The 72,089-nt window shown below is 34.2% G+C and overlaps 3 protein-coding genes and 2 long non-coding RNA genes across 8 annotated transcripts; 1 reads left to right on the forward strand and 4 right to left on the reverse strand.

The window, feature by feature from the left end:
* Positions 1 to 16,713: 16,713 nt before the first annotated feature.
* On the reverse strand, positions 16,714 to 17,444 carry LOC141721641 (uncharacterized). The gene is made up of 3 exons (XR_012574805.1): positions 17,351 to 17,444; positions 17,191 to 17,264; positions 16,714 to 16,829 (listed from the first exon to the last, which is right to left on the reverse strand). It is a non-coding gene; the product is annotated as an uncharacterized LOC141721641 (long non-coding RNA).
* Positions 17,445 to 17,697: 253 nt separating this feature from the next.
* LOC141721648 (uncharacterized) lies at positions 17,698 to 19,511 on the reverse strand. The gene is made up of 3 exons (XR_012574806.1): positions 19,190 to 19,511; positions 18,641 to 19,082; positions 17,698 to 17,750 (listed from the first exon to the last, which is right to left on the reverse strand). It is a non-coding gene; the product is annotated as an uncharacterized LOC141721648 (long non-coding RNA).
* Positions 19,512 to 27,272: 7,761 nt separating this feature from the next.
* On the forward strand, positions 27,273 to 30,446 carry LOC141721654 (GDSL esterase/lipase At5g45960-like). 4 transcript variants are annotated; one of them, XR_012574812.1, is made up of 6 exons: positions 27,273 to 27,702; positions 28,086 to 28,134; positions 28,240 to 28,370; positions 28,471 to 28,594; positions 29,785 to 29,866; positions 30,132 to 30,446. XR_012574812.1 is itself a non-coding variant. In XM_074524676.1 (6 exons), exons 1-5 carry the CDS (start codon positions 27,689 to 27,691, stop codon positions 29,832 to 29,834), a joined length of 348 nt encoding a protein of 115 aa, XP_074380777.1. In that variant the 5' UTR covers positions 27,273 to 27,688; the 3' UTR covers positions 29,835 to 29,866; positions 30,132 to 30,446. The 4 variants fall into 4 exon arrangements, 3 of the variants coding, with proteins under 3 accessions (XP_074380777.1, XP_074380767.1, XP_074380758.1); XM_074524676.1 differs by having other exon boundaries at positions 28,260 to 28,370; XM_074524666.1 differs by lacking the exon at positions 29,785 to 29,866 and having other exon boundaries at positions 28,260 to 28,370.
* Positions 30,447 to 44,524: 14,078 nt separating this feature from the next.
* On the reverse strand, positions 44,525 to 46,984 carry LOC141710442 (uncharacterized). Its single transcript, XM_074513050.1, has 3 exons — positions 45,402 to 46,984; positions 45,212 to 45,303; positions 44,525 to 45,033 (listed from the first exon to the last, which is right to left on the reverse strand). The coding sequence occupies exons 1-3, from the start codon at positions 46,982 to 46,984 to the stop codon at positions 44,525 to 44,527; spliced, it is 2,184 nt and encodes a 727-aa protein (XP_074369151.1).
* Positions 46,985 to 67,489: 20,505 nt separating this feature from the next.
* Positions 67,490 to 68,071, reverse strand: LOC141710486 (uncharacterized). The gene has a single exon (XM_074513053.1). The coding sequence runs from the start codon at positions 68,069 to 68,071 to the stop codon at positions 67,490 to 67,492; it is 582 nt and encodes a 193-aa protein (XP_074369154.1).
* Between the last annotated feature and the right edge of the window lie 4,018 nt (positions 68,072 to 72,089).

A 72,089-nucleotide genomic window follows, 5' to 3' on the forward strand; every position in this document is an offset into this window, starting at 1 on the left:
GTTACAAGTACCGGTTAAAACACCGGTTGACTTTTAAAATAACAAACCAAACACATTTATTTTTTTATCAAATTTTTCTCATATCACTAAAACATATAGTTCTTAACATCCGTACGGTTGGATCATTCATAAACTTTTTTAAAAAATAGAAACTTTAGTACGAGACTAAACACAAGTTACAAGTACCGGTCAAAACACCGGTTAACTGTTAAAATAACAAAACAAACATATTTATTTTTTTTTCAAACTTTTCTCATATCACTAAAACATATAGGTCTTAACATCCGTACGGTTGGATCATTCATAAACTTTTTTAAAAAATAGAAACTTTAGTACGAGACTAAACACAAGTTACAAGTACCGGTCAAAACACCGGTTAACTGTTAAAATAACAAAACAAACACATTTATTTTTTTTTCAAAATTTTCTCATATCACTAAAACATATAGGTCTTAACATCCGTACGGTTGGATCATTCATAAACTTTTTTAAAAAAATAGAAACTTTAGTACGAGACTAAACACAAGTTACAAGTACCGGTCAAAACACCGGTTGACTTTTAAAATAACAAACCAAACACATTTATTTTTTTATCAAATTTTTCTCATATCACTAAAACATATAGTTCTTAACATCCGTACGGTTGGATCATTCATAAACTTTTTTAAAAAATAGAAACTTCAGTACGAGACTAAACACAAGTTACAAGTACCGGTTCAAACACCGGTTGACTTTTAAAATAACAAACCAAACACATTTATTTTTTTATCAAATTTTTCTCATATCACTAAAACATATAGCTCTTAACATCCGTACCGTTGGATTATTCATAAACTTTTTTAAAAAATAGAAACTTTAGTACTTATACTGTAAAATCGTTATCCTAGTACTTATAATACTATTTTATTAGAATACTTTTTTGCTGGGTAATTATGTTTCTTACAATACTATTTTATGTAAATCTGTTGTCTGAATGTGTTTAAGACAAGAGTTTAAAATTTTTGAATTTCAGCCCACAATTTTTTATACCATTTTCTAATTTACTTTTTACTTTATTTGTTTTGCTGGCAACATTATATACCGTTGGATTAAAGTAGTTTAGCTGGAGTGCATCTGAGCCGTTAAATTATTTCAGTTCCCTCTTCTTTTTTCACTCCCCACTCCAATTCCCTCTAATTCTCCATTTTCTCTTTTCTTTCCTCTCAGAGCTCTCACAAGTCACGATACAGGTTCAATCTCCCTCTCTCCTCCTCTCTCTCTCTATCTCTCTATCTCTCTCTCTCTCTCTCCTCCTCTCTCTCCCTCTCTTTAAATTGAACATCCATATGGGTATTGATTTGCATGCTCTTATTTTTGTGATTTAAGTATGAAGGTAGTGTACTATAACTGATGTTTTTTGATTTATACTTGGGGCTTATTTATGATCTGGGTTTATATTTTATTTTAAATTGAATTGTTTTGTTCTTCTATCTGCCTTTAACCAAGACGTGTCCATCTGTTTTAATTCAAAATATGACACATAATTAGAAGTTACAACTAATGAGCTTAACACATAATTGTACTACTAATTGTACTACTAATTACTACTAATTACTAACTGCGAATACAAATTAAATAAAAATTAACACTAAAACATTGCCCAAATATAATTAAGAACCCTAAAAATTTAATGAAATTAAACATAATGGAGATGAAGTAATTACCTTAACACTGACCCAATCAAAAAGATGAAGTTATGGTTTCAATCGAGTTTTTTTGAAGTTATTTTGATGAAGAGGATGAAGAGCTTGAGTGAAGAAATTGTGTGAAGAAGATGAAGAAATCGAGTCATGAAATCGAGTGAAGAAGATGAAGAAATCGATTCAAGAAATCGAGTGAAGAAGATGAAAAAATCGAGTCAAAGGCTAGAAAATTAATGGCTTAGGACAAAGATCTGAGAGGTTTGAATGGCTTAAGACAAAGATCTGGGGCTATTAATGAGTACCACATATTTTGTGCTTTTTTTAACAAACAAATCCGACAACGGTAAAGCAGCCAAACCCCTTGTATCACAGTAATAACGACAATACAAATATTTAAAAAATCGTTGTATAACAGATACACTGTTCAATTGTTTGAAAACAAGTTATATAACGATTTTTTAAAACAAACCGTTGTAAGGTCTATTATAATTAAAATAGAAACTTTAGTACGAGACTAAACACAAGTTACAAGTACCGGTCAAAACACCGGTTAACTGTTTAAATAACAAACCAAACACATTTATTTTTTTTTCAAAATTTTCGCATATCACTAAAACATATAGTTCTTAACATCCGTATGGTTGGATCATTCATAAACATTTTTAAAAAAAATAGAAACTTTAGTACGAGACTAAACACAAGTTACAAGTACCGGTCAAAACACCGGTTAACTTTTAAAATAACAAAACAAACACATTTTTTTTTTTTCAAAATTTTCTCATATCACTAAAACATATAGGTCTTAACATCCGTACGGTTGGATCATTCATAAACTTTTTTAAAAAAATAGAAACTTTAGTACGAGACTAAACACAAGTTACAAGTACCGGTCAAAACACCGGTTGACTTTTAAAATAACAAACCAAACACATTTATTTTTTTATCAAATTTTTCTCATATCACTAAAACATATAGTTCTTAACATCCGTACGGTTGGATCATTCATAAACTTTTTTAAAAAATAGAAACTTTAGTAAGAGACTAAACACAAGTTACAAGTACCGGTCAAAACACCGGTTAACTGTTAAAATAACAAAACAAACACATTTATTTTTTTTTCAAAATTTTCTCATATCACTAAAACATATAGGTCTTAACATCCGTACGGTTGGATCATTCATAAATTTTTTTAAAAAAATAGAAACTTCAGTACGAGACTAAACACAAGTTACAAGTATCGGTCAAAACACCGGTTGACTTTTAAAATAACAAACCGAACACATTTATTTTTTTATCAAATTTTTCTCATATCACTAAAACATATAGTTCTTAACATCCGTACGGTTGGATCATTCATAAACTTTTTTAAAAAATAGAAACTTTAGTACGAGACTAAACACAAGTTACAAGTACCGGTCAAAACACCGGTTAACTTTTAAAATAACAAAACAAACACATTTATTTTTTTTCAAAATTTTCTCATATCACTAAAACATATAGGTCTTAACATCCGTACGGTTGGATCATTCATAAACTTTTTTAAAAAAATAGAAACTTTAGTACGAGACTAAACACAAGTTACAAGTACCGGTTAAAACACCGGTTGACTTTTAAAATAACAAACCAAACACATTTATTTTTTTATCAAATTTTTCTCATATTACTAAAACATATAGCTCTTAACATTCGTACCGTTGGATCATTCGTAAACGTTTTTAAAAAATAGAAACTTTAGTACTTATACTGTAAAATCGTTATCCTAGTACTTATTATACTATTTTATTAGAATACTTTTTTGCTGGGTAATTATGTTTCTTACAATACTATTTTATGTAAATCTGTTGTCTGAATGTGTTTAAGACAAGAGTTTAAAATTTTTGAATTTCAGCCCACAATTTTTTATACCATTTTCTAATTTACTTTTTACTTTATTTGTTTTGCTGGCAACATTATATACCGTTGGATTAAAGTAGTTTAGCTGGAGTGCATCTGAGCCGTTAAATTATTTCACTTCCCTCTTCTTTTTTCACTCCCCACTCCAATTCCCTCTCATTCTCCATTTTCTCTTTTCTTTCCTCTCACAGCTCTCACAAGTCACGATACAGGTTCAATCTCCCTCTCTCCTCCTCTCTCTCTCTATCTCTCTATCTCTCTCTCTCTCTCTCTCCTCCTCTCTCTCCCTCTCTTTAAATTGAACATCGATATGGGTATTGATTTGCATGCTCTTATTTTTGTGATTTAAGTATGAAGGTAGTGTACTATAACTGATGTTTTTTGATTTATACTTGGGGCTTATTTATGATCTGGGTTTATATTTTATTTTAAATTGAATTGTTTTGTTCTTCTATCTGCCTTTAACCAAGACGTGTCCATCTGTTTTAATTCAAAATATGACACATAATTAGAAGTTACAACTAATGAGCTTAACACATAATTGTACTACTAATTGTACTACTAATTACTACTAATTACTAACTGCGAATACAAATTAAATAAAAATTAACACTAAAACATTGCCCAAATATAATTAAGAACCCTAAAAATTTAATGAAATTAAACATAATGGAGATGAAGTAATTACCTTAACACTGACCCAATCAAAAAGATGAAGTTATGGTTTCAATCGAGTTTTTTTGAAGTTATTTTGATGAAGAGGATGAAGAGCTTGAGTGAAGAAATTGTGTGAAGAAGATGAAGAAATCGAGTCATGAAATCGAGTGAAGAAGATGAAGAAATCGATTCAAGAAATCGAGTGAAGAAGATGAAAAAATCGAGTCAAAGGCTAGAAAATTAATGGCTTAGGACAAAGATCTGAGAGGTTTGAATGGCTTAAGACAAAGATCTGGGGCTATTAATGAGTACCACATATTTTGTGCTTTTTTTAACAAACAAATCCGACAACGGTAAAGCAGCCAAACCCCTTGTATCACAGTAATAACGACAATACAAATATTTAAAAAATCGTTGTATAACAGATACACTGTTCAATCGTTTGAAAACAAGTTATATAACGATTTTTTAAAACAAACCGTTGTAAGGTCTATTATAATTAAAATAGAAACTTTAGTACGAGACTAAACACAAGTTACAAGTACCGGTCAAAACACCGGTTAACTGTTTAAATAACAAACCAAACACATTTATTTTTTTTTCAAAATTTTCGCATATCACTAAAACATATAGTTCTTAACATCCGTATGGTTGGATCATTCATAAACATTTTTAAAAAAAATAGAAACTTTAGTACGAGACTAAACACAAGTTACAAGTACCGGTCAAAACACCGGTTAACTTTTAAAATAACAAAACAAACACATTTATTTTTTTTCAAAATTTTCTCATATCACTAAAACATATAGGTCTTAACATCCGTACGGTTGGATCATTCATAAACTTTTTTAAAAAAATAGAAACTTTAGTACGAGACTAAACACAAGTTACAAGTACCGGTCAAAACACCGGTTGACTTTTAAAATAACAAACCAAACACATTTATTTTTTTATCAAATTTTTCTCATATCACTAAAACATATAGTTCTTAACATCCGTACGGTTGGATCATTCATAAACTTTTTTAAAAAATAGAAACTTTAGTACGAGACTAAACACAAGTTACAAGTACCGGTCAAAACACCGGTTAACTGTTAAAATAACAAAACAAACACATTTATTTTTTTTTCAAAATTTTCTCATATCACTAAAACATATAGGTCTTAACATCCGTACGGTTGGATCATTCATAAATTTTTTTAAAAAAATAGAAACTTCAGTACGAGACTAAACACAAGTTACAAGTATCGGTCAAAACACCGGTTGACTTTTAAAATAACAAACCGAACACATTTATTTTTTTATCAAATTTTTCTCATATCACTAAAACATATAGTTCTTAACATCCGTACGGTTGGATCATTCATAAACTTTTTTAAAAAATAGAAACTTTAGTACGAGACTAAACACAAGTTACAAGTACCGGTCAAAACACCGGTTAACTTTTAAAATAACAAAACAAACACATTTATTTTTTTTCAAAATTTTCTCATATCACTAAAACATATAGGTCTTAACATCCGTACGGTTGGATCATTCATAAACTTTTTTAAAAAAATAGAAACTTTAGTACGAGACTAAACACAAGTTACAAGTACCGGTTAAAACACCGGTTGACTTTTAAAATAACAAACCAAACACATTTATTTTTTTATCAAATTTTTCTCATATTACTAAAACATATAGCTCTTAACATTCGTACCGTTGGATCATTCATAAACGTTTTTAAAAAATAGAAACTTTAGTACTTATACTGTAAAATCGTTATCCTAGTACTTATTATACTATTTTATTAGAATACTTTTTTGCTGGGTAATTATGTTTCTTACAATACTATTTTATGTAAATCTGTTGTCTGAATGTGTTTAAGACAAGAGTTTAAAATTTTTGAATTTCAGCCCACAATTTTTTATACCATTTTCTAATTTACTTTTTACTTTATTTGTTTTGCTGGCAACATTATATACCGTTGGATTAAAGTAGTTTAGCTGGAGTGCATCTGAGCCGTTAAATTATTTCACTTCCCTCTTCTTTTTTCACTCCCCACTCCAATTCCCTCTCATTCTCCATTTTCTCTTTTCTTTCCTCTCACAGCTCTCACAAGTCACGATACAGGTTCAATCTCCCTCTCTCCTCCTCTCTCTCTATCTCTCTATCTCTCTCTCTCTCTCTCTCCTCCTCTCTCTCCCTCTCTTTAAATTGAACATCGATATGGGTATTGATTTGCATGCTCTTATTTTTGTGATTTAAGTATGAAGGTAGTGTACTATAACTGATGTTTTTTGATTTATACTTGGGGCTTATTTATGATCTGGGTTTATATTTTATTTTAAATTGAATTGTTTTGTTCTTCTATCTGCCTTTAACCAAGACGTGTCCATCTGTTTTAATTCAAAATATGACACATAATTAGAAGTTACAACTAATGAGCTTAACACATAATTGTACTACTAATTGTACTACTAATTACTACTAATTACTAACTGCGAATACAAATTAAATAAAAATTAACACTAAAACATTGCCCAAATATAATTAAGAACCCTAAAAATTTAATGAAATTAAACATAATGGAGATGAAGTAATTACCTTAACACTGACCCAATCAAAAAGATGAAGTTATGGTTTCAATCGAGTTTTTTTGAAGTTATTTTGATGAAGAGGATGAAGAGCTTGAGTGAAGAAATTGTCTGAAGAAGATGAAGAAATCGAGTCAAGAAATCGAGTGAAGAAGATGAAGAAATCGATTCAAGAAATCGAGTGAAGAAGATGAAGAAATCGAGTCAAAGGCTAGAAAATTAATGGCTTAGGACAAAGATCTGAGAGGTTTGAATGGCTTAAGACAAAGATCTGGGGCTATTAATGAGTACCACACATTTTGTGCTTTTTTTAACAAACAAATCCGACAACGGTAAAACAGCCAAACCCCTTGTATCACAGTAATAACAACAATATAAATATTTAAAAAACCGTTGTATAACAGATACACTGTTCAATTGTCTGAAAACAAGTTATATAACGATTTTTTAAAACAAACCGTTGTAAGGTCTATTATAATTAAAATAGAAACTTTAGTACGAGACTAAACATAAGTTACAAGTACCGGTCAAAAGACCGGTTAACTGTTTAAATAACAAACCAAACACATTTATTTTTTTTTCAAAATTTTCTCATATCACTAAAACATATAGTTCTTAACATCCGTATGGTTGGATCATTCATGAACATTTTTAAAAAAATAGAAACTTTAGTACGAGACTAAACACAAGTTACAAGTACCGGTCAAAACACCGGTTAACTTTTAAAATAACAAAACAAACACTTTTATTTTTTTTTCAAAATTTTCTCATATCACTAAAACATATAGGTCTTAACATCCGTACGGTTGGATCATTCATAAACTTTTTTAAAAAAATAGAAACTTTAGTACGAGACTAAATACAAGTTACAAGTACCGGTCAAAACACCGGTTGACTTTTAAAATAACAAACCAAACACATTTATTTTTTTATCAAATTTTTCTCATATTACTAAAACATATAGTTCTTAACATCCGTACGGTTGGATCATTCATAAACTTTTTTAAAAAATAGAAACCTTAGTACGAGACTAAACACAAGTTACAAGTACCGGTCAAAACACCGGTTAACTTTTAAAATAACAAAACAAACACATTTATTTTTTTTTCAAAATTTTCTCATATCACTAAAACATATAGTTCTTAACATCCGTACGGTTGGATCATTCATAAACTTTTTTAAAAAAATAGAAACTTTAGTACGAGACTAAACACAAGTTACAAGTACCGGTCAAAACACCGGTTGACATTTAAAATTACAAACCAAACACATTTATTTTTTTATCAAATTTTTCTCATATCACTAAAACATATAGTTCTTAACATCCGTACGGTTGGATCATTCATAAACTTTTTTAAAAAAATAGAAACTTTAGTACGAGACTAAACACAAGTTACAAGTACCGGTCAAAACACCGGTTAACTTTTAAAATAACAAAACAAACACATTTATTTTTTTTTCAAAATTTTCTCATATCACTAAAACATATAGTTCTTAACATCCGTACGGTTGGATCATTCATAAATTTTTTTAAAAAAATAGAAACTTTAGTACGAGACTAAACACAAGTTACAAGTACCGGTCAAAACACCGGTTGATTTTTAAAATAACAAACCAAACACATTTATTTTTTTATCAAAATTTTCTCATATCACTAAAATATATAGTTCTTAACATCCGTACGGTTGGATCATTCATAAACTTTTTTAAAAAATAGAAACTTTAGTACGAGACTAAACACAAGTTACAAGTACCGGTCAAAACACCGGTTAACTGTTAAAATAACAAAACAAACACATTTATTTTTTTTTCAAAATTTTCTCATATCACTAAAACATATAGGTCTTAACATCCGTACGGTTGGATCATTCATAAACTTTTTTAAAAAAATAGAAACTTTAGTACGAGACTAAACACAAGTTACAAGTACCGGTTAAAACACCGGTTGACTTTTAAAATAACAAACCAAACACATTTATTTTTTTATCAAAATTTTCTCATATCACTAAAACATATAGCTCCTAACATCCGTACCGTTGGATCATTCATAAACTTTTTTAAAAAATAGAAACTTTAGTACGTATAGTGTAAAATCGTTATCCTAGTACTTATAATACTATTTTATTAGAATACTTTTTTGCTGGGTAATTATATTTCTTACAGTACTATTTTATGTAAATCTGTTGTCTGAATGTGTTTAAGACAAGAGTTTAAAATTTTTGAATTTCAGCCCACAATTTTTTATACCATTTTCTAATTTACTTTTTACTTTATTTGTTTTGCTGGCAACATTATATACCGTTGGATTAAAGTAGTTTAGCTGGAGTGCATCTGAGCCGTTAAATTATTTGACTTCCCTCTTCTTTTTTCACTCCCCACTCCAATTCCCTCTCATTCTCCATTTTCTCTTTTCTTTCCTCTCAGAGCTCTCACAAGTCACGATACAGGTTCAATCTCCCTCTCTCCTCCTCTCTCTCTCTCTATCTCTCTATCTATCACTCTCCTCCTCTCTCTCCCTCTCTTTAAATTGAACATCGATATGGGTATTGATTTGCATGCTCTTATTTTTGTGATTTAAGTATGAAGGTAGTGTACTATAACTGATGTTTTTTGATTTATACTTGGGGCTTATTTATGATCTGGGTTTATATTTTATTTTAAATTGAACATCGATTGGGGTATTGATATGCATGCACTTATTTTTGTGATTTGGGTATGATGGTAGTGTAGTATAACTGATGTTTTTTTGTTTATACTTGGGGCTTATTTATGATTTGGGTTTATTTTTTATTCCTTGAATGTGATGTTTTTTGGGATTATGAAATCTGATTAGGGTTTATTTAATAAGTTAATGTGTTTATATTTTGGGTTGTGAAAGTTGTAGATTTAGGTTTATTTCTCTAAAGTGATGTTTTTTTTGGGTTGTGAAAGTGGTAGATTAGGCTTAATTTTTTTTGCCTTGAATGTCATGTCTTTTGGGCTGTGAAAGTTTAGGAAAGTGATGTGTTAGATTGTGTTGCCGTATGATTGTCTTACTGAGGGGAATCACGAGTTTGCCTATACTTGATTGCTTCTCAACTATCAATATGTATTATGTGGATAATGCAGAAGAAATGAAAACGTTTTAGGTGCATTAATAGAGATGCCACATGAGTGTCCTTAGAACCTCCATTAATATAATTATAATCAACTAATATTCATGTAGTTTTTTGGCTTTGTGTGAAGCAATTAGATTAAACTTAATGTTTTAAGTGTAGATTAATTATGGCGCCTTCAAGAAAAACAAAATCCGATCCTCGTAGAACTAGTGAAAACCTTATCAAGGCACTAAAAAAGAACAAGGCAGATGTAAAGAAAAAGACAGAGGATCCAAAAATGAGCAAGCCGGTTAAGTCCACACCTGTGAAGAACAAGACAGAGGAACGAAAAATGAGCAAGCCGATTCAGCCTGAACCTATGAAGAACAAAACAGAGGAACTAAAAATAAAGGAAGGGGCGCTAGAAAAGAACAAGGCGGTGTCTGAACCTGTGAAGGAAAAGCCAGTGGAGTCTTGCCTTCAGAATTCATCCCCTGAATCAGTAAAGAAGAATGGAATTTCTAAGAATCTAAAAAGCAAATTATCTAAAAAAAGGAAACGAGTGGAAGAAACAGCAACCAAACAAGAGGGACTTAAGCTTCTAAAACGCGGAGCAGTTACGATGCATAGGATTGTTAGGCGTAAGATGCTGGGAATTAAGCTTGAGGTACTATTTAATAAAAAGGGTGAGCCATATGGGGATGCTGCTAAAGAAATGGAGTCTTATATTGGGGTTCTTGCCAGAACAAAAGCCCCGATATGGTATGACAGTTGGTTACGTGTTCCGGTAGAAAGAAAAAACAAGATTTGGGATTGTGTGCAGGTAAAAGAAGTTGCATCTACAAAACCAACTAAGAATTTTACTTGTGTTAAATTATGACTACCAATTGTAGTTAACACACATGTGATAATAAAATTGTTTATTTATGTACGTAGATGGCATACATTGTACCACCATCAGCACGAAAGCTTGTTCTGCAATCGGCATGCAAGAAATGGAGGGAGTTTAAAAGCCGTTTAACAACTGAATATATCATTCCTAATAAAGATCAACCTGAGTTGTTAAAGTTTCCTCCGGCTGACTACTCCTTTATTGAGAAGGCACACTGGGATATTTTTCTTTCAGGCCGTCTAACTGATGAATTTTTAGTGAGTTTTTTCTTTAATCTTTTTTATTTTATAAAATTCCCACGTAGCATAAGTAAATAGAGAAAGAAACTATGCTGCTAACATTTATGTTTTTTTTTTCAAGGACATCCACGAAAAACAGAAACTAAGGAGGAGTCTTAATTTATATCCACATTGTATTTCTCGAAAGGGCTATTCTAACCTAGAGCATGAAATGGCTAGTTATCATGAAACATATTTCTTTCACGCGTACATCATATAATTTTTTTCAATTCTTTTGTTTCGATTTTATTGTATAATATTTTAAACATGTTCATACAGATGGAGACTCAAGCTGACCCTGAAATGGAGATAGATAGATCAGATAGCTGGATTCGTGCAAGGAAAGATAAAGATGGAAACTTCAAGTCAGAAGCAGTTAAAGAAATTGCTCAGGCGATTGTAAGTTTTTATTTCTGTTGTTAATATATTCTTTTATCACCAAATATCTGTTTTGTTGGTTAATTACTTCTATTATTTATCAAATTTTTAGGGGAAAATGAAACAAAGAGTTAGTGAAGGGGAGGTGACTGTGGAAGGCAGTGATGATATCTTGACCAAGGTGCTTGGTAGCCCTGAACACAGAGAACGGGTGCGTGGACAAGGGCGCTTTGTGAAGCAGTCTACATACTTTCATCTTCCAAGGCAGAAGAAGACATGTAGGACAATAGAGGAGAGGATTCAAGAGGGTATTCAGAAATTTATGAAAGAAGAGACAGAAAGGATAGTTGAAAAGCGAGATGCCTTTTGGGCTGCAGAGTTTCAAAAGCTGAAAGTTGGTATAGGAGGGAAGCTTATTGAAACTGGGTTAAGTCCAAATATTGGATCTCAACAAGGAAGTTGTTCCAAGGGAGCACATGACATTCTGAAGGACTTTGATTTGCAAGGTGTAAAGAAAAAACTGGATCTCATTCAAAATGTGGGTATCGGTAAGGAAACACATATTGAAGAACATATTCAGGAGAAACCTTTGGTGGATGGCGAAGAACATATTCAGGAACATGGCGAGGCTCTCAAGGTTGTTGATGTTGAGGATAATCAAATGTTGGTTGAGGATGTGTGTCTGGAACCTAATAATGAGGAGGTGTTGGAGGTTAAAGGATGCACAGAGTGGGAATTAGCAATTGGCTCCCCGACAAATATCGTTGCTTATGCAACAGTTGATACTAAGTGTCAGGTTCTTCATGGGAAACAACTGGAAAAAGAAAATGTACGAGTCTCAATCACTCGTGTACTCCAAGGATCTGAAAAGATTCCCTTACCAATCCAAGATGAGATCGTGACGGTGGAACAAGCTGTGGGAACATATATTGCATGGCCGAGAAACCTCATAATGGAAGTGAAGACAAGCGCCGCTGCAGTGAAAGGAAGTCCAAAGGTTAAATTTTCTCTATATATATATGCAAGTATATTTTTAAACTTAGTAATCTAATTTTTACAATATCGGGTCTATATATAGGTAAGTTTTTGCGATATTGTTTCTCATGTTTAGGTTGAATAATTGTTTGGTTCAGTTTTATATATAATAATTTTTTCCCCTTATTTCAGTGTTGAATTTATGGTGGTTGTCACATATTTATTTTTGTTAAAATGTTGGAAATAGGTTTGATGATTAAATTAATAATGATGCAATTTTTAATTTGTTACGTATTAATGAATTAAATCTGTTTATATTATAATTCTTTTGAAACTTATGTTGTTTTTTAAAAGTAAAGAATAAAAACATAATTTAGATTTTCAATTACTTAACATGTCAACTTTCTTTAACTTTGCATTCTCTATTTTCTTTTTATATTTTCAATTCAGGGAGGCAAGAAAACTACTGGGAAAAAATGGAAGAAGGTAAAAGATTGTGTCCCGGAACCAGAGTATGTATTGGACATGGGTGCGAATTATCCCCCTGTTTTGAAACGTCTGTGGCTTTGGGCAAAAAATGCCCTAGCTGATGGACAAGTAAACTCTTTTTATCTATGCCAAGAAGCTTTTGGAGTAACCGCTAAGAAGGCGCTATTTTTATCGGATGTGCACGCTTTGTGCTTGGGGGTGAGATATCAGGGTCCACCATTTGCATTTTTATCAAGTAAGCATTTTTCTAAAGTTTTGTTGCCTTTATGAATACCTATTGAGTTTTTTTTTGAATTTTTCATAATCTGTATCTCCAATTTTTAACAGTTTATTGCAAGAGAATTTGAAAAAGCGCAAGATGGTTGACATGATAACGTTTGTTGATCCTGGGATGATAGACTCACTTGGTTGTGGTAGTCCAGGAGAGAGGTCAAAATCCTTATCTATCAGATTCAGGAACGCTAAACCAGGACAAATTTTCCTGCTACCATATAATGCTGTGTTAGTACCTGTTATAATAAATAATATATTCCTTACTTAAAGATTGTTTTTTGTATATCATCATCTCTGTATGTTATTGTAAATTTTGTTGTTCATAAATTATCAGGAATCATTGGACGCTCACTACTGTAAATCCAGATTCACAAACTGTTTACCACATGGACCCATTGAAGCGCAGGATTGCAACTGAAGAATGGACAGAAGTGATTGACAAGTGAGTACAATATTAAAATTTTATTTCAACTACAATCACTTTAATAATTAAATACAAATATGACTTACAATTGATCTATATTATATTTTCGTAGTGCCATCAAACTCTACCAGGAAAAAGCAAAGAAGTTCTTAAAGAAGAAAATATCTTGGGAGAATCTGGGGGTAAATATAGTATATTTTATCAATTTCTCTATTCTACAAGAATAGTATAGCTAGACAATATAAAGTTTTTAATGTTCTCGAGGGGGTACCTGTCCAAACTGGGAGCAAAGATTGTGGTTTGTTTATAATGGGTTACATGAAAGAGATTTGTGCCGATATTGAATTAAAATTTCATGAGAAGGTAATGTTATAGTTATCTTTCTTTTTTCTATATCCAAGTGTATTGTGGTAAATAAATGTGATTTTTACATCCATGTTTCAGTGGTTACGCAGAAGCAACCTAAGTTATGGCATGAAAGAACTGAACGAGATAAAGACTGAATGGGCAAAGTACTTCATGAAGAAGCATGCCACTTGAACTTGCATACAGTGCTGCTGGGTATTTTGAGTTGTGAACATATTTTGTGTTGAAGTTTGGGAGTTCTAGTCATGGTAGTTAACTCTATTTAAACGTTGTTTCTAATTACTGGCGTTTTTGTGGATATGTTCACCTGAAAATATTTTGCTTTCTACTTCAATGGTCTTGTTTTGTTTAAGATAAAACTTGGTTATAAGTTATTTCTTGGTTGCAATGGTTAAATATTGGTTTAGTGGATTCATGTAATGGAGGTTGGTTGATTGTTGGTGTAATAGAAGGATTGATGGTTGATTGTTGGTGTAATGGTGACAATTTGCTTGTAATCTGAATGATAGTTTGGGTTTTAATTTTTATGGCATGTTCATTTTATAATGTTGTTGTGTTTAATTTTAATTTGAAAAACCATTGTTTGAGGAGCTTTTAGCCAATAAAGTTATACAATAACCATATTATATTGTGTCTCACACAACACTTATAAAGACCAAGCTCATCATGTTTTATAACATATAACAATGCTATTTAAAACTAAACATTGTTAAAAGAAGACTCACACAATAAAAAACCATTGTCTGAACAAAACTAACTATTATTCATTGTCCAACAATGCTATTAAGAATAAAAAGAATTATGCCTTGAAGACCACACAACACTTTCTACATTAAAATATAAGTGCAAAACATAATCATACAATACCAAGTGATAAAAAAATGTTGTATAAAGCAATTCCAACAATACAAATTTAAAATAAAGGGGTTGTCTGTATGGTTGTAAGACAACGAAATTTTATCTTTTGAAAATTGTGTGTTAAGGTGGAGGACAATAAATAATAAGGGTTGTGTGTTATGTTCTACTCCTAAACTTTTAGTAAGAACATACACAACGTTTTCAAGAGAACTTGTCTAAGTATACTTGTTACAACAGAATATATAGAAAATACTTGTTTGTTATGGTTGTAATACAACGGTGGTTATCGTTTGAATTGTGTGTTAAGGTAGAGGACAATATATATATCTGAATAAGGGTTGTGTGTTATGTTCTATTCTAAAACTCTTAGTGACCACATACACAACCTTTTTAACATTACTTGTCTAATAAATCTTCTTACAACATAATTTATGGAAAGACGTTATTTGTTCTGGTTGTAATACAACGGGGACTCATAGTTGGTCGTTGTCTTCGATGACTCACACAACTGTTTCTAATCGTTGTCTGATCCATGTAAGAGACGGCGGCTCAATAGACAACGGGTTTTCAGGGAATCAGATAACGGGTTAAAACACTTGTCTGAGCCAGTTTTCCTTGTAGTGAGTATACTTAAAAGGGTATGTTCTGTTTTTGCTGAAACAACAATGGAAGATTGAAATGTATTCACAAACGGGAGGAATTCAGAAATTAAAGAGCAGGGCCCAAATGAGATTATGATTTGGTTGGAATGGAGCCTCACATATTCTCTTTTGCGGTGTGCTGTCACTACAACATATTTGCAATCATACAACAGTTTTGCACCGTTGTGTGACATGTATAGTTTATGTTGTCTATCCAACACTCGTGTGATAGAATACCAGACAACGGTTGTTTTAACCCTTGTAATAAGAGAAATTAGACAACCGTTTTTAATAGTGGTTACAATCAAGAAGGCACAACGCGTACTCTATATTTACCATTGTTGGAACTTTTTTAAAACAACTGTTTCTTTATTAAACTATTGTCTATCTAACTTAACAACAATGGTTTTGTAGAAAAACCATTATTGTTACCTTATACGATATTGTCATAAACAACCGTTTATAAGCTTCTTTTATGAATGTTTTTTTAAAAGACAATGGAGTAAAAGATTTAAAACATTGCAAAAAATATTAAAAGACAACAGTTTTTTAAAAAAAATATGTGCAGTGAGACATACAACCGTTTTCATCATTTTTTAAGTGGCTTTCACACAACTATTTACAAATTTAATTTCATTGTTTGAAATAAACCAATTTTAAAATTAAATTGTATTATGACAATCCAATTGTTATTTCACAATTGAAATTAAATTTACAATACAAAAATTCTCTACAAGAATTAGAAGTATAACTTAAAGATTCTCTATACATTTTAATTGGCTCAGCTATTGAAAACATCAAGTCCCATTGGATTAGTGGCTTGCAACTCAAACTGGATGCCATCGAGTTCCCTCTTGAATGTACAGTATCAGGACACCTTTGCAACCATATACACATGAGAAATAAATGAACTTAATGAAATGGAATGCAAATAAAGCAAAATTAAGACCTTGTATTTTGTACTTACCATGAAATGAATAAAATTCTGCTCTTGTGCTAATTCTCTAAGGTCACAAAATCATAGTCATAAACCGCATAACCGGCACTCATCTTCAGGAACGCTAGCTGCAAAATCTTTGTAAGTCTCTGCTATCTCACCAAACATTACATATAATCTTCATAATTACTTCCATGTGAAACAATTTCTGCATTTCAAATAATACATACTTCCTAAAAGAAACTCAATGTATAATAAGCAACCACAGGAAAAACTATTTCACAAACACATATGAAATAATCACTTACAGCTGGTTTAGCTCTTCTGCTAGTCCGTGGAAACAGACAAGTTCCAGCACCTCCCCCAGAATAACTTAAGCTACTGTTTTTGGGTCTACCTCAGGATGAACAGGTACAGGTGGCTCAAATTCCTGAAACAGAATCTCAATCATAAAGAATTAAGACTGTTCTTAAACTTAAATTTCAATCAACCATCATCAGAAAGTTGCAGTATTGGGCAAACAGTAAATATTATCACTATTCTAAACCGACATTGCTCTCCAAGCTAAAAATAATAATATAAAGGTTGCAATGTTCAACACAACCTAAAACTCAAGATCTTCTTGGCAGTAGTTTGATCAGCAGTCATGAGACCAAAATGGATGGGTGGAAAATGTGCCCACTGATGAAGTGAAATTGGTAAAAAAGAGAGATTTCTTTTTTCATATTATCCTAATCATTGTATCAAGAAGTCCGAACCCTGATGTTCATTTATAACAAGGGGATACTTACATTTAGCCGCAGCACTAAATGCTTCTCTGTGGCTGATATCTGGATTTGCTGCTTTGATTCGTTGAATTTCATCCCTGCATATTCACACCCACATATATCATCACAGATATATATTTATGTATGCATTTATACTGACAATGTTGGTCTGATCGATACTCACTTATTAAACCGATTCTAGGCAGAGGGGACTCGATGTCTCTTCTCCAGAGCTGATACATATATAACATTAACAAAATCACATTTTTAAATTAATCTTAAGGTTTTGGCGGAAATTACAGCCATTAATAAGCAGCCTAACATCTTAAATCACCATTATTAATTTATTAGCGATTGTTTTTCTATTTTGACGATATCTTACAAGTTATTTCTGACCTTAATTAGTTTCTCCAATATTGGCTAGATTTTAGTAGAAGTTAAAATATTAGTTTCTTCAAGAAATGATTCAAACATTAATCTGTATATGTTTATACATGAAGATAAAGTAGAGAATAAGAACTTACAGGACGACGGGGATGAGCAAGCATAGGAAAAAGTACTCTGATGATAAGTGATTGCCTTGCCTAAACATTCATCAGAAAAAAAACATTTGTGTTTGTTTATGTATGGGCTATACAAAATATAAAGCTTATATTCACCTTACATGAACAATGACTAATTTAAACAATCAAACTTTTAATTCTATTCTTTCAAAGCAATTGACGAGAGAGTAAATGTATACATGCATCAGGAACAGAAACCGTGAACTAAAAAAAACATCACATGAGAATTTAAGGGGATCATCCCTGTTATTTTGTTATATATATTGACACATATTAGATTGGTTTGGCTATAAACTGGATTTTATCTTAGCATGGCTATTTCGGGCTTTGATAGTTTGATTTATTATGTTTGGGTCCTTAGTTTGTTAGCCTGTTAGGTTATATTTGAACATGATACACATTACTCAGGCCAGGTACCAAAACAACAGGGTGGTTTGCAGCCAAACCTTCACGCCGTGCCCCTGGAATTTCAGGTCCTTTAAGTCCACGAAAACTTACAGCAACAATGTACAACAACAAGAGCAGCCATGAGGTAGAATACTAATCTTCACATCTTTCATTCATGAGTGGAATAAAGATGCCCTGTACAAGACATAAGCAGTGCTAATGACAAGAATGACACGTGAACTTAATTTTTGACACTCGGTAAATCTACATATAATTAAAAAACCCACAATCACATACTTTTTAATAAAAGAAAAAAAACTACTCATACTTCATATTACTTCATATGCTACTTAAAATTAAATTATAGTAATCAAATTAAATATAGTAATTAAACAATTACTACTTAATCATAAATTTCTTCAAATATATTTTCAAACTAAAATATACTTAAAATGAATAAAAGAATGTCTAAAAATATCATGATATACACTAGTAAACATAATCTTAATAGTACATATTACTACCTGATAAACAACAACAACATTCCCCCAATATTATCAAGAACAATCTACTGATTTAATTGTATTCCTTCAAACTCTAATTAAAACGATTGCAGCGGAAAGAGCAGGAATCAAGCTCAGCAGTCAGCCACTCTCCTTGTGGTATCAGAAGTTTAGCTGTTGAAGTTGAATGACAAGCATCATAACATGCCTTCAATACCCTCAAACAACAAAAGTCCATTAATCGTTGTATCAGTTCCACAGTCAATCAGGGGGCGTGTAAACAGGGGGCGTGTAAACAGCTACAGTCACAACATACGTGAGGGGTGGAGAGGGGTAGGGAGAGAGTAGAGAGGGTGGAGAGGGAGAGAGTGAGAGAGAGAGATGGAAAGAGGACCTGTGCTTGTTGGAGAGAAGCCATGGCTTGGGGATTAAGAGCAGCATTAAGGGCTTGGGGATAAAGGCACTAGCATAAAACACTAGCATTTCAAAAGCAAAAACATACAGCACTAGATGAAAAGAAAATGTAACCATATATCAAAAGAAATTGAGCTTAATCAACATCTAGCTTACTTTAATTTGCCGATTTTTTGTTTCAACTCCTTTAGAATTTCATCTAGTTGTTGGGATCCTCTAATTGGAACCAGAATCTCATTGTGCTTGAGAATATTACTTGTACCATCTCGGACAGGGAAAATCTCAGTCTCTTTCTTCTCCAAGGCCTCAAAAGACGAAACCCATGGAGTAAATTAAGCACAACAAATATAGAACCTAACCTTGAACTGAATCTTAATAGTTGAGCTGAATTCATAGGCAATTTTGTAAAAGAGAAACAAGATTGGGTGAGTGAGATGGTTAGGGTTTGAAAACTCAAAAACCTAAACCCATCATAATACACACTTAATTCATGTGATTTTAAGCAAAACCAGGTAGAAGGTGGAGAGAGGAGAGAGAAGAGTCGTGGGAGAGAGATGGAACAGTAGGGAGAGAGAGAACCGATCAGATCTAACAAAGGGGAAGGGGAGAGGTAAGGGGGGAAATGAAAATTAGAAGGGAGAGGGAAATGAAAATTAAAGGGGGGAAATAAAAAATTTTGTGAAAAATGAAAAAATCATAAATTATTTTTCTTAATTATATATTATAATTAAATACCTATTTTTTTACTCTATATTAACAGAATAATTTTTATTTTAAATAATTTCACATAATTTTTTATATAAAATCATTTGAAACAAATTTGAAAATTTTAAATTATTTTTTACATAACTAAAGTTAATATATATTAACATTGTGCAAGATGATCCTAAAAATATTTTTTAAGAAATTAATTATTTAATCAAGAAAGAGTCTTAATTTTTGGAATTGCACTTCTATTTGATTTTCATTATAAAATCATACAAGATAAATTTAAAATTTTTTGAACAATTTTTTATATGATTACAATCGATATATCACAATACAATTGGATCTTCGAAAATATCATTTTAAAAAATTACTATGTTGATAGGAAAATATCTCAATAATTTTTTCATATGACTAAAATTGATATATCTTAACATCCGTACGGTCGGATCGTCGAAAAAATCATTTTAAAAATTAATCTAGTAAATCGGGAGCGAGTCTCGTTGTTCGGATGAGTACTTTTACGGGATTTTTCTAATCTTGACGTGCAAGATGAATTTTAAATTTTTTAATAATTTTTTCATATGACTAAAATTGATATATATTAACATCCGTACGGTTGGATCATCGAAAAAATCATTTTAAAAATTAATCTTGTAAATCGAGAACGAGTCTCGTTGTTAGGAGGGGTACTTTTAGCAGATTTTTCTAATCCTGACATGCAAGATGAATTTCAATTTTTTTGATAATTTTTTCATATGACTAAAATTGATATATCTTAACATTCGTACGGTTGGATCGTCGAAAAAATCATTTTAAAAATTAATCTTGTAAATCGGGAACGAGTCTCGTTGTCGGGAGGGGTACTTTTACCAGATTTTTCTAATCCTGACATGCAAAATGAATTTTAAATTTTTTTATAATTTTTTCATATGACTAAAATCGATATATCTTAACATCCGTACGGTTGGATCGTCGAATAATCATTTTAAAAAATTAATCCTGTAAATCGGGAACGAGTCTCGTTGTTGGGAGGGGTACTTTTACCAGATTTTTCTAATCCTGACATACAAAATGAATTTCAAATTTTCTAATAATTTTTTCTTATGACTAAAATCGATATATCTTAACATCCGTACGGTTGGATCGTCAAAAAATCATTTTAAAAAATTAATCCTGTAAATCGGGAACGAGTCTCGTTGTCGGGATGGGTACTTTTACCAGATTTTTCTAATCCTGATATGCACAATGAATTTCAAATTTTTTAATAAGTTGTTCTTATGACTAAAATCGATATATCTTAACATCCGTACGGTTGGATCGTCGAAAAATCATTTTAAAAAATTAATCCTGTAAATCGGGAACGAGTCTCGTTGTTGGGAGGGGTACTTTTACCAGATTTTTCTAATCCTGACATACAAAATGAATTTCAAATTTTCTAATAATTTTTTCTTATGACTAAAATCGATATATCTTAACATCCGTACGGTTGGATCGTCAAAAAATCATTTAAAAAAATTAATCCTGTAAATCGGAAACGAGTCTCGTTGTCAGGAGGGGTACTTTTACCAGATTTTTCTAATCCTGACATGCAAAACGAATTTCAAATTTTTTAATAATTTGTTCTTATGACTAAAATTGATATATCTTAACATCCGTACGGTTGGATCATCGAAAAATCATTTTAAAAAATTAATCCTGTAAATCGGGAACGAGTCTCGTTGTCGGGAGGGGTACTTTTACCAGATTTTTCTAATCTTGACATGCAAAATGAATTTCAAATTTTTTAATAATTTTTTCTTATGACTAAAATGGATATATCTTAACATCCGTACGGTTGGATCGTCGAAAAATCATTTTAAAAAATTAATCCTGTAAATCGGGAACGAGTCTCGTTGTCGGGAGGGGTACTTTTACCAGATTTTTCTAATCCTGACATGCAAAATGAATTTCAAATTTTTTAATAATTTTTTCTTATGACTAAAATCGATATATCTTAACATCCGTACGGTTGGATCGTCGAAAAATCATTTTAAAAAATTAATCCTGTAAATCGGGAATGAGTCGTTGTCGGGATGGGTACTTTTACCAGATTTTTCTAATCCTGACATGCAAGATGAATTTTAAAATTTTTAATAATTTTTTCATATGACTAAAATTGATATATCTTAACATCCGTACGGTTGGATCATCGAAAAAATCATTTAAAAATTGAACTTTGTTATCGGGAATCTCATTTTATACAGTAATACTTTTACAATGGTTTCCTCGAAACACCATTGTGTAAAGACAAACTAAGACAACGCTTTTTTTTATTATAAAACCGTTGTGTAAGTATATCAGCTTTTTTCAATCTAACGGCTAATATCTAATCTCATTTCAATCAAGGGCTGTCATTGTGACACTTCAGCAATCCGAGTAATATGTTTACAACCTATCATGCGCTGCCACCTCATCAGGTGGTGCCCATTTAAATTATAAAATAACTATTTCAGACAACTGTTTTATTCCGTTGTATGAAGGTTTTTAAGACAACCCTTCTAAAAACTGTTGTGTGAATTACACAACGTAATACCTAAAAGCTTGTATGAGACTAACTAAGACAACACTTTTGTTTTAACATAAAACCGTTGTATAAGAATATTAGCTATTTTTTGATCTAACGGCCGATATCAAATCTCATTTCAATGAAGGGCTCTCATTTCGCCACCTCAGCAATCCTTGTGAATGATTTACCACCTATCACGTGCTGCCACCTCAATACGTGGTACCCATTGAAATTCCTCAGATAACTGTTTTCATTCCGTTGTTTGATGGTTTAGAGGACAACCATTCTAAAAAACCGTTGTCTGAATTACATAATGTAATGTTAAAACTGTTGTCTTCTAACCCTATACGTTAACACAGTAACAACAGTTTGTAATCGTTGTGTTAAAGATCTATAACAACACTATATTTAAAAAACCGTTGCCTGACTCGATGAGAGGATACAACTTGTACAACAGTTTAAAAAAGATGGATATCCTTTGTCTATTCTGGAGCTCACACAACTGTTTTTTTTGCAAATTCAATTCACCGTTATATGATTTTTTAGGACGACTATTTTTTTTTAACCATTGTCTGTCAAGTGTTGTCTGATTGTAAATTTCTTGTAGTGTATAAGGATCCTACAGCGTTGAATAATTATTGGTTCATCCAAGGTGTGACATTGTTGCTTAGTTTTACACGAAGCTTAAGGGAGGATGTGCAAGAAAGGGCTCTTGATGCCCTTTTAACTTTTGCAGTTGTGAATTATGAAAATGCTGGAATTCATTTTGCACTTTCTGAAGCAACAATGGAAAATTAGCTATTTTGATTCTTCACATCCCCGTGGAGGGAGGACTCGACAAAAAGGAGCAAGCTATAAAGCTGTAAAAATTGTGATTGAGATCATACTTAGACAAAAATAGAGCGAAACAGATGTGTGTAAGGGTACAAATGTGGTCGAATTAGTTAGTAGCAGTAAAGAAACCACCGGATAAAAAGATGAGTTGGCTATATAAAGGGGGGCTGAAATAGCTAGGTCTCGGTTTTCCACACAGGAGATGAAGAGAGAGCATCATGTGAATGAGTTGGTGCTTGACAGAGAGGTAAAAGGGGCAGAAACCACAGTAGTAATAATAAAAAGAGACTACTGATCCAAAGTGGCAGTGATGCATATATTACAATGGGATTGGTTTGACCTCCAGAGATACCATTCCATCATGCACCCTGTACTCCAGAGTTTTCAGATCCATTAAGACACAACACAGGCTGATACCAGAAACTTTAGAAAAAAGAGCAAAACAAAGGGTTTAAGTAAAAGCTGAAACTATTTCACCTCATTGGATGCTCTTTACAATTAATTGAGTAAAAGGAATGAAATTTCTACAGCAAAAATTGATGTTTGTAAATAGTATATCCCACTGGAAAACATGATAGATGACATGCATAGGCGGCCAACGAAGGGGTTGGTGCATGGATTGAGTGATTGTCTCATTACAGGAGGTGAAAAGTTCGCCTCTGTGTAATAAATTAGGTAAGAAATAAAAACACCATCGTTTATTCGAATACCCATGCCCTAAGACATAATGGAGATTATATTTTATAGTGAGAAACACGTATGCAAAGTTTTATCTTTATTTCGAGGAGAATAGACAATTGTATTGGATAATGACAATACATATCAAAATTATAGATTCAGTTGAAACAACACATTTGTTGTTTTTAACTCTTTTCACCTGAGATGGTATGGGGATTTTGTTTGGGTTCCGAAGGAATAAAACGCAGCGGATAAACATAAATAAAACAAAAATTTCGAAACCCAAAAACAGGATCCATGTATAATTATTGGCAGATTATGGAGATAACGAATCATACCTTTCAAGAGCTTAACTTTCACGAACTCAACGGAGAACCTAGCTATCACGCTTTCTGTCTACCTCTCGGAGAAACACCTCTATGGTATTCACACGAGCACCTTCAAAAACGTCTCACGAACTTGACTACGGAATGGATGTTCTAGCCTCCTTCTTGACGATCTGAATTGCCTCTGTCTCTCTTTGCTGCTAGGGTTTTTACAAAAACGTACAAGCCTCTTTAACCTATCATTATGTATTTATAAATGCTGATTAAAAAGGCCCATAACAGCAAAGCCCAACCCTGGTAGGTATTTGATTAAATAATAAAAATGAATTTCTATTATTTAATTAATAACTAAGTCATACTTAATTATTATGGGCAAAAATATTTCTTTTAATTCGAATTTATATTATCTCAATTAAGTCTTACTTAATTATAATAAAATTCAAATAATCATCAATTAATTTAAATCCATAATTTAAATTAACTATTCCATTAAGTGCTCTATTTGTGCGACCCTATAGGCTATTATTTAATTGGGAATAATTTTATTCTCTAATAAAATTATAAACAATGAGCGGTATCTAGTAATACATCATTGTTACCCAATTAAACAATAATTAAATCGTGATTAAATAAAACTTTCGTGATTAATGTTTTTCGTGTAATATAATCCCTTTAACCATACATAATATAAATTAAACTCGAGGCATGTATTTAGTCATCCTCTTCAACATTTAATACGGGTTTACTTGATCCATGAGTAGATTATCAAGACAAATCATTATTTGAGCATGACCATGCTTTTATAATCTCACTCAATCAAGAGGCCAATAATATCTCTCCTAATTATAGGAGGGTTAAATCCTTTATTTATCATTCATATTTCTCATACGACTCATGATATACCCGATGTCCACTTTTATCATCACCTGATCAAAAGTAACTTTTAATATAGTCAAAGTATATTAATCCTCATATAGAAATATAATGATTTCAAGTCAAAGGATCGTTACACCATTATCGTTGTGAGTCTTTCTTATGACTTTATTAAACATGAAGAATCTCACTGTGGGTCTGTCCAGTACCATGTACTCTCACATGTACCTATGTATTGACTTTAGTATCCCCATACTTATAACCAATGAGATGTGGTTATCTTGTCAAACAACATACTAGTCTATCTATGTATTATTATTGTCCTATATAATAATACTCGACTAGGGACCTTTAAGAATATGATATATTATATAATCTCAAGTTCAAGTCATGTACTTAAATTATACAATTTATATCATGATTCTAAGGACATTTATTATGCTAACAAAATATCGCAGTAATTAAGGTCATAATAAATACATTTATTGAATGATCCACTGATATAAAGATTTAAAAGAATAATGTATTGCCCTAGAGTATTACCTCTAGGGCACCTACACTAACAATCTCCCACTTGCACTAGAGCCAATCACCCATATATCTAATACCCATGGAACTAGTGTGCCATTGTGCTTTTGCTGCGACAAGCCTTTGGTCAGTAGGTCTGCAATGTTATCATTTGTGTGCACTTTACATATGTGTATATCACCCCTTTCATTAATCTCTCGAATAAGGTGAAATCTCCTGAGTATATGTTTAGCCCGGGAGTGTGATCTAGGTTCTTTAGCCTGTGCAATGGCTCCATTATTATCGCAATATAGATCAATGGGATCTGCGATCGATGGAACCACTCCCAAATCAGAAATGAACTTTCGAATCCAAATGGCCTCCTTAGCTGCTTCACTAGCTGCAATGTACTCAGCCTCCATTGTAGAATCAGCTACTGTTTCTTGCTTTGAACTCTTCCAGCTTACAGCACCTCCATTTAGAAAAAACACAAAAGAAGACTTTGATAAAGTATCATCTCTGTCTATTTGAAAACTTGCATCGGTGTAACCTTTTACAATGAGTTTTTCTTCTCCTCTATACACCAAGAATGAATCTTTAGTTCTTTTCAGGTACTTAAGAATATTCTTAACCGCCGTCCAGTGACCTTCACCCGGATTAGACTGATATCTGCTCGTCATGCTCAAAGCATACGAGACATCTGGGCGAGTCCATACCATTGCATACATGATAGATCCAATTGCTGAAGCATATGGAACTTTATTCATGTGGTCCTTCTCATCCAATGATTTCGGACACTGGTCCTTAGAGATCGTTATCCCTTGAGACACGGGGACATATCCCCTTTTTGCATTTTGCATTCCAAAACGATGCAAAACCTTATCAATGTATGTGCTCTGACTTAGACCGATAATCCTTCTAGATCTTTCTCTATAGATCCTTATTCCTAGAATGTAGGATGCATCTCCTAAGTCTTTAATGGAGAAATTGCTCCCTAACCAAGTCTTAACAGCCTTTAGAGAAGGTATGTCATTCCTCATTAGTAATATATCATCAATATATAGTACTATAAATGCCACATAGCTCCCACTAAACTTCTTGTAAACACACGGTTCATCTTCATTTTGAACAAAGCCATCACTACACCATAAATGACCTATTGCAATGGTTTTATCAAGAATGTTACAAAGTTATGTTACATTAGATATGCTCACAGTAGCCTAATGCAACATAGGACTTCTCATGTTAGCATATGCGTTGGAATATGTTACCATAGTTTCAAAGTGTTACATACTGTAACATCAAAAACTTATGTTACAATAGGGTATTAATGGACAAAATATTATCATTTTACAAATAATTTAATATATATAATTGCTTGACTTCAAAATTAATCAATTTTTATAATATAATTAAGCAATAATATAAAAATATAACTTCGATCAAATAATTAAATATTATATATTTATTTTTAATTTTAAAGTAATTGCAAATTTAAAATCTATTATAAGCAATTTTTAAAACAAAAGTATAATAAATAATCATTATATTTGATTTTAAAATTAGTTAATTTTGATAAAATGAAATTTATTGTTTAAATTTATAAACTGTACTAAAAAAATGATTTTTTATTAATACAAAAGTTGAATACTATTTATACTTAAAATATTATTAAAAATATAAAACTAAGGTAAAATTTCAATTTTTGGATATTGGTTCAGGCGGGCTAAACTTGACAAGCGGGCTATCTTCTTTTGACAGGGCGGGTTAAAATTTCATCAAATCAAAACACTCTCTCTCAAAACCTACCTACCTTCTCTTATTCTTCTCTGGTCACCTCTCTCTTAACTCTCTCCGGTTCTCATTCTCTCTCACATATCTTTTAATTAAAGTCGATTTAATTTAGTTAAAAGCTACGTTTTTACAGATCCATGGCAATGGAGACTACTTGAATTAATTTGAGCCTCAAACAAAGCTAGGGATTTATGTTTGAATTTGGGGTTTTTGATTTTTTGTTCTTTTTTTGTTAAACTCTATTTGTTCTTGTACTAATTTGATTTTCTCTCTTTATTCCAGGACTAATTACGGGGCGAATTAGCTTCGGGGTGGAATCATTTAGTCGTGTTGTTAAGTTTGTTTGATAATCTTATCTCTAATCTGTTTATTCCTCTATTAAGTGGATCCATGTTTTATGACCTGTGAGTTATCTCCCTCTTTTATTTCCCTTTTTTTTGTTATTCATGTGATTATAGTTTTAGTATGTATAATTTTTAATACAATAGTTAAGTGCTTTACTAGTGTAAATTTATGTTGCGATTTCATTATGAAATTGTTAAGTAATTATGGAATGGGATAATACTGAGGATTTTGTTGTTCAAGTGAATGAGATTATGATTGTATTTATTTGTAATTTTCTAATTTATCCTCGATTAATTATTTTGTTTCTAGAATTTATAGTGTATGTATAATTTAGTTGAAAGTAGAGCGATTGTCATCGGATTTTAGTGGTATTGATTTCGATAAAATTGGATAAATCAGCTTCATTTGTATATAACATCCTATCACTGATTTTGTGAATCAGATTCCTACCGGAAGATTTAGCAATGGTCGCCTTGTCACTGATTTTGCCGGTAATTAATCTAGCTACTTAGCACAAAAAATTTCGCTTTATTACATATCTACTGCTATATATTGTATCAGTATTTTTTTTTAATTTGGTGAACTTGTTTGCTTAGCATCTTATGCTGGTGTGAAGGAAAATTTGCCACCATATTTGGATTCTAGGCTTAGCATGGATGAGCTTATGACTGGTGTTAGCTTCGCCTCTGCTGGCTCTAGATTCAACCCTCTCACGGCCAAATTAGACGTTCGTCTCTTCTGACATATCCAAAAATTGTTCATGCATTATACATACGAGTGTTATTTTTAGAACACGGCTTAATTCGGATTCTGAAATAAATTTGCAGGGTACAATTTCGATGCCAAAACAAATGGAGAATTTCAAAGAGTATAAAACAAAGGTTGAAGCAGTGATTGGGACAGAAAGAACTGAAGCTCTGATAGAGAAGACTGTTTATGTAATCAGCGCAGGTACAAACAATTTTGTTGTCAATTATTATGGTGCCTCTGGTATACGAAGATATAGCTATTCAATTCCTGGCTACTCCCAATTCTTAGTCCAACAAATTTAACAGTTTATAGAGGTCAGTATTTACATAACAATATTATATATATGTGGGTTAATATTAATCAGCATGCCTGTCTGCTTTGATAGTTTGCAACTTGCAACTGCAAGTAGCAACAATTCTACAGGGTTGTACATGGATAATATTGTTATTCTTAAATGATAAATGTTACAACGTATGTTCCAACTTTTTCCATGCATACATGATCACTTAATAGTTCTCACTTTTAGGTCAAACATTATTGCATAGAGCTGAATTGAATAACCTATTTGTATCAGAGTCGTGGATACTTACACATGTGGTCGACATGCATCCATGGAACTACAATTTACTACTGATAGAGACAGAGTGTCTAGATCGATGTATTACATATTTATCTTGTTTATATTTATTGTTTATAACTTATTACGTACAACACAATATATTCGGTGTAAACTTATAGTTGATAATTATGATGTGGTAGAAATAACGTTGGAGCTTTGTAATTGGATATATGTTGTGTGTTTTTATGTACATGTAAATGCTGAAATGATTGCTAGATTGGTAGTTTAATTATAGAAGTAGTTAATCAGATATGGTATCGGTAATGTATATATATATATATATCTTCTTTACTATGTTATCATGTTTTTGTTCATTTTGTGAGTTGATTTAGATGGACATAGGGACTGTTGTGGTTTCTTTTTGTGTGTATAATTTAGTTGATATTAGAGTGATGTCAGATTGTGTTGTGGACCTTGCGGCGGTATCTTTTCGGATAATTTATATAAATGGGCTGATTTGCTTGTATTTGTTTTCGTGCTCGCGCGCTTTTTATGTAGATATAGATATTTTAATGATTGTTAGGACAACGGGTTAACTTCTAGCAATTAATCAGAAAGGGTAGTTCAATTGATTTAAATCCGGAACGGTAGTTGCTAATATTGCATATAAAATTATTGTGTAATTTCTTTGTCTAAAGAGGATAAAGGAAATAGTTATGTTACTTAAATTACAAGTTTTGCATTAGCTACTAGTACACAGGATAGTCGACTCAGAGAACTTTTGAGGATGCCGTTTTGTGATGAATTATGTGGATTTTTAATTTTTTTGCAGTTTGGAAGGAAGGAAAGGAAAGCAACTGTAGCCCCAACTGTCATTCCTGACCCAGATTACCGGATACCAGTTGTTTTACTTGGTCTGTGTGTTAAATGTATTGGATTTTTTTACCAGTTAAATGGCTAAATAAGAGTTCCTGTGATTCTTTTTTACTTCATTATATGATAGCAAATGATGGATAGAGCTAGGCAGTTGTTCTTAATTCTTAATTCGACTTTCAACTCAAATATATGGCAAACTTAAGTCTACTAAAGTTCAGGCTGACATTCAATATCTCTTTATATTGGTTATTCCAAAAGTTATAGTTTTCATAATAATTTGCTTGATGTTGAAACCTTTTGCAGTCCATAGTTCAGTGTGTTCAGTTGGATGGATCTATGATTATGAAGGCAAGAGATGCTACCATCACAAGATTTATCGAGGATCCAGATTGCGAGCTTGAAAGCAGGAGGGGTTGAACTTAATATCATAGTGGCATCACTATTTTTTACCCATCTTCTTTTGCGTACTCCAAGTGTTTTCGTACTAGATATCAGATGTTTATTTATCGTACGCTAGACTATAGACTATGTACCTGTTTTTTGGATTATATGGAGTTGACGGTGAAATATGTGAAAATTAAAGTAGTATTTGGTGGGGATTTGTGAAAACTGATTTGAAGTTTGGTGGTTCAAATTGTTTATTTGTTGACTTGTATGAAAAACAGGTTTATGGCATGTTGAATTTACAAACCATTCATGTCAATTTTTTTTGAAAAATATGTTACATTAGGTACTAAAAATGTTACAAAGAAATTGGTATAATACAAAACATTACTGTTACAATATGCATCAAAGATAACATTAAAGTATGTCTATAGTATCACATTATGTATGTTACCTTTGCAAACAAATGTGGGCCCCACTGGTGGGCCCCATTTTTTTGAAAATTCTAAGTCCAAAGGTAACATACATATTGTGATACTATAGACATAGATTGATGTTACCTTTGATAGCTATTGTAACACAAATGTGAATGTTACACCAGGGCAAAAGTAATGTTACCTTAGGGGCCAAAGGTAACTCGAAAAAAAGCAACTTAATTTTTATGTTACCTTAGGCCTTTTTTTGGCTGTGGTAACACTTTTTTGGGTCTGTTGTAACATTTTCTTGGTGTTGCTGTAGGCCATTTATGGTGTAGCTGAGACTATTTCATCAAAACGGATATTCCATCTCCTAGAGGATTGCTTCAATCCATAAATGGATCGACACAATTTACACACCTTGCCAGCATCCTTGGATCGACAAAACCCTCAGGTTGTGTCATGTACACATCCTCTTCAAGGCTTCCATTAAGGAAGGCTGTTTTGACATCCATTTACAAGATTCCATAATCATGGAATGCTGCAACGGCAAGTAAAATCCTTATAGACTTGACCATAGCCACTGGTGAGAAAGTTTCATCATAGTCAATACAATGAATTTGTTTGAAACCTTTTACAACCAGCCTAGCTTTATAGGTCTGAACATTTCCATCCATGCTCTTTTTCTTCTTAAAAACCCATTTGCACCCTATGGGTTTTACCCCTTCAGGTGGATCAACCAAAGTCCATACTTGGTTTTTGTACATGGAATCTATCTCGGATTTCATGGCTTCAAGCCATCTCTTAGAGTCTGGACTGTTTATAACATCTTGGTATGTGAGAGGCTCATCTTCATCTATGAGCATCAAATCACCACACTGAGTTATGAGAAATCCATATCTCTCTGGCTTATGGCGAAATCTACTAGATCTATGAACAACATGTGCTTGTTGAGCATTATCATTATTCTGCTCTTGTTCCACTTCAGGTTCAATGCTATTTTACGGTTCTCGATCTTCATCGAGATCTATAGTTCTCCAACTGTTTCTTTTGGAAAAAAAATCTCTTTCCATGAAGACAGCATCTCGAGCAATAAACACTTTTTGCTCAGAAGGACTATAAAAATAATACGCCTTTGTTTCATTAGGGTATCCTACAAAAATGCACTCTTCGGATTTAGGTCCAAGCTTATCAGATTCTTGACATTTCACAAACGCCTTACATCCCCAAACTTTCATAAAGTTCATGCCTGACCGTTTCTCCTTCCATATCTCATATGGAGTCTTTTGATCCTTCTTAGTAGGAACACGATTAAGTGTGAAAGCCGCTGTTTCTAGAGCGTAACCCCAGAAACTAATTGGAAGATCTGCATGACTCATCATTGATCGCACCATGTCCAACAAGGTGCGATTTCTCCTCTCTGAAACTCCATTCCATTGAGGTGTTCCTGGCGGAGTGAGTTGTGATACAATACAACACTCTTTGAAATACTCTCTAAATTCGGTGCCTAAGTATTTACCCCCATAATTGGATCGTAAGATCTTAATACTTGCATCTCCGCCAATTTGCTTCTCTACTTCAACCTTGTATTCTTTACATTTTTCAAAAGAATCGGATTTGTTCTTCTTAAGATATACATATCCATATCTACTGAAATCATGAGTAAATGTTATGAAGTAGTAGTAGCCTCCTCTAGCCATTACACGCATTGGGCCACATACATCATTATGTATTAGCTCCAGACGTTTAGTGGCCCTTTGACCCTTACCAGTGAAAGGGGCTTTAGTCATCTTACCAAGCAAACAAGATTCGCATTCTTGGTATGATTCAAAATCAAACTTATCCAAGTATCCACCCTTATGTAATTTGGATATGCGTTTCTCATTTATGTGGCCTAGACGACAATGCCAGAGGTATGTTTGATTTGAGTCATTCATTTTAAGTCATTTGTTTTCTATATTACAGACAGATTTATCTAAATCAAGAACATATAAACTATTAAATAAATGCGCAACACCATAGGTTAAATTATTCAAAGCAAAAGAGCAATTGTTGTTCTTTATTGTAAACGAAAAACCTTTCTTGTCCAAACAAGAAACAGAGATAATGTTTGTGCGAATCGCAGGCACATAAAAACAGTTTTCTAGTTCTAAAACAAGACCAGAGGGCATAGATAAATAATAAGTCCCTACAGCTAAAGCAACAACTTTTGCTCCATTGCCTACTCTTAGGTCCACTTCTCCCTTAGCCAAAGTTCTACTTCTCTGCAAGCCCTGCACATTTATACAAATGTGAGAAGCACATCCAATAAATACCCAAGATGTAGAAATAGACAAATTGACTTCTATAACATAAATACCTGAGCCAGAAATCTGAACTGCTTTCTTTTTCTTTAGATCCTCCAAGTAAATTGGACAGTTTCTCTTCCAGTGACCATCTTTCTTACAGTAGTGACATTCACCCTTGGCCACACCACCTTTAGGCTTTAAAGCCTGTTTGGGACCTGACTTTGGCTTGGGTGTATAATCAGATCCAATCTTCTTCTTACCCTTCCATTTGCCCTTCCCTTTGGCCTTACCTTTATTTCCCACCATCAATATCGGAGCAGGTTCAGTTGTCTTCATGTTGGTCTCATATGTTCTCAACATATGCAACAATTCATTAGGTGTTTTGTCAAATTCATTCATATTGTAGTTTACAACAAACTGAGTGAATTTGTTGTTCAAAGAATTCATGATTAGGTCAATACCAGTTTCTGGACCAATCGGGAAACCCAAAGTTTCAAGGTACTCAATGTAACCAATCATCTTCAGAACATGTGGGCCAACTGGTTCAATCGCCCCTTATTTGTAATTAAAAAGTGACTTACTCGTGTTGAACCTTTCTTGACGAGTTTGGCTTACAAACATGCTTTGCAAGTGTTCATTGATAGTATATGCATCCATATGCACATGCTGTCTTTGAAGCTCAGCACTCATAGTTGCCAACATAAGACATGCAACATCATTTGCATCATTCTCATCCCTTGTGTGTGCTACTCGTTCATCAGCAGTAGTACCCTCAGGAAGGGGGCCTGGAGGAGGAATATCAATGACATGAAGCTTGCGCTCCTGCCTGAGGACAATCCTCAAATTCCTCTGCAAGTCTAGGAAGTTGTTTCCTCCTGTCAGCTTGTCCTTCTCAAGGACTGAACGTACGGATAGTGTGTTTGTGTTGTTTGCCATTACTCAGTATCTACAATAATAAAAGCGCAAAATAAACATTAGATTATCTGAGTTAAAATTTTATGTTGATATGATTATGATATATTCATAATATATCTCCCACTATTTTTTTATCAAATTAATAGCCCTAACTATTAATTCGGAAAGTATATCCCATAAATATTTTTAGTGAGCCAAGATCTATATTTCGTCATGTTCTAAGTCAACCACTAGTATCTTTAAAATTTGATTATTTAGGTAGACAACAGTTGTCAATTATATCATATATAATTCTTGGATAATTTCATGAACAACAATTGATCTTATCTATCTAATAGATTTTTAACCAAACTCTATGCTTCTAAGTTCATAATAGTTGAATATAACCGTTTATATTCACCTTATTATGATGACTCAGTTAAGTTAGACCTAATGATACAACGTCCGAATATAACCGTTTATATTCGTCGCATTTCACCACGATAGATATGAGTCCCCTGCCACTGACTGCCCTTCCCCTTATCGATCTAGGATTTAATGAGTGTTCATTCATTGGAAAGCATCTGATTAAAACTTAATATTTTTACTTAGGGATTTTTAATTTAGAACGATCATGATCCCATCATAAAGAGATTCCCAATTTTTCCTTGAATAAAATACTTCAAATCAATACTCGTCAATGGTTTGATTTCTAGGTAGTGGAGGAGTCACATCGGTCTCGCTTAAAACCCACAGTCTTACAAGTTCTATGAACCAGTTGTTGACAAAATCGCCCCATGTCAAAAATAAAGAAAATTCGCATTTTATTCCGTGTTTCATAAACACGAGAATCTCATGATCGTTTGTTAATTTTAAATCTTGAGTCGTTACAGATTTTATCTTGTTTAAAGGCATGGCATGGGTGATGTATCTAATACATACATGCATCATTAATCTAATTAAAATATGCATTTTCCACTCTATACATACTATTTATACATCATATGAAAAATGTGTAAAGTAAATGTGCAATAGTTATGGCCCAATCCTATGTGGTCTTTTTAGGCTAATGAAAAGATCAAGGTCAATCTATGGTGTAAAAATAACTATTACATATGTCTTCTCTATTGCTTCCATTGTCTCCTTGGCCTTCATAGGATGCCTCCCCTTTCCCTTGTCCTTCTTGGATGTTGCATTAAGAATTATACTAATGAACTTACAAAAGAACTCGAGTTACATTCGAGATAAAACAACTACAAATAGAAAATGACATGCAAGTCGTATTTATTACAAACCAAAAGAATAAACCATTACAACTAAGGTCTTAAGGCCATAACTATGCAACATGCTCAAGTAACCATTAAAGAACATGATAGATCATATAAAGATGACATACTATTTATCACTTATCATGATCTAATCAAGAATAATAAATAAGTAAAGCATATATCATAAGCATAAATTAAAAATGAAACCCTAAGCACGCGGATCCAATACTAGCAAAACATATATCAGGATACTATTCCAGAAGCATGTATCAGTATACACACGATCCATATCCCAGTTACCAAAAACATGTATCAGGATACATATTTTAAGAGATCGCATACATATGAGTTATGGAAGATCTTAAACATACTAGTATCATCATATAGATCATTAACAGATTCATCATATCATTCATATATCATAAATGTTATCATGGCAGACTCATCACACATGTATACTTGTAAAAATACAGTAAACACGTAACCAAATCAGCCCCTTATACATGTAGCTCTGATGCCATTGTTGGGTTCCGAAGCCTAAAACACAGCGGATAAACATAAATAAAACAAAAATTTGAAACCCAATAATAGGATCCATGTATAATAATGGGCAGATTATGGAGATAACGAATCATACCTTTCAAGAGCTTAACTTTCACGAACTCAACGGAGATCCTAGCTATCACGCTTTGTGTTTACCTCTCGGAGAAACACCTCTATGGTATCCACACGAGCACCTTCAAGAACGTCTCACGAACTTGACTATGGAATGGATGTACTAGCCTCTTTCTTAACGATCTGAATTGCCTCTGCCTCTCTTTGCTGCTAGGGTTTTTACAAAGACGTATAAGCCTCTTTAACCTATCATTATGTATTTATAATGGTTAATTAAAAAGGCCTATAACAGCAAAGCCCAACCCTAGCAGGTATTGGATTAAATAATAAAAATGAATTTCTATTATTTAATTAATAACTAAGTCATACTTAATTATTATGGGCAAAAACATTCCTTTTAATTTGAATTTATATTATCTCAATTAAGTCTTACTTAATTATAATAAAATTCAAATAATCATCAATTAATTTAAATCCATAATTTAAATTAACTATTCCATTAAGTGCTCTATTTGTGTGACCCTATAGGCTATTATTTAATTGGCAATAATTTTATTCTCTAATAAAATTATAAAAAATGAGCGGTATCTAGTAATACATCATTGTTACCCAATTAAACAATAATTAAATCGTGATTAGATAAAACCTTTCGTGATTAATGTTTTTCGTGTAATATAATCCCTATAACCATACATATTATAGATTAAACTCGAGGCATGTATTTAGTCATCATCTTCAAAATTTAATTCGGGTTTACTTGATCCATGAGTAGATTATCAAGACAAATCATTATTTGAGCATGACCATGCTTTTATAATCTCACTCAATCATGAGGCCAATAATATCTCTCCTAATTATAGGAGGGTTAAATCCTTTATCTATCATTCATATTTCTCATATGACTCATGATATACCCGATGTCCACTTTTATCATCACCCGATCAAAAGTAACTTTTAATGTAGTCAAAGTATATTAATCCTCGTATAGAAATATAATGATTTCAAGTCAAAGGATCGTTATACCATTATCACTGTGAGTCTTTCTTATGACTTTATTAAACATGAAGAATCTCACTGTGGGTCTGTCCAGTTTCATGTACTTTCACATGTACCTATGTATTGACTATAGTATCCCCATACTTATAACCAATGAGATGGGGTTATCTTGTCAAACAACATACTAGTCTCTCTATGTATTATTATTGTCCTATATAATAATACTCGACTAGGGACCTTTAAGAATATTATATATTATATAATCTCAAGTTCAAGTCATGTACTTAAACTATATAATTTGTATCATGATTCTAAGGACATTTATTATGCTAACAAAATATCGCAGTAATTAAGGTCATAATAGATACATTCATTGAAAGATCAACTGACATAAAGATTTAAAAGAATAATGTATTGCCTCTAGGGCACCTACACTAACAGATTTGACACGTGGCCCACCTGACTACATCTAACTTAATACGATTCTGTTAAACAACAAATCCTTTCGAGAAATTAATAATAAATACCAGTAGTTCCCACACTGTATGCCCGCTTCGCCAACAAAAAACCATAATGTGGAGGAGATATACCCATTAAAAATAGAGGATACTAGAGGCTATGTTGCATTGAGTTATGGAGAAGCATAAGAGAATACTAGAGGCTATGTTGTGACAATGGTGGTTCTAGGAGAGGCTATGTTGTGACAATGGTGGTTCTAGGTGTGCCACCAAATCAGTCAAGTTCTAGTAGTTGACTTTAATTGGAATACTAAAGCTAAACACCAAAAGTGAAAACTGTAAGTGATGCTTAAAAATGCAAGAGGCATATTAACAGAAATAGTAACTTTAAAGTCTTTATTTTTGAAGATTAAAAAAGGCTTCTATATATCAATTTGAAGGAATAGCGTACTATGACAGATCAGATTAAATATGCACTGAAAGGTCTGATCTTTGACACGTATGAATAACTAGTTTTACCTAAAGATTTAAAACCCTTGCTTAGTAACTAAATTTACCAAGTCCACAAGTTCCACAATCAAGTGTCAATACTATCATCAATCATACAAGCAAACCAAAAGAACTGAAACTATTATCAAATTTTAATTAGATAGAATTTTTTTTTAACAAAATTTAAGTTAAATCATTTTTCATCTTCCGTTTAACAAGGCCTTGCCTTCGAGTTAGCAAGGCCATAAACAACAACAATTTGGATCATTCATCATTTGTGATGGTTCTTCAAGATGTATTTCATCTTAAGCCTATTTTTAAGGAAATATCTTTTCATATCCATAATTGGGTTGACTCCTACTCTCGAGCCTCGTACTGAGCAGCCTCCTACCGAGGAGCCTTCCACTGAGCTGCGTCTTATCGATCAGCATTTCACTGAGAAGCCTCCTCATCTCCATCGTTCTCACCGGCCTATTGAGCTCTAGCTAGGGAGGTTTCTATTTCATCATTTAGTCTGCATATTACTATTGGGTTTCAGGGTATAAAAATACAGCGGAAAAAATAAATAAAATTGAAACTGATGTTATTCCCAAGGAACTAACAATGATATTTACAGAAGGGGGTTGAATGTAAATCTCAAAACTTTTTCAAGTTTTGAGCATTTTCAAAACCTAAGTGTATGATAAACAGATGTGTATGAATTGCTTTGAGCAGGTGTAGACAGATGTATATTCAAGATACAAATGTAAAGAACACAAAGGCTTTAAAAACTTTTCTGGTGGATTTATTGTTCCACCGGAGATGTGTATTTCTAGAAAATCTGTGATATAAAGAATTGTTCACAGCTGCTTCCTAGTACAAACTAGATGATTTTCTCTCTATATTTTTCTAAACAGCTCTGGAAAATTCACACCTAATTACTAGCTGCAACTTGGTTTATATATCACCAAGTTTACATGTGAAGACAATGATAAAATACAATTATAAAATAGTTCTTCATATGTTTCTTCTTTATTTCTTTTTCCAATGCAATCTGAGATAATTTGTGAATCTTTGAATACTTCCTTGTTTGCACCAGGATGGAAATGCTACTTTTTCTTGATTCCTCCAAGAGGCTACCACATTCCAATTATCTCTGTCAACCCATGTGCCTCTGTCAGCTTATGAATTGTCACTATCAACTGCTATGGAACTGAGCATCCGTTGAAGCTTTCATCCGTTGATGCTTTAACAGTTGAAGCTTTATCCGTTTTTTGCACTCATCCGTTGATGGATGTTATCCGTTCAAGCTTTAGAGACATCCGTTGAAGCTTTGTTTCTCATCCGTTGAAAGCCTTTAATCTATTAGTTGATACTACTTCATTTATATAAAATTACAAGGCATGAAATATTTACAATTAGCCCTCCTATTTGCATATCCACTAGTAGTCAACATGACTTATAATTTCCCACAACTTCTAAAAATTATAACTTAAATACAGAGACTGAAATACGCTACAATACTAAACTTATTTCTAAGTAAAGCTACTCCATCAACGGATAGCCAAAGTGGTCTTATCCGTTGAGGTTACAAACACTAGATTTGTACTTAAGTGTTTTGGTTAACTTATCATCAAACTAATACATTTATTCCTAACAACCGGCTGCAGGATCCATGCAAAAAAAATATTTAATTCATGGATGAGATGTTTACCTTAAAGAGCTTTACAAATATGGTTATCAAAAGCAGATCCTAGCTTTAACCGAACACAATGTATCCCACCTTAAAGATCTACGCTGTAGAGGTATCCACACGAAAGCTGGTAGAGAGGATGCATGTACTAGCACCAAAAACGGACCTGTTTTCTCCCTTCTCTCTCTCACCTTTAGCTTCTAGGGTTTTATATTTTTTCCTAATAAAAACATAATCATAATTTTATCCTTAAGGATGTGTATATAGAGAGACCAAAAACAGTGCTAAACGTAATCCAAGTAAGAGTTTATTAAAAATCTGAAATCTTATAGAAGTTTGTATGATTTTAAGTTGTGATATCGATGGAAATTTTCAATGATATAAAATTTGGTATTATTCCGGTTGATGATGATGATGTTTGGAATTATTGTTTTAAATGGACCTCCTTTCTTTGTTGAAATATATTCACAAAAAATTCAACATATCCATTGATTGAAACAAGTTCGAGAGTTGTGAAAACTAGTTTGAGATTTTTCGAGAGAAGTGGTAATAGGGGTTCTGATTGTCAAACTACTAGTAGTATGTATATTTATGGTGATACGGTTAGTAGTAGAGGTTTGGATGCTTACACTACTGGAAAAAAGACCATAGACATCGGTTTTTAACCGATGTCTATGTAAAAAATATATGATGTCTTCGCGACTGATGTTATATGTATTTTCTCATAGACATCGGTTAAAAACCGATGTCTATGTAATATTACACATCGTTTCTGAAAAATTTCTGATGTCTAATTCACATTGATGTTATATAATTGTTTAATGTCAAGTTGAGAAATGTAATATTAGGACGATTAGGCCTGTTTACAACTATAACACACAATCAATATTTATAAAATAACATCGGTTAAAAATAAAAAACCGATGTCTATATCTTATTAGACATCAATCATTTTCTAAGTACCCGATGTCAATGTTGATAATAGACATCGATCATTTTCTAAGTACCCGATGTCAATGTTGATAATAGACATCGGTTGTTTTCTAAAAAACCGATATTAGTATGATAAATAGACCTCGGGTGTTTATTTTTAAATCGATGTTATTACCCTGTTTTCATGTGCTAATATTCCTTTATTAACATCGAATATTTTATTTTTCTGATGTCTTTGTGATTTTAAGACATTGCTTTTATATGTGTAAACTGATGTTATTTATGGTTTTTTAACATCGGTTGTAATAACAATGTGATATCTGTTTCTATTATAATTAAACTGAGCATCTCTGTTTTTGCATGAACCAGAAAACTCCATATGGTAAAATCCAATCATCCAACAATTTTCCATCCAACCAACCAACAATTTTCACCCCATCAACCAACAATTAACCCAGATTCAACGAACAACTGTTTTTATCCAATCAACAACCTAAAACATCTACCAGAAAATTGAGAACATCTATATTAACCAACCAACAACAAATATATAGCGAAAATAGTTCTAACACATTGTCAAACATGCATCTTACAAATTCGATCATCAAGTACATTATGAAACCAGAATTTACAGTAGCGAGGCAAGGAAATTTACAATCTACATTGTGTCTTGAATGAAGTTAATAACTTCACAGCGAACCTGGTCTAGCTCCTCTAGAGTGTAAGACTTGCGAGTCTTGGTCGCCCACTAAAAATTGAGTAAACCGAAAAGGGAAATCATAAAAAAATGCATCTAAAATGCCACATTCAGTCATACAAAAATGAATGTACGGACCTTAGAAGTACAAGAAATTTCCCTATCCTCAATAATTTCCTTCATGTACCTCATGACCACATAACCACATTCAACCCCACCATGCTGTTTCGGGGATCCCTGTTAAGATAAAAAAAACTGGCTTTACAAACTGATTAAATCAAGATTACTGTCGTACTATAAAAATTATAAAATAAATTACTTACGACAAGATTCTTGATTTTAGGAGCTTTGTTACCCCTTCCTATTTGAGAATTAACTTGTTTTATTGTCCTGCATATTATAATGACACGGTGTCAAGAGTCATATTTCGAATACAAGAAATAAAGGAAAACAACCTAAAAAATAAAAGGAATAATGTTACTCTGATAAAGCTTTTTCTAAATCATCAAAATGAGTTGGATGAGGCAAAGGATTGAGAATGTAAATGTGGCCATCCCATATTACGACCAAAATCCAGTGACAACTGTATTATTATAAATTTACACAAGTTAGATATTTTTAAAAATAGCCTAAAAACCTAAAAGAAAATTAAATTAATAGATTACAATATGCATTTAAAAATACTTACTCATGATTATGTGGCACGAAGAATATGTGATTTTGATTACCCTCTTTCAACCGACTACCAACATTTCGTTGAAAATCAGCATTCAAATTAAAGTTGGCCCCAGGATCAAAAAATCCATACAGGACCACATCATCATTCTTGCAAACCCTCTTAATTGTACTATGCAAGTGCCTATACATATGTGGGAGAAATTAAAATTACTAGCAGACCAGTTGTGCGATAATTCAAACAGAACCTATAACCACGAAAATAAATTACTTACACTATATACGCAGATATCGCAGCTTGTCCAATCATGTCAAACTCTAACAATTCTTTTAAATTCCCATACAATATATATATTGTCTTCTGAACTCCAAACACATCGGAATCACATGGAATAGGGATCAATTCCCCGCTGGCTTTCATAAATGTCGTAGCATGTTTGTATAATACCTTGTATTGGCGTGGCACTTTCTTGCTGACCTTGACGTGAGTGAACTCTTGTTGAATTTTATGCACCTCACCCTTGTTCTTTGACTGCGACACATCTATTTTCTTTTTCTACAAAAAAATGAAAGAATATAAGTAGACATTTATTCACCTAATTAACCCCTATTTTTCAACTTTTATACAACTTTAGCAACCAACAAGCACATGTAAATACCACAATTGTCCGTAGGCTGATTAAATTTCGATGCCATGCCAAGTGTGAACCAACGGCTTCACGAACATGTTCAATTTCACCAGGTATAGGCACGGGAATTAAAGCATCTGGTTGGATATGTCCATCAACCGACACACGAGAATGTCCAGGCTTCAGGGGCACTCCGTGAACCGAAACATTCATTTTATCATCTTCAAAAACAGTACCAAAAGCAACCTTATTTTCGATGCTATCCACCGAAAGCTCACAAATTTGTGGACCCTATAATTGTAAGGAGTAAATTATATAATTACTCTACGATTTGAAGAACCGTATAATTACAATAATATTTGTGAAATATACCTTCTTTTCTGATGGAGGGGGTTGATCATAAGCAAGACAATCATCATTCACCAATATTTCTTTTGCTTTTGGTTCTCCTTAAACTGGTTGGCAACTTGCTCTCTCTGAAAAATTCAGAGACTGCTGATTAGATCCTGTAAACAATGTCTTGAGCTCAGCCATTTCCCGCCTTGTTCTTACCAACTCCTCATGTAGCACTCTATCACGGGCCAACAACTCCGCCTTGGTAATTGCAGGTTTTCTCTCTTTCGGCAGATTAAAGAACATTTTTGGGGTGACGAAACCTCCAACTCCTCGAACCCTGCCTGAATGCTCAGGAGTTCCGAGTGCCGTAGTCAACACATCATCAGTTCCAGATGGTACGAATTAACCCTTCTCCTTCTTTTCGAGTAATTCATCCTAATGCAGATATGAATACACATCAGATCTTAGGGACATATTATGAATAATAAAGGAATAAATAGATTTCTCATTATAATCTGTTTATCTCGATTAAATGCAGTTTTTTTCATAATTTTTACTTACAATTCTGGCAAATACTGCTTCTTTATCTTCATCAAGTTCCTCATCATCTAGCTTTGACTTTCGAGCCTTTTTCCAAAATATTGCCCGATCTGGTTTCTCCTCGGGCTTCAGTTTGCCTTTCTTTATCTGTTTAAGATGAGAAAAAATTAAAAGGTAATTTATTTGTTGAAGATGAGAAAAAATTATAGCTAGGTTCTTACTTCATCCTCTTGTAAACCAATGTAACCCTTCCTTGATAAACGATGATGATATTTTCGATTACGCACTCTTTCGCTCTGCAAGGTGCATAGTTTCTGCATCATACAATGAATAATTATATCCAAGTAAATATTCTAAATCCAAAAAGGGTACAATGGCAAAGAAAATGCATCCATACCAGCCATTTATCACCTGTCCTCTGCGCGATAAATCTCGTCCAAGCTTCTTGACCCACAAACAGATAATTTTTTGGAGGCCTCTTCAGTTTCTTCTTTTTTTCAGCATATGGCATCACGTGTTTAGTTGTTAAATCAGTTTTAAACTGTGTCCACTTCTCTCCTACAGACTTAAGCACCATAGCCTCACTTTCCGGAGCAACTTTAAATGTACCCTATGGACAATAAAATACACAAGTTTATAAGGCTTAGATAGTAGTACTAAAAATAAGTTGTGTGTGTCAACTATAATTTAATACCTTAATATCAAGCCATAATTTATCTTTCAATTCCCGATCCACATTTGGCCAGCTGTCAATGTCGATAGGAATCATAGTTCTTGCCAGGTGCCTTATGTAGGACTGTAAGGTACACCTAGTATCTCCGACAGGAACTACAAACTCATTGTATCTGATTTTAAATCTCTTGCCCTGGGCCTTCCTTACCAATACTTTTTTAAGAGAGGAAACACCTCGTGCCGCTCCCAACCTTCTTTTCACAGAATTAGAATTAGTTGTTGTTTCTTGTTCAGACTGTTGCTTTTCAGTTTGAGGTTCACTTGGTGCTTGTCCATCCTGATCACAGTGCTCTTCAACCTCCTGATCACAATGTTCTTCGACCTCTTTAACTTTTTTAGATTTGCTTTTGTTGGTTCTCTGTTTCTTTGCCATTTTTGTCCTTCACTGTGAATAATAAAACAAGAAATAATTAGTCACTGAATAAATGAAACTCTACATGAATTAAAATACATTCAAAATTACATATGCATGAATAAAAATGCATTCAAAATTACAACTGGAAAATTTCAAAACAAATACAAAAACAAAATACAAAAAAAATATAAAAGAAAAATTACAAAAGAAAAATGCATTAGTCACTATAATTCATTTACTCAAAAAAATTACAAAGGAAAATTAAATATGCTGATTAAATTATAACAAGCAAAAAGTACAGAGAGCTAAATTAACAGGATCATTTTTTAACCCAAATTCCCTCAACATTAGGCCTAATACTATGCGCAACGTCTTCATTGGTCACATCAGAAGCAGGGATGTTAGAGTAGAAGGGAGGATGTTCCATGATCGTGTCACCCAAATCATCGTCGTTATACAACTCTTGATAGTCTCTAGTTGTGCAAGTTAACACGATCGACCAAGTAGGATCAACCAGATCTTTAATGTAAAACACCTGGTTGACTTGGTCAATAGAGACATATTTATCCTTCTTATGGCTTTGTCGATTGAAATCCACAAGTGTGAAGCCAAGATCGTCGATCTTTATGCCTTTATCATTCTCTGCCCATTTACATAAGAAGAGTGGAGCTTTGAACTCATGGTAATCCAACTCCCATACTTCCAAGATTATGCCATAAAAGGTCATATCACTCTCAATGGGGTTTAAATCTTTCGCACTGGACACCTGGACTGCCTTAGCAACCATAGAAACTCTACTATTTTGAACAACACGCGCATCATCTCGGTCTTTCGTAAAGTATCAGAATCCATTGACTGAAAAACCTTGATAAGTTAAAACAGAAAATGATGGTTTTCCAGCGAGCCATCGTATCGTCTCTGAAACAGCATCGGGATTTCCCTTCATTTCACTACAACTAACAACTATTTAAATAGACAATACACAAAACCTACTTTTTTTTCAAACCAATCGGCAAATAGCCGATTGTGCTCTCCCATGAGCCAATGAACACTTTTTTCTTCCCTCGGTAAATTTCATCCAAATACTCCTTGTGCATTCTGAGAATATGCATAAATATTAGAAATAACCCACAAAAATTACATCTTCAAACAAATAGGACAAGTTAATAAAATAAACGTGCACGATATAGGGATACACTTCATCATTGTTTTGAAGGACATGCAGATGAGCCTCATCTCGCTCTTTTTCTTCCACGACCTTTATTATCGGGGCTGATAATGGACCAGATTGCTTGCCTTGCTCAACTGGAATGCCGGCAGTTGTACAAGTCTGGCTCATAAATTCTGTGCAGAATTCTACCAATTCTTCTTTATGGTAGCTTTCTGCCATACAACCTTCAGGATAATATGAGTTTCGTACGTAGCTCTTTAGCACTTTATTGAATCGTTCGAAGGCATACATCCATCTATAAAATACCGGTCCACATAAACGCACTTCTAGGACCAAGTGGACAATAAGATGTAACATTACATCAAAAAATGATGAAGGGAATATTTTTTCTAGATCACATAAGGTTATTATTATATCTGACTGCAATTTATCAAGTTTCGAGACATCGACAACTTTGTTGCATAAAGCATTAAAAAAGAAGCACAGTCGTATGATTGTGACCCTAACATTTTTCGGGAGAACAGATCGAATGGCAATAGGGAGGAGTTGTTGGAGAAGGATATGGCAGTCATGGGACTTAAGCCCGTATATCTTCAAATCAGACATGGATACACATTTTTTTATGTTTGATCCATGTCCAGAAGGAAGTTTCATAGACAAGAATGAGTTCAACACTTTATTTTTTTCAACCTTCGACAAAGTAAAAGGGGAAGGAGGAAGATAGGTCTTCTTTTCTCCTACTTGAGGAGCTAAATCATGTCTAACACCCATATCAATCATATCACGACATGCCGCCTCACTAACTTTTGACTTTCGCATATTTAATAACGTCCCAAGCAGATTATCACACACATCGAGACAATGGCGAACATGATGATATTTCCAATATTCTAACTCAAAGAAAACAGATTTTTTCTTCTGTGGACATTCCACCTTCTTCGACTTCTTCACCTCTTTTCCAAAACAAAAATCAATTCGTTCCTGACGCGCTAACACTTCTTCTCCGGAAAGGGGTTGACATGCATTCCCCAACTCTTGTTGTCCGTTAAAGGCCGCCTTCTGCCTCCTATAAGGGTGGTGCCTAGGCAAATAACGGCGATGACCTTGGAAGCACATCTTCCTACTGTGACTTAAATTTTTAGCCACAGTATCGTCACCACAAATTGGACAACTCTTATAACCCTTATTCACGCAGCCTGACAAGTTTCCATATGCTGGAAAATCATTTATAGTCCACAATAAAATTGCTTTTAGAGTGAAATATGATTTACTATAGGCGTCATAAACGTTTGGTTCACCTTCTTCCCAAAGTTTTTTCAGATCATCAATCAACGGTTGTAAATAAACGTCGATGTTATTTCCCGGCTCATGTGGACCAGAAACTAAAACTGATAACATCATGAACTTCCTTTTCATGCATAACCACGGAGGAAGATTATACGTTACCAACACTACTGGCCAGCATGTATATCGATTGACTAACCCATTAGTATGCGGGTTGATACCATACGCTGATAAAGCCAACCTAATATTCCTAGATTCACTACCAAAGGCAGGCCACCGGTAATCGATATTCCTCCAAGAAGGAGAGTCAGCCGGATGTCGCATCTTGTCATTATTTATTCATTGATTTGCATGCCAAGTCATGAGTTCAGCAGTAGAGGAAGATTTAAATAACCGTTTAAATCTTGGAATTATAGGAAAATACCACATGACCTCGGCTGGAACATTGACCCTAAGTTGCCCATTCTTCCGTACTTTCCAATGTGACAGCTTGCAATGAGGACACTGAGAAGCATCAAAATGTATGCCCCTATACAGTATACAATCATTGGGACACGAATGAATTTTTATATACACTAGACCTAAATCGGATAAAGTTTTCTTCGCTTCATATGCGTTAGGAGGCAACACATTATCTTTGGGAAGGATCGAGCCAACTGAAGAGAGCAGCCCAGTAAAGGCAATGTCGCTAATACCAAACCTAGCTTTCCAGTTGTGCACTCGCTGCCCTAAAACAACGGTTGTTCCGCATCAACAACAAACCTCTGAAAATCATATGAATCCTTATCGTAATTACCCGAATTAAAAGCCGCTTCACAAACTTCAACAATTTCTGATGCAACAAAGTGCTCTATAGGTTGGTCTGAAGCAGGACGTGTACTACCTATAGAAGACCTAGTACTCCTAGTAGATTTTTCTTTATGCCAAATCCAATCAACATACCCCAAACTAAAACCATGATCGTAGATATGTCCCCTTATGATTTTGGTTGAGAATTTTTTAAAATTCACACATCGACCACATGGACAAGGAATTCTTTTAGAATCTTTACAATTTTCTTCAGCGAAAATCAAGAATTCTTCGACGCCAATTTCAAATTCTAAAGAATCCCTATCTTTCGATATCCACGACTTATCCATAAATGAAAATGTATGACCAGCAATTTAGCAACCTAACCACCTGATGGTCATTTCAACATCAAAGCGCGAATTAACCAATACAAGTGCACATATTCAAGTGCACATAAACAAAACCAAGAAAGTCAACATTGTTTAACTAGCATAATCAATACAAGTGCACATATTCAAGCGCGAATTAATAACAAACACGCCCTTAAAAAATTGAAAGATTTTACACAAATGACATCTAGTACATTCATGGCATCTCATCTATTAAAAGAGAACGATACACTAAATCTGATACTTAAACAACAATCCAAATCAAATAATGTATACATAAATAATGACAGATCGGTTACTAGTGAATCCCTTCCTACATAATGTATACAAAAAAAAGGAAAAAAGCAAACGAATAAGAATTTCTAACCTCCTTCTTGAAGTAAAATGTGCAAGCACTGTCAAATTCCGAGACTTGATGAGATAATCTGCAAATGGACAAAATCGAATTTAAAAATATACTATTACTTAAAACTTTAAACGGACAAAAATCGGAAGATATCAACCAGAAAAGAAAAATACATGCAAATATCAAACCTAATTGATATATTTAGGCAAACCTAAATATATATACACAAGAACACAACCCTAATTTATGTTAAAAAAATGCAGATTTATGTAAATATATATACATGCATATTTAAAACAACTAAAGAAAAAATATAAAATTAGAGTACAAACATTATTTGGCTCAATAAATCTCAAAACCTGTTCAAAAAGGAAAAAACCCATTAAAATTTATGAACAAACCCTAATTGAAAAAATGTAACCTAATCGAACATACAAACCTAAATGAACGAACATACCTGTTCAGAAATTCGGGTTTCTCGTAGATGGATTTTGATTAACTGATGGTGTTCTTCAATTTGAGGTTTAATTAAAACCTATGTACTTATTATAAGCTGATATGGTGTGTGTGTGAGATAGAGAGAGATGGAAGAGAGAGAGGGAGAGAAGCAGAGAGATGGAAGAGAGAGGGAAAGAGAACCAGAGAGAGTGAGCTCAGACAGAGAGAGTAGAGAGAGTGAGAGTGAGAGAGAGAGCATAGAGAGAGTGAGAGAGAGACAGGAAAAATAATTAGGGGGGAGAAACGGTTTTTTTTTGGTTAAGAGGGGGAATATTTGGGGAATAAGGGGGGAAAGTTTCCGCATTTTTTTAATTTTTTTTAAGTTAACCATCGACAACGGTTGTAAAATACAACCGATGTCTATAAAACAAAGACATCGGTTATATAGAAAACCGATGTCTAACTAATGTTTTTCATTTTTGAAAAATAAGTATAGACATCGGTTATTTTCTGGACCGATGTCTAAAACAATAAGTAACATCGGTTTTAAAATAACCGATGTCTAAATGAACTTTAACATCGGTCGTCTGAGCAACCGATGTCTAAGGACCAATGTCTATTGACAGAATTCTAGTAGTGTTATGATGTTGTTGAGTCGGCTTCAATTACACGGGAAGGGACATCGAAGCCGATGCAGCTGAGGGAGGGGATGATATTCATTAAAAAAAGTGTTGATGCATACGGTTAAAGATTTTCATATCCGAAATCATCAAGAGATTAAGGTGATTAGATCAAGTGAGGTGTATTGAAATATAGTTTGTAAGAATATGGATAATGGTTGTGAATGGAGTTTAAATGATTGGCTGTGAAAATCACTTGGGAAATTTCAAAGTATGAAACTTCATGACCACACTCATGTTTGTGTACCACCGTTATCCAAGACCGTCCTAATCTGATATCTCGTGATATTCTTGAACTAGTTAAGGGTCAAATCGTAGTCGTTCCATGGTTAAGGAAAAAGTGTTAATAAAGATGGTGAAAAGTATTTTTGATTACCAGTGGGGAAGAGAGAAGATTAGAGAAGCCAAAAAGGTAGCAATGGACAAGAACATGGATCTTGGGAATGATCATATGAAGACCTCCCTTTTTTGATGGAAGTATTGCAATGTTTTAATGTTGGAACCAATGTTGTTTGGATTTTCAAGAAGGATAAGATGGAAGATCGTGGAAGTATAGAGGTAATCTATTTAAATTTTTTTTCATATTTTTATAATATTTTATAGTTAATGAGTATTTTATGTCTATATTTGGAACATGAAGTGAAATCAAGTGACTATTCTGGGCTTTCAGACCGTGTGTTGATAGATTTGATCATTGTATGCCTATCATACAAATAGATGAGACTTAGCTTTATGGTCCATATCCCGATCTACTATTGAGTATTGTGGTAGTGAATGGCTTCAGTCATATTCTTCCACTAGCATTTGCTATTGTTGAATCTGAGAACTTCATGATTAGATTGAGGAGGTTGCGGCAATTCAGATATATGGGATTTGTGTCATCTCTGATAGACATGATGGGATTATGGTAGCTATGTAATAGATTCTTCTTTAGACACTTGGCTACAAAATTTGCTAGTGCTACAAATTTGACCATCATAGACATGATTGAAAAATAGGTTAGTTGAGTTGGCTTCTCAGTTGTAAGAGAAGAAATTTGATTTTATATGGGAACAGTTGTTGATTCAGGAGCCTAGGACGGAGGAATGGTTTGAGGATAATCATTTAAGTAATCCTTTACCTCATGTGATTGCCTGCAGCGCACATTTGAAGTTAACTCATGAACCTTTAGTTGATGAAATCTATAGATTAGAGAATGTATCGATTGTTTATATTGATGTTTTCGAACCCATTTTGAGTAAAGGAGATTTATGTTGACTGACAGGTATTAACTTTTCAAACGTGATCCATGACAAAGATGTTGAGAAAAAGAAGGGAGACAAATGATCACGAGGTGCCATAATTTGATGGATTTTCAAGCACCTAAGGGGAAAAATGAGTTATTTAATTGATGTAATGTTGCATTCATAGACATTAATTAGTGAAACTTGTTTAGTATTAATGTTCACTCAAAATGTATTGAATTTGGAGATTTTTATTGATCATTTTTATGTATTCGTGTATGTTTTTATTGTTATTTTAACTGTATGCTTTAATTTCACTAATTAGAAAAAATTTGTAGTGTTTTTGTGTATTTTAGAAAAAAATTAACAGGAGCTTCTGAGATTCAAGGAACAAAACGGAACTAGCTACAGCGTTTAAACTCAAAACGTGGCTTCGTGTCGCATTTTATCTTTTTTTAACAAAATTTAATTTAAAGCATATTTCATCATCCGTTAAGCAAGGCCTTTCCTTCGATTTAGCAAGGCCATAAACAACAACGATTTGGATCATTCGTCATTTGTGATGGTTCTTCAAGATGTATTTCATCTTATGCCTATTTTTAAGGCAATATCTTTTCATAACCATAATTTTATTAATAAAGTAACAGCCCACTCGTTAGCTAAGTTAGCTCTTTAAGTAGATTACATGTTAGCCTTCGGCCTTGATATTTGATTTTTTGTGTTTGTTGCTCCTTTAGTAAAGATTATCATTTTGTCTCATTTTTTTGACCAGTGTTGTGATTCTATTAGAGACTACACCTTACATTGTTTTGATGAGATTCTTGTGGAGGTTCAGGAAAGGCAACAACCGGCCCGTCGAGGTACACGTGTCGGTGCACGAGCTGCTGTTGGTAGACGAGCTAGAGTTCAGGTTGAGGATGATCCTATTGCTACAGACCTTGGAGATGATCATCTACCATTACATATTGATTCTCATGATGTGCCTGAGTCATCTACTAATACTCGTACTGATCCTATGGCTACAGATATTGAGGATTATCCGGATCCTCCTATATGTGCTTCTGTTGGACGACCCGCTGATACCATTTATGTTCATGTGTCGGGATCATATAGGCACGTCCAGCACGATTCTCATATTTCAGATAGGTATTCATATGTTCCCCCTTTTGATCTTAGGTTGACTCCTACTCTCGAGCCTCGTACTGAGCAGCCTCCTACCGAGGAGCCTTCCACTGAGTTGCGTCTTATCGATCAGCATTTCACTGAGAAGCCTCCTCCGCTGCATGGTTCTCACCGGCCTATTGAGCTCCAGCTAGGAAGCTTTCTATTCCATTATTTATTCTGCATGTTACTGTTGGGTTCAGGGTATAAAAACACAGCGGAAATAATAAATAAAACTAAAACCGACCGAAGGATCCATGCAAAAAACAATATTTAATTCATGGATGAGATGTTTACCTTAAAGAGTTTTATGAATATGGTTGTCAAAAGGAGATCCTAGCTTTAACCGAACACCACATATCCCACCTTAACCATCTACGCCGTAGAGGTATCCACACGAAAGTTGGTACAGAAGAGGCATGTACTATCACCAAGAATGGACATGTTTTCTCCCTTCTCTCTCTCACCTTTAGCTTTTAGGGTTTTATGTTTTTCCTAATAAAAACATAATCGTAATTGCCTTAAGGATGTATATATTATGAGACCAAAAACAGTTCTAACCAAAATCCAAGTAAGAGTTTATTAAAAATCTGAAATTTTATAGGAGTTTTTATGATTTTGAGTTGTCATATCGATGGAAATTTTCGATGATATAAATTTGGTATTATTCCGGTTGATGATGATGATGTTTGGAATTATTGTTTTGAATGGACCTCCTTTCTTTGTTGAAATATATTCACAAGTTCGTATGATTTTAACTTTTCCATTGATTGAAACAAGTTCGATAGTTGTGAAAACTAGGTTGAGAGTTTTCGAGGGGAGCGGTAGTAGGGGTTTTGATTGTCAAACTATTAGTAGTATGTATATTGGTGGTGATACGGTTAGTAGTAGAGGTTTGGATGCTTACGATGTTGTTGAGTCGGCTTCGATTACACGGGAAGGGACATCAGAGCCGATGCAGCTGAGGGAGGGGATGATATTCGATTAAAAAAAGTGTTGATGCATATAGTTAAAGATTTTCATATCCAAAATCATCAAGAGATTAAGGTGATTAGATCAAGTGAGGTGTATTGAAATATTGTTTGTAAGAATGTGAATGGAGTTTAAATGATTGGTTGTGAAAATCACTTGGGAAATTCCAAATTATGGAAACTTCAAGACCACACACATGTTTGTGTACTACCGTTACCCAAGTCAATCCTAATTTGATATCCCGTGATATTCTTGAACTAGTTAAGGATCAAATCGTAGTTGATCCCACAGTTAAGGAAAAAGTGTTAATGAAGATGGTGAAAAGTATTTTTGATTACCAGTCGGGAAGAGAGAAGATTAGAGATTCCAAAAAGGTAGAAATGGACAAGAACATGGATCTTGGGAAGGATCATATGAAGACCTCCCTTTTTTGATGAAAGTATTGTAATGTTTTAATGTTGGAACCAAGGTTGATTGGCTTTTCAAGGAGGATGGGATGGAAGATCGTGGAAGTATAGAGGTAATCTATTTAAATGCTTTTTCATATTTTTATAATATTTTATAGTTAATTAGTATTTTATGTCTATATTTGGAACATGTAGTGACATTCAAGTGACTATTCTGGGCTTTCAGACCGTGCGTTGATAGATTTGATCATTGTATGCCAATCATACAAATAGATGAGACTTAGCTTTATGGTCCATATCCCGATCTACTATTGAGTGTTGTGGCAGTGAATGGCTTCAGTCATATTCTTCCACTGGCATTTGCTATTGTTCAATCCGAGAACATGTCTAGTTGGGGGCAGTTCATGATTAGCTTGAGGAGGTTGCGACAATTAGGAGACATGGGATTTGTGTCATCTCTGATAGGCATGATGGGATTATGGTAGCTATATAATAGACAGGATGGTGCGAGCCCCTTGACCATCATAGATTCTTCTTTAGACAATTGGCTACAAATTTTGCTAGTGCTACAAATTTGACCATTATAGACAGGATTGAAAATTAGGTTAGTTGAGTTGGCTTCTCAGGTGCAAGAGAAGAAATTTGATTTTATATGAGAACAGTTGTTGATTTAGGAGCCTAGGACGGAGGAATGGTTTGAGGATAATCATTTAAGTAATCCTTGTTCTCATGTGATTGCCTGTTGCGCGCATTTGGAATTGAGTCATGAACCTTTAGTTGATGAAATCTATAGATTAGAGAATGTATCGATTGTTTATATTGATGTTTTCGAACCCGTTTTGAGTAAAGGAGATTTATGTTGACCGACAAGTATTAACTTTTCAAACGTGATCCATGACAAAGATGTTGAGAAAAAGAAGGGAGACGGATGATCACGAGGTACCAGAATTCGTTGGATTTTCAAGCACATGAGGGGAAAAATGAGTTATTTAATTGATGTAATGTTGCATTCATAGACATTAATTAGTGAAACTTGTTTAGTATTAATGTTCTCTAAAAAATGTATTAAATTAGAAGATTTTTATTGATCATTTTTATGTATTTGTGTGTTTTGTTATTGTTATTTTAACCGTATGCTTTAATTTCACTAATTAGCAAAGTTTCCTAGTGTTTTTTTGTATTTTTAAAAAATTAAAAAAAATTACAATAGCTGGGAAAAGAATAGGAGCTTTTGAGATTTAAGGAACAAAACGGAACTTGCTATAGCGTTTAGACCCAAAATGTGGCTTCGTGCCGCGTTTTATCTTTTTTTTAACAAAAAATAAGTTTAGACTTTTTTCATGATCCGTTTAGCAAGACCTTGCCTTCGAGTTAACAAGGCCATACACAACAACGATTTGGATCATTCGTCATTTGTGATGGTTCTTCAAGATGTATTTCATCTTATGCCTATTTTTAAGGCAATAATATCTTTTGATAACCATATTTGTGTTAATAAAACAACAGCCGACTCGTTAGCTAAGTTAGCTCTTTCAGTAGATTACCTCTTAGCCTTCGGCCTTGATTTTTGATTTTTTTTGTACTTGTTGCTCCTTTAGTAAAGATTACCTTTATCTTTTAAATAAATATTATATCCCTAACAAAACTTTTAGAAATATGAGTCAAGAATATTGAATCGTAGATTCCCTCCATATTGCCTTGTATAGGTGGCAATATTCAATGTTGGGTTCGTGTTGGGTTGACTATGCCTGAACTTTTATTCTAATCTTACCCGAACCAAACCCGACTTGAAATAAGTTAAGAAATTTTAATCCAAACCCGATCTAGTGGGTATCAGCATTATAAAAATTGACCTATTTGACGCGAACTGAAGTGACTCGACCTTATGTTATACACCACACAAAATTACCCTAAATAATCTAACACAATCAGAAATTTAAAATGAAGGAATAAAAAATAAACTAGCAAACCTTAATTTGAAAGGTTACAAATGTAAAGTACCATATTACCATACAAATGAAACAGAAGAACAAACTTTTAGAAATACTTGAATATATAACAAACTACAATTAATCATTGAAGTAAGAATTGCAATAAATTTCAACTCCGCATTGTATTTTCGAAAAAGTCTCCTTGAATTGTGAATGTATCCATCGGACTTGCACCTGATAAAGGAAGATTCATATTCCAAATTAATATTATTCAAATATGACCGGATGCAATTGTTTACATATTTATCCACAAATAATTAAATGCATTCTACGATACTAAAAGAAACTCCATAGTTTCATCACTTGATTTAGTGAGACAATAATAACTCTGAATTCAGTCTTGTCTAAAAAAAATTATGTTACTAAAGCAATATCATATATTCTTTAATATAGTTCATGGCCCCTTTGATAAAATAATTTTTTAGATTCTTTAATGTTGAGATGACGATTTTCCGGAACAAACAATTAAGAAGTCAATGATGGTGTTGGCCATGGTTGTCACGGCGCTTGACTAGCCGTGACTAGTCGACGACTAGTCGAGTAGTCGAGAATGGCTAGTCGACTGGAGTAGTCGACTGGTGAAAAATCAATATTTCGCCCAACTGGTCGACTGACTAGTCGACTGGGCGACTAGTCGGATCGACTAGTATTTTGGATCCTCGACTGGTTTTAAGTTTGACCCAAACCCGGTCAAAACCCGGCCCAGTTTACTTTTTATCCCATAAAAGACTTGTCGTGAGCCCTAATACACATTCTAGCGGCTACGAAAAGGGGAAAACGACCTAGAGAAGTGAACAAAGCGAGCCAGATTCAGATTCAATTAGATTCAATCAGATTCAGACTTTTCTACCAGGTAATTATAATCTTCTTCTTTCTCTTCTCTCCTTTCACACATATATATAGTATATGTATATATAATATACATACAAAGTATATGTATATATAATTATATACACAGTTACACAAAAATATAGTATATGTATATGTACTCTGTAGTTACTATTTGGTATTCACTTTTATATACTTCATATCACTAGCAGGTTAGTAGTGATGACGGATTCATCCGCTGAAAATTATGATCCATCAAAGGATCCTGCTCGAAAAGCTAAATCAAATGACCCAGCATGGAAATACGGATTCTGGCCTGATTTAAGCATCAAGGATGTCGTCCAATGCATTCTCTATGGCAAGAAGATGCATTCAGGGGTTAGGAGATTAAAGCAACATCTTGCTGGTGGTTTTGCTGATATAACAATGTGTTCAAAGACGACACCAACAATCATAAAGGAAATGAAAGACTATATACAGAAGTATACTGAGAAGAGTGTAAAGAAGAATTATGCACTTCAACTAGATGAGGAAGAATGTGATGATGAACTTCAGCCTACTGAGAATCAATCCACCGGTGCTTCTAATACTTTACCAAGTCCTGGAACTTCATCGAAAAGGAAGGCAACCTTTCAATTTGTTATACCACAGTCAAAACCTTCAAAAACAATTGCTGTCATGATCCGAAAGACACCTGAAGAAGTTATTGAAGAAAGATATAGTAACGTTCCAAGTCAAACGACCCTTGAAAATTGTATAAAATCTGATGAAGAAAAAGAGAGGGTAAAAATGCATATTGCCAATTTCTTTTATGAAAATGGTATACCATTTTAAACTACGCGCTCTAGAAGTTACGAAATAATGGTCGAGTCTATTGGACAATTTGGACCAGGTCTCAAGCCACCAAGTTATCATGAGTTGAGGGTGCCTTTACTTGAGAGAGCAAAAAAAGAGACAGATAAGTTAAAAGAAAAACTGGAGAAAGCTTGGAAACAATATGGCGGCTCACTAATGTCTGACGGATGGACTGATAAGAGGGGTCAAAACCTGATCAATTTCCTTGTTAATTGTCCAGAGGGGACCTTCTTCTTGAGTTCAGTTGATGTTTCAAGTAAAATTCAGGATGCAAAAATGTTGGTTGATTTATTTGAGGAGAAAATCAATTTGATTGGAAAAGAAAATGTAGTTCAGGTAACTTATTTGAGTTTAGTTGATGGTTTATTGTAATACTATAGGCCCTTTAAACTTTTAGTGTCATGTTATAGTTATTAGTTATACTAATTATACTTGTATAATACTTGTATTGATTGTAGGTTATCACAGACAATGGTGCCAACTTTAAGGCTGCTGGAGGTTTATTGTGTCGTCAGATTCCTACACTTTATTGGACTCCTTGTGCGCACATTGCGTAGACTTAATGATGGAGGATATTTGTGAACAAAAGGAGTTTGATGCTACTATTACACATGGTAAAAGTTTAACCACATCTGTGTATAGGCATGGTCGACTTCTAGCTGCCATGGGGGAGAAGACACAAGGGCGGGACATTGTAAGAGCAGGAGCTACAAGGTTTGCAACGGCTGTTCTTACTTTACAAAGCCTATACAAAAACCAAGACGCCTTAAGAAAACTGTTTGGTAGTACAGATTGGTTCAATTCCAAACTGGCTAAAACTGTGGCGGGAAAGAAAGTGCATTATGTTGTCCTTTCAACAAAGTTCTGGAGTTATGTCGAAGATTGAATTCTAGCATCGATACCACTTTTGCAAGTATTGAGGGTTGTTTACGGGGATGAAAAGCCGGCTATGGGAGAGCTTTGTGCCGCAATGGACTTTGCCAAAGATAAGATGAAAATTGGACTTGAAAACAAAAAAAGGCTTTTAAATAAAGTCATAGGAATTATAGAAAGACGTTGGGAATCTAAAATGCAAGTAGATTTATAGACCAACAAACTGCAGCAATTTCATCTCTTTTGTCATTATCATAATTGGACAGAATCTGCTCCCCCCATTGATTTAAGTTCTGAAACATAGACCACTGGAATGATGGAATTACCAGAATAATAGAGCATGCACAATTGTTTCTTCCTCTCTTTTGCAAACGACAAATATCATCTACAACCACGTGCTTGCTTTGAAATATCATATTTGTTGGCAGACAAGAGGACAGAGACCTCCATATCAAATTCATCACTTTTGGTGGAGCTTTAACTTTCCAAGTCTTCCTCCAGAAATGATCATTACCAACAACATTTCATCTTTCCTTTTGCCTCTGGATCATACAATATTGTAACAGCCCGCACTTCTGGACTATTAATTTTAAACCAAAACTAATACAAAATAAAATTATCAAACCCAAATTCTATTACAAATATACTATTACACGAAAGCGTATCTAAAGCAGAAATCCAAAAATCAATCTATTTCAGCACTAAGATCCTCGAACACCAATGCCATCTAACTCGAAATCTTAGACGAAACCTGAAATTGAAAGAATGAGCTACGAAGCCCAACAAGAAAATAATCGATCCAACTAGTAGGCCAAATAACATATACACATATAACAAAATACGATACTCTATACGATATGATATACGAAACAAACAATTTCGATGCACAATCTTATTCTAATTCTTATTCAATACATAAGATACACATAATCACATAGCAAACAATAATTCAAAATCAATAACTCATGTCACGACCACTACAACCCGGTGATAACGGTCCTAAATTTTCTGAAAACTGTCACTACAATCCGGTGACTGCGGTCCTAAGTTCTTATTCGATATTTTCAAAAACCATGGCATAAATCAGAGATCTCAAATTATCCTCGAATCACACCATGCATACACAACAATACATATACTCTAACACATAATACTTTTAAATACATTATCACTTATCCCAATTTTTGATAATCAAAGATATACGCACAACGCACAATTTTGTAAACACTAGTAAATTGATCAAAAACTTACCTCAAAATCTGACCAGATCTGAATATAGCATTTTTGACCCCTTAAACGACGTTTTCTTAAAAAATATGAAACACGAAAGTTGTAGAGAACGAAAAGAGCTTTCCAAAAAGTCTAGGATCACTGAATTCTGACTTAAGATAAATTTTCTACCAATTTTACAAGATTGCTCATTTTATGAATAAAAGTCCTACGAATTTTGATATTAAAGATGAGGAAAACGAAAAGGATCTATTTATAACGATAGAAAACCCTATACCTTAACCTACAATTTATCCATATTAGAATCTGATCCAAATTTTAAGCCCATTACTCTAATTCAATTTTAAATCATAGTCCTTATCTAATTTTAATAATTTTTTTCTATTATTCTATTATTAATCGAATTCTAAATATTATGGGATATTATAGATATGCACTACGCACAGAAAATTGACCCAAAATTTCTTCCTTGCAATAACACATATCCTCCCCTTCCTGAGTAATATGAATATTTCTTATGCACTCCTGATCTCTATCATTGAACATATCACGTAAAATATCCTCATCCCAAGCTCGACGACTAATCTCAAACAAAGATGACACCTTATTATGCAGCAGCCCCGAATTAGTCGATGTTATGTATGGGTTTTGAGAGTCGCCCAACCAAGGATGTCCCACTATGCCAATTGCTTTGCCAGAACCAACTATCCACCTTACACCAATAGCAACAACATCTTTTGCCTCAAAAATACTCCTCCAAATATAACTTGGGTTGTTACCCAAAGTAGCATCAAGAAAAGTGTCATCTGGGAAATATCTCGCTTTGTAAATCTTACTCACTAGACATGAAGGATCCGAGAGAAATCTCAATCCTTATTTCGCCAACATAGCAAGATTGAAATCTTTCAAGTCCCTAAATCCCATTCCTCCCATAAACTTGTGTCTTGATAGAATTGTCCAACTCATCCAATGAATATACTATAATAGTCCTTAGAATTCCACCAGTATCGAACCATAGTTCTTTCCAAATTCTTCGATATTTCATTCGGGAGTAAAAAGACACTCATCGCATAGGTTGGGATCGATTGAGCCTTAGATTTAAGTAAAATTTATTTTCCACCATGCAAAATACAGTCACCATCCCAACAGAGAACCCCATGCTTCATCGTGTCCTTCAGAAAACCTAATGTAGTTGTCTTACTTTTGCTCATCATGTTAGGCAATCCCAAATACAAACAATTTTCTCCCGCCTCTCTAATTTGCAGCACTTGATCTACTAGAGTCTTCCTCGTATTATCCATGTTTGTACTAAAGAAAATAGATGATTTCTCCAGATTAACTTTCTGCCCTGACCCCTTTTCGAATATATGCAGCAATTGTAAAATATAATTTGCTGACTATGTGTTAGCCTTCCAAATAAATAAGAGTCGTCCACAAATAACATATGACTTATACTAGGAGCTTGTCTGCATACATTTACCCCTTGCATCGACTTATTTCTCTCAAACTTTCTTAGCAAATCCATGAGCCCTTCCGCACATAAAATAAACAAATAGGGAGACAGTGGGTCTCCCTGGCGAATACCACGTGTAGGGAAAACATGACCCATCTCTCTACTTGCATGAATTACATGATAGGAAACTGAGATTCACATCGCATTATTAAGTGAACCCACCACTGATCATAACCCAATTTATTCAAAATTTCTCGCAAATAGTCTCATTCAATTATGTCATACGCTTTACTCATATCGAGTTTCAGCGCAACAAAACCATCTTTGCCTCTTCTTTTCCTTTTCAGCTAGTCCATTACTTCATATGACAACATAATGTTATCTGAAATAAGCCTCTCAGACATAAATGCGCTTTGATTCTCCGAAATTACTGATTCTAACATTTTCTTCAATCGGTTTGCCACTACCTTTGTAATTATCTTCACAAGGATGTTGCACAAGGAAATAGGCCATAGTTTAGACATCATGGTGGGGCCTTTCTTTTTTGGAAGCAAAGCAATATTGGTAGCATTCAGTTCAGTATTAAGCTCTCATGTACTGAAAAAATCCCTTACCAACTGGACAATATCTCTGCCACCAATCTTCCAATTCTTCTGAAAAAATGCGGGGGTCATTCCATCAGGACCCGACGCTTTGTCAGGTTGTATTTGAAATAGCATTGTTTTAACCTCATCTTACTCTACAGGTTTCAGCAACTCTTCAATTTGTTCTCTCTAAATGGTTGTATGGATATTCTCAACAACCTCTCATCAATTCGAGTCTGAAGCCTGGAATAACTGATTAAAATAACACACCAATAGCTCAGGCAAGCCATTTTCCAAATCCACCCACTCCCCATATTCATTTTTCAATTTAATTATCTGATTGTTCCTCCTCCTCTTGCTGGAAAATCTATGAAAGTATCGACTATTATGATCTCCCTCTAGTAACCAGATTTGTTTCGACCTCTGTCTCCAAAAGATTTCATGTTGGTTATAAATAGCTGCCAACTGCTTCTTAGCTTCATTGTACTGGGCCTTGGACTGGTCATCCCTTACCCCTCGAAATATTTTCAAGATCGCTTTACAATTCCTTATACGACCACTAAAGTTCCCAATCACTTCCTTACCCCACACCGCTAACTTAGCACTACACACTATTATCTGTTGTTGCATAGTCAAACTTACTCCATCATCCCACCCATCCTTCACTAACTGTTCACACCTTGGATCAGTCAGTCAAGCATTCTCAAACTTGAATCGATTACCACCACTTCTGTGCGTGTTTGTACCAATCGCCAAACAAATAGCACTATGATTAGATGGTGAACCGTCTAAGTTATATAATCTGGCCATTAGAAATGTATTCAACCAATTTTCCGTTGTAAGAGCTCTATCCAATCTAACTTCTGTCCAATCTGGTGTGTTCCTCCCTTTCTCCCAAGTAAACTGATGTCTTATTAAGTCCAAGTCCCGAAGGCCAGCGTCATGAATCGCTTCATTAAAACCATCTATCAACTAAGTTGGGTATTGTGATCCACTAGTATTATCATGAATAGACACAACATTATTAAGGTCCCCTATCACACACCACGGTAAATTTTTATCCCTTGACAAGTACTCCGTCTCAGTGATCTATTAGGCTCTCCATAAATCTCAGTCAAACGCCACAAACTCATCCCATCAATATGAACATTAACGTCAATATGATGTTGTGAGAAATGAACCAGCTCAGCTTGATCCTTTTCCTTCCAAAACATGGCAAGACCTCCACTTCTGCCATGGGGCTCTACTACAAAGACACCCTCATAACCCAATTTATAGCCTACCCACTCCATTTTTGATTTATTAGAAATAGTTTCAAAAAGAAAAATAAAAATAGGTTGTTCTTGACGTACCACGTCTATAAGGAACTGCAATTTACAAGGTAGCCCCATCCTTTGGCAGTTCGAACTAAGAGTACTTATGGTGACTGGAAGGGCTGCATAGCAGCACCTGCCAATAGCTCCTTTTTTGACAGCAAGATTAAAGTATTTTATGTGTCTAACATCTCAGCATCCTTCTCGTTATTTTTTTCGGATGGACCATATTAACTGGGCTCTTCAATCCCAAGCCTTTTCCTGTCTACTATATGCAGCCCACATTCCTCATTTGCCTTAATAGTTTCCTTCGTTGTATTATTTTTTCAAATATTCCTCATTTAAAAAGTTGGCACCCTTCTCTCCTATGATTTCTCTCCCCCCTGCCTTATCACCACGATTCACCATATTTTGACGAATACCCTCATACTTTTGTATCCCTGATTTATTGGGATTATCCCCATCACCAACGACATTTTCGGTAACCACATTAATGCTGTTCATCCTCATCTCCACCGTCTGAGTATCCACCGGAATTCGACCACCTGGCCAGAGCCATTTCGCACCTGTTGTTGGTGTTTTCTCCTGGGTTCAGCCTTCATGCACACCCCGTACGGTTTTTTGATTTTATCCAAGGGAGTATCAAAGATTCTTTCACAAAACTTCTCACTATAGCCAATCAATCCGCAGATAAAACAAAATATAGGTACCCCTTCATATTTGAAGTTGACCCAGCACCAATGCGCCTCACTTCTTCTGAGCTTCATACGCCTTTGCAGTGGCTTGTTTAGGTCAATCGAAACTCTGATTCTGAGATAGTCTCACCAAGCTCCAACAAAATTATTAGTATCAAACTTAATAAATTTCCCAATATAATTTCCTATATCAGTAACCACTTTTAAACACATAAAGCCTGTATTCATGTCATGAAGTTGCACCCATAGATCAATCTTGTCAATGCTGATGGTACGTAGGTTATCTCCTTCCTTCACTCTTGCAAAAACTAGTTGCAATCGCCCAAATGTCCATGGACTAGCCTCGATAACTCTGGAAATATCTACCTCAGGATAAAACGGAAAGATGTATCGATTCATCTCTAGTTCCTTCACGTACATTCCTTTGCCATGCCTCCATAGAGATGCCATCTTGTGTTGCATGGCTTGAAAAGAAATTTCTTTGCGAGGCCTCCATAGAGATGCCATCTGTTATTTCTTAATTTGGTATACTAAATGAATATCATATGTATGTAAATGCTCTACTCTACCCGCATTGTCTAATTCAAGTTCTCCTAAAGTAAGGCACACAAGTTATACCCAAAATTTATACCAGCTTTAGAGAACAACCAACTAATTAATTGAATTTAATATTAATTGAACTTAATATTAATTGGGAGAGAAGGGAGGCTAGAAATAGAAAAAGGGACGGTACAAACATGTAATGCACCTAAGCTAGATATAGATATTAGGTGCAGTATATTAGGTCAGTATACACATATACTATATGCGACTACAAAGCGAGAAAAGGGCACTAATCCCGACAATTGTTGGAAGAAAGGATCTCACTCAAACTCACACAAGACAATTTAGGAGAAGAAATGTATTACTTGAAAAATTACTTGATTACAAATGACTTGGTACAAGGCTTTATATAGGACTCCATAGAAAGATCTAGATAACTCTTAGACTCCAATAGACAACACTTGACCAAGATACATGTATCTAGAGATTACATGTACCTACACCAATACATTGAACATAGAAAAATACTAATACATGTACCAAGATTATTCTAGAGACTCCCACACAATTCTATTATTTTAATAGTCAAAAATATATTATTTATTTTTAACACCCCACTTAATTTTGACTTTCCCAAGTAGACTTCGGAATTTGTTGAAGGCGTCACTTTTGAGAGGCTTTGTAAATATGTCACTAATTTGATCTTGGGACTTCACATAATTCAACTCCACTTCACGCCTTTCGATGCATCCCCGAATAAAGTGATATTTTGTATCAATGTGCTTGCTCCGTTCATGAAACACCAGATTTTTGGCCAAAGCTATTGCCGACTTGTTATCAACCAATACTTCCGTGAACTCATTTTGTGGCATGTGGAGCTCTTCCAAAACTCTCCTTAGCCATATAGCTTGACAAACACAAGAACACGCCGCCACATACTCCGCCTCACAAGTGGACAGGGTAACAATGGGTTGTTTCTTTGAACTCCATGAAAAAGATGTGTCACCAATAAAGAATACATATCCGGTGGTACTCTTTCGATCATCAATGTCACCGGCCCAATCACTATCACAATAACCAACAAGTTTGAACTCATTTGAGTAATGATACAACAATCCATAATCCATTGTGCCTTTGAGATAACGAAGAATTCTCATGGCCGCCTTCATGTGTGTTGTTGTTGGAGCCTCCATATAGCGACTAATAAGTCCAACACTATAGAGTAAGTCGGGCCTCGTGCATGTCAAATATCTCAAACTTCCCACAAGACTTTTGAAATATGTAGGATCCACCTTCTCACATTCTTCAAATTTTGACAACTTCGTTCCACATTCAATGGGGGTGCTTACGGCTTGACAATTTTCCATCTTGAATTTCTTCAAAATCTCCCTTGTATAGCTTCCTTCTGATATTAGTATTCCATCATCCATTTGCTTTACTTCAATGCCAAGATAATATGACATAAGCCCAATATCGGTCATCTCAAATTCTCTTATCATGTCTTGTTTAAATTTCTCAAACATTCTTGGACTATTTCCCGTGAATATTAAATCATCCACATACAAGCACGCAAGAAGAAATTCTCCATTTTTAGCAACCTTGGCATATAGAGCATGTTCATGAGGACACTTATAAAATCCTTGAGCTTGAAAGTATTTATCAAGTCTACTATTCCAAGCCCTCGGTGCTTGTTTCAATCCATACAAGGCCTTCTTTAACTTTAACACTTTTCCTTCTTGTCCTTTTATGATGTATCCCAATGGTTGCTCCACATACACGGTTTCTTCAAGAACACCATTCAAGAAAGCGGACTTCACATCCATTTGATGAATTTTCCATCCATTTTGAGCCGCTAATGAGATGATTAGCCTTATAGTCTCCATTCTTGCAACTGGGGCAAAAACTTCGTCATAATCAACTCCATATCTTTGATTGTAGCCTTTGGCCACCAATCTTGCCTTATATTTTTCCACCTTACCTTGGGCATTCTTCTTCACCTTATAAATCCACTTTACACCAATAGCTTTTTGTCCTTTTGGAAGTGTTGCTAACTCCCATGTGTCATTCTTCTTTATAGACTCAATCTCGTCGTCCATTGCTTTCTTCCACCTTTCATCTTGCACGGCTTCTTTGAAGCTTGTAAGTTCGGTTTCCGCTAGAAGACAAAGAAGTGTTAAGTCGAAAAAAGCGGGAACCTCTTCCATTTCATCGTATACTTCTCCAAGACTTCTATAATGTCTTGCTGGTATCTCGTCATCAACACTTGAAGAAGATAATGGAGTTTGTCCATCACTTGTTGCTCGTGGTGATGTAGGAGGAGTGATATTTTCTTCACTTTCTTCATCAACAAATGGGAAGAAATTATAATCTTCTTGTGTGTTGCTCCAATCCTATGAGCTCTCTTCGTCAAATACAACATCTCGACTAATAACAATCTTTCCACTGATGGGGTTGTAAAGTTTGTACCCCTTTGTTCTTGCATCATATCCAACAAACACATACTTTTCACTCTTGTAATCCAACTTTGTTCTTAGCTCATCATCGACGTGTGCATAAGCTATGCTTCCAAAAACTCTTAAGTGAGCAATAGATGGTCTCTTTCCTTTCCATGCTTGTTGCAGAGTTATGTCTTTAACACATCTCGTGGGACATCTATTTGACAAGTAGACGGCACAATCTACCGCTATGGCCCAAAATTCCTTAGGTATATTCTTGCTCTTTAGCATGCTTCGAGCCATGTTAAGAATGCTCCTATTTTTTCTTTCGGCGACTCCATTTTATTGCGGTGATCTTGGAACCGTTGCGGGTCGTCTAATACCATGAGCTTCACAAAATTGCAAGAACTCCTTTGAATTGAATTCACCTCCTCGATCCGAACGAATGGCTTTTATTTGATACTTGGTCTCTTTTTCAACTTGGGGTTTGAAGTTTTTGAAGCATTCAAAAACTTGAGACTTCTCTTTGAGAAAGTACACCCATGTCTTGCGGCTAAAATCATCAATGAATAACAAGAAATATCGATTCTTACTAAAAGATGGAGGATTAAAAGGCCCACATACATCGGAGTGAATGAGTTCAAGTGGCTCATTTGCTCTTGACATAGATTCTTTTGGAAAGCTATTTCTTGATTATTTTCCGAAAAGACATCCTTCACTAATTTGGTTTGGAAGGTTGATGTGAGGCAATCCATTCACCATATACTTCTTTGATAGTGAATTTAGTCCATCAAAGTTCAAGTGCCCAAACCTAAGATGCCAAAGCCAAGAAGAATCTCCAACACAAGCCTTAAGACATTTTGCAACATCATTTTGAATTTTGAGAATAAACATACGATTCTTGGTCATAGGCACCTTTGCAATTAAATTATCATTAGAATCTCTCAAATTGAGAATTCTATCTTTCATGGTAATGGTATAGCCTTTCTCCATTAGTTGCCCCAAACTCAAGATATTATTTTTCATGCTAGGCACATAATAAACACTTGAAATAAAATTATGATCTCCATTTTTCAAGCGAATTAAGATGTTACCTTTGCCTTTGATGGGCACTCCCGAAGAGTCTCCAAAAGTGACTTTTCCATTCACTTTCTCATCAAGATCCACGAACAAATTTTTATTGCCACACATATGATAACTTGCGCCGCTATCAAGATACCACAAATTATCTTCACAATTATACTTCTCCTTTATGCGCTAGAAGCAGAATGGGCTCATCAACATTGCCTTTATCTTCAACAAAATTAGCTTTCTCCACCACTTGATTTTTTGAAGCGTGACACTCGGAAGCATAATGACCAAATTTTTGACAGTTATAACATTTAACATTTGACTTGCCATACCTTGGTGTAACTCTTCCTGTTCCACGGCCTCTTGAATTTCTTGTCTCGTACAATCTTTCATACTTTTGACTTTCCTCCCTTTGTTGGCCACGACCTCTTCCTTGTCCATATAGAAATCCACTTCCACGTCCTTGTCCAAGACCTCTTTGGCTCCTCATATACCTTCCATTATTATCTTTAAAATATAACTTTGATTGTAAGGCTTGTTCAATTGGCTCCTTCTATAACATTTTTTCTTCATGGGCTTGTAATGATCCCATAAGCTCATCAATAGTCATTTCATCTATATCTTTAGACTCCTCAATTGCCACAACTTTGTAATCAAATTTAGAGTCAAGTGAACGAAGAACTTTTTCAATAACACGAACATCACTTACCTCTTCTCCATTGCTTTTTATTTGATTGACAACGGTCAAGACCCTTGAAAAATAATCCGAGATTGATTCGGATTCTTTCATTTGCAAAGCCTCAAACTCGCCACGAAGTGTTTGTAGCCCAACTCTCTTTACTTTAGCATCGCCACTAAAAGAAGATTTGAGAGTATCCCAAACTTTCTTTGACGTTGTTGCGGAAGCCACTTTTTGTAACATAGAATCATCCAAACATTGATGAATGATCATGATCGCCTTTTGATCCTTCTTTCTTTGGGCTTGAAGTTGATCTTTTTGAACTTGATTCAAATTTGCTTCATTTTCGGGCACCTCCAATCCTTTCTCCACAATTTCCCACACATCATTTGCTCCAAGGATCGCCTTCATACGAATGCACCAATTCTCATAATTATCTTTGGTGAACTTTGGCATTTGTCATTGAGACATTCCATTTGCCATGATCTCCTTCTTCTTTACACCACACAAGCCTTCTTTGAAGACAAGTAGAAGTAGAACCTTTGGCTCTGATACCACTTTGTTGGAAGAAAGGATCTCACTCAAACTCACACAAGACAATTTAGGAGAAGAAATGTATTACTTGAAAAATTACTTGATTACAAATGACATGGTACAAGGCTTTATATAGGACTCCATAGAAAGATCTAGATAACTCTTAGACTCCAATAGACAACACTTGACCAAGATGAATGTATCTAGAGATTACATGTACCTACACCAATACATTGAACATAGAAAAATACTAATACATGTACCAAGATTATTCTAGAGACTCCCACACAATTCTATTATTTTAATAGTCTAAAATATATTATTTATTTTTAACAACAATTGTCAATTTGGGCAATTTCTACCTTATTTGGTGAAATTTAAGTCATTTTCTTTCTGAACAACCCCCGATAAATATTAGCTGGAATTAGATCTGAGTACAATTGGTGAAATGGTGTCTCGAGCAAAGAAAAAGGGAAAAATATTCGCACAGGAAATTGGAGATGAAGACCTTTTGAGCAGATTATCAGATGAACTAATTCACAAGGTCCTATCATTCGAAGATGCAACAGTAGCGGTTCAAACCAGCGCTCTTTCGAGACGATGGAGATTTATTTGGACCACTCTGCCTTTTCTCAATTTCTGTTGGTATGGAAACTCTACACATAAAAATGTTTCTGAATATATCCGCCATGTTTTGTCTAATCGAGACCATGAATCCCATCTTTCCGAAGTGAAATTTTGTGTTCACAATAATGTGTTAATTAAGGATTTAGTTGATATGTTTATTGAGTATGCCATCTCACACAACGTGCAATCCTTAACTCTTGATTTGTTAGATGATCATAAGCCTTATAAGTTGTCCACCTTTAGCTCTAAGTCGTTAGAGAAACTCACATTGCGAGTCAATCTTGAAGAATGTGCACTCGAATGGGATTCCTGGGATTTGCCTGCCTTAACTCTCCGCCTGTGGAGTCCTGGTTACTCTATAAAAGATAAATTTTCGGGTTCATGGATTAAGGATTTATGGTTTACATGCTTGCCTGCCCTGAGAACTCTTGATTTATGGTTTACATGATTGGATTTTATCAGATTCATCTTTTTCTTTCAGTTTGCCAGCTATAAAAACCCTCCATCTGTCTAAGTGTGTATCTCCCATGACAAGGGTTTGGAACTTCCCAGCTGTAACAAGTATGCAGCTAGATTATGTATATATTCCCGATAACTTGGGTGACATATTATCTGCACTTGTCAATCTACAAAATCTCCAATTATTTCTATCACCAGATCAGCAAGATCATATCATATCTTGTCCTCCTCAAGTGTTGAACCTGACTATTAGAACCAGCTTCTGCCACTATGCTTTTATTTGTCAAAGCATTATGGTTTCAGCACCAAAGCTCTGCAACTTCGCTTCTTTTGGTATCTTTGCAGCCGCAATTGGAGTTCCTGAGTTGGAAAACGTAAATATAAGGTTAAATGGTTGGTTTCAGGGCCTGAAATTAGCAGCAAGGAAACAATATCATCAGCGGCTAACATATATGCTTTCAGGTCTTGGTAATGCCAAAAACCTCACTTTTGACTCGGAGATTATTGAGGTAACTTGATTTATCTTGTCGATTGAAATATAAGCAATACCTTCAAGTCATCTGACTGAAAATAGTACTGCTATTAAATTGTGTAACTTGCGGCCTTGGTTAAATTAGGTTCGACTTGCAGGTAATCTTTCATGGACCTCTATTTTTTTTTCTTTTGTGCTGTTTTATATTCAATCTTCTCTTTTTTATTTTTGTGGTTGTAGGCACTCATTGACATTTCCAACCTTCTTGTAAGTTTGCCTTCTCCATTCTGTAAGTTACAGTATATGAAGTTACCGAGGGGATTCAAAGAATCAAGTATATCTCGTGCTCTGAGAAGCTATTTACTTGGTGGCTCTCCTAAAGCTACCATCGTCAAAGAATTGCCTCAAGTATTTAATGTATCCATATTCATCTTGATAATACAATGTATTTTCTGTCTATTCTCTTGTAAAAGATAAATATATCATATTTTCATTATGAAATAGGTACATCTTTTTCAACTTATGTTATTGTGACAAAAAACCAATGTCATCTCTTCTATATGCTAGGTTAGACGGAGGTAGTTCAACGTTTTTTATCATCTCTTCTTGTAAATCAACTGTTGAAGCCATGTCAACGTGCTGAATTGTATTCTGCAATTCTAATGCTAGACTCCAGTGTAGTCAAATTTAATTTATCAGTATCTGGAATGCATTACAGTTCAAATTCTTTGAATTAATCTTGTTTAGTGTGAACCGATTAATATGGAAGAATCAGATCGAGGTGACCAACAATTTTAGTTCACAACCTACTTTACCTTTTTTTTATTAATTTACACCAAAATCTTTTCTCATAAACAATTGGGTCGGTGGGAGTACTATTCAGTCAGATGCTTTCACTATGTTATGCACACCACCTCTATACTGTGTACTGTGACTACTGTCCTGATCTTTTGTCTGATAATTTAGTTAGTACCAAATATATCAAATTGATAACCTTTTCTCATGTCAGTTAATTGCCGTGAGATATATCATCGTTTTTTGTTTTTTTTTTCAGCACACAATTCCTCTAAGTGTAGCAGTTTCCATCAGAGATCAACATGTTGCACTACAAGAGCCCTTGGCTGCTCCAATAAACGAGCTGGTTGATACTCAATATGTTTATCAATCTCTGAGTGTTGACACTGTAAACAGCTATGTGCAAGAAGAGCACAGTGTGGAAGAAACTATGGTAGATGCTGACAGAGTCGGACATGATATTGATTCTTTTGTGGAAAGGACAGACAAAGATCAAGTGAGCTCTTTGAGGGGGGCAAGAGATTCTGGGTTATGGCGGAGCCATGAGGTTAATTCCGAGTTTGTATGCCTGCTCGATCGCATTATGCAAAACTACCCGGAAACCTTTGAGCACTTTACCACAAAAAACAAGAAGTTATGTTCAATGAATCTGAATGTTTTATGCACCTCACTGAATGACTTTATCAAAGTATCTATCACTGATGTCGATTGGGAGATGATTGCTGCGTACAGGGATGTATTTTCCTACTTGCAGTTTAGTTTTAGCATCCTCAATTGATTGTCATATTGAGGATGCTAAAACTAAACTGCAAGAACTGCAGGATCAAGTCAATAATGTCAAAATTAAAGTACAAGATCTGGAAACTCGTGTTGATGATGCCAAATCTAAACTGCAAGATTTGCAGACTCTTCGCACGGAGAAGTTGACCGAAATCGAGAAAGCTTTTGGAACTTTGGGTACTAACATTGCTGTTGGTTTCATCCGAGATGATATACTCCCTAATTCTTAACTTCATGGTTTAGTTTTAAGTTTTAAAAGTTGTTTGAATGCCTTGGAATATTGTCAATTGTCGATCCCTGAACTCCGAAGTACTTCCAAAGCAAAATGCTTATTATCCTACTGTTTTCGTGTTTCATCATTGAACTGCTTATATGCTTGTTTTGTGTCGTGTAAGATGTTTCCCTTCTCATTAGAAGTTTATAGCCTTACTTATCATAGCATGTGAATCTATCATTTATCTGACCTCATTTCATAGAGCTTATTGAAAAGCTCTCAGCTTTCCAGTAGAAGCAAGATACTCTGTACTTAGAGTGTTCACGAACCGAGCCGAGCCGAGTTTTGATCGAACCGAGCCAAGCTTTAATTTTTTTTCTGACGAGCCGAGCCGAGCCGAGCCGAGCTTTCTTAATGAACAAAAACCTGTGTTCGAGCTCGAGCTCGAGCTCGTTAACGAACGAGCCAAACACGAGCTTTCTCCATCAAAACGAGTCGAGCCGAGCGGAGCCGAGCCGAGCCTAGCCGAGCCGAGCCGAGCTGAATTAAAAAATTCTGGTCAAAACACCGGTTGACTGTTAAAATAACAAACC

This window comes from Apium graveolens, chromosome 1 (assembly GCF_009905375.1).
Source record: "Apium graveolens cultivar Ventura chromosome 1, ASM990537v1, whole genome shotgun sequence".
Taxonomy (NCBI): Eukaryota; Viridiplantae; Streptophyta; class Magnoliopsida; order Apiales; family Apiaceae; genus Apium; species Apium graveolens.

Excerpts from the sequence above, each read along its gene's own strand:
- LOC141710486 (XM_074513053.1), bottom strand. The coding sequence starts at position 68,071 with ATGCCAAAGTTCACCAAAGATAATTATGAGAATTGGTGCATTCGTATG.
- LOC141721654 (XM_074524657.1), top strand. Across the intron at positions 28,135-28,259 it reads CCTTGTCACTGATTTTGCCG|GAAAATTTGCCACCATATTT; the intron begins GTAATTAATCTA and ends GCTGGTGTGAAG. Across the intron at positions 28,371-28,470 it reads CTCTCACGGCCAAATTAGAC|GGTACAATTTCGATGCCAAA; the intron begins GTTCGTCTCTTC and ends ATAAATTTGCAG.
- LOC141710442 (XM_074513050.1), bottom strand. The coding sequence starts at position 46,984 with ATGCGACATCCGGCTGACTCTCCTTCTTGGAGGAATATCGATTACCGG. Across the intron at positions 45,304-45,401 it reads CTTCAAAACAATGATGAAGT|AATGCACAAGGAGTATTTGG; the intron begins GTATCCCTATAT and ends GCATATTCTCAG. Across the intron at positions 45,034-45,211 it reads AATCGGCTATTTGCCGATTG|ACCGAGATGATGCGCGTGTT; the intron begins GTTTGAAAAAAA and ends ACTTTACGAAAG.